The sequence below is a fragment of the Adiantum capillus-veneris genome, chromosome 4 (genome assembly GCF_014529385.1).
Source record: "Adiantum capillus-veneris isolate H3 chromosome 4, ASM1452938v2, whole genome shotgun sequence".
In the NCBI taxonomy this organism is placed as follows: Eukaryota; Viridiplantae; Streptophyta; class Polypodiopsida; order Polypodiales; family Pteridaceae; genus Adiantum; species Adiantum capillus-veneris.
In genome coordinates, this window is record NC_140934.1 from 64391160 (window position 1) to 64463248 (window position 72089).

At 41.3% G+C, this 72089-nt stretch overlaps 1 protein-coding gene and 1 pseudogene across 1 annotated transcript in view; both read right to left on the reverse strand.

Moving 5' to 3' along the window:
• LOC147459308 (synaptotagmin-5-like) overlaps nt 1-3308 on the reverse strand; it is a 161303-nt gene extending 157995 nt beyond the window's left edge. The window contains exons 1-2 of the mRNA XM_086510601.1: nt 3076-3308; nt 2833-2979 (exon numbers count right to left, since the gene is read on the reverse strand). Of these exons, the coding sequence (XP_086366727.1) occupies nt 2833-2937 (105 nt within the window). The 5' untranslated portion in view covers nt 2938-2979; nt 3076-3308. The remainder of the gene's footprint in view (nt 1-2832; nt 2980-3075) is intronic.
• Nucleotides 3309-39562: 36254 nt separating this feature from the next.
• LOC147459309 (uncharacterized) lies at nt 39563-41098 on the reverse strand (annotated as a pseudogene).
• Nucleotides 41099-72089: the final 30991 nt, after the last annotated feature.

Sequence of the window (72089 nt, forward strand, 5' to 3'; positions counted from 1 at the left end):
CCTAAACCTAACCCTAAGGGCAGATTTCCGCGTTTTGCGTTGGCTGATGACGTGGCAGGCTATACGGATTTCCGTGATTTGAGTTGGCAGCTTTTGGCTTTGCTTTTGGACCAGAAGCTTTTGAGTTTTAAAAGTTTTTTACTGTAACTGCTTTTTAGGCCAAGGGCCTTTAAATATGAGGCTAGGGCTCATTCTCTGGCTTGTACTTTGATGATGCAATATAAAGAAATACCGAAAGGGGCGCCAAGGTTTGGGGCCAATACTCTTTGGGGTGGAATTTCGCCACTCCGTGTCGCATGTCGTCTCTCTCTTTCAGTTCAGTTGTTATTGAAGTGCTAAAAGTCTGTTCAGTCTATTCTTTTCTATTGGCACGTGGTGCCCGCCTTGTGACACCGCTACTTCGTGTCACGACTACTTCGGCTTTTAAGGTTCAAGTGTTAAAAGTTCTCCGGTCCTATTTGTGTGTTGTGAGATTACTGTCTCGTAAGTGCCAAGCTGATTACAGTGGCATTATTCCAGTTTCAAGGTTCAAGTGTTAAAAGTTCTATGGTTCTGTTTGTGCGTTGTTGTGAGATTAATGTCTCGTAAGTGCCAAGCCGATTATAGTGGGACAAAGGATCTGACAAAGAACAAGAACATGCCCCACCTGCAGTTTTGCAGGAAGATGAATCGAATGGCAACGAAGATCCATATAACAACAAATCCCTTGAAGAGGAGTTTGATGACCCACTCGAGGAAACTCTCATTGAAGATCCTCAACTTGCACATCGTCGACGGCAATTGCAAGTTAGCACCTATGCAAAGCAGTTGATGAAGTACTCCAAGAATCCAAATTATGCTAAGTTTATGAAGAACCAACTGTCAAGTGCAGCGAAAAGGTCTAGTACTTTGCACAAACACAAGGTTACTCAATTTCAATCGAGAAAACTGAACACAATGAGAAAGGGACATAGAGAGAGAAGGAAGAGAGATGACACCGCATGTCGGGTCCCAACCACCCTCAAGGGCCTTCTTGCTCTGTTGCCACAGCAAGTACTTGCTTTACTTACTTGCACAAATGCTAACACAATGGCTAAATGCTGGATATTGAGTGCTATGCTAATGCTGATGCAAAACGCTAGGGTTGAATCTGATGTTGTAGGCTGAAAACGCTCGTGCTAAATGTCACAAAGTGATGACGTGGCATGACCTAAAGGACAGACTCCAGACAGAGGAGTCGAAACCCTACTGAAAGAAGCAGAAGAAGTTGTATCAACTTGCAGAATCAATCCGAGAGGCCAAAAATGAAAGGACACCGATTTTTATAAGTTGTACCAACTTATGGGGTCCTATCCAATGGAGCCCAAGGGACAAAAGGCTGAAAGAACTACCTAAAGGCTGATGATGTGGCAGTTGTACGGGCGTCCGCGAATTGTGTTGATGACGTGGCAGCTGTACAGATGCCCGCGAATTGTGTTGATGACGTGGCAACTGTACAGATGCCCTCGTTTTACGCCGCTAATGTGGCGTGCCGTACGGATTTTCGCCTATTGCGCTAGCAACCCCTAGCGCTAGTTGTTGGGCCAAGATGCTTTTGAACCCAAAGCTTTTGGGGCTCTCTTGTTGAGCATCCCTTGTAATGTTTATAATAGCCCCTGAGGCCTTGCACTGCAAAGCATCTGGACGCAAAGTCTGAGAGCAAAGGACCCTTGGAAGTTGTACCTTGATGTGATTAATAATAAAGAAATAGGCGCCAATCTTTGGGGCCAATCTCTCTGGGCGGCAGAACTCCACCGTACCGTCTCTCTCTCTCTCTCTCTCTCTCTCTCTCTCTCTCTCTCTCTCTCTCTCTCTCTATATATATATATATATATATATATATATATATATATATATATATATATATAACAAAAAAGGAAAATGGTATAACCTTTTTTATTACCCAAGTGTGGTAAATTGATTATGCCATTTCCCTCTTCAATAGCAAATCTTGAGTTGAACTCTCCTCGTCGGATAGATCTTTAAGGTCCATTGGAATAGTTTCCCACGACGCTAAAATTCTCTTCTTCTCGGGTGTGGGTGTGGGTGTACGTTGGATAGATCTTTAAGGTCTCTTGGGATCGTTTCCTACGACATTAAAATTCTCTTCTTCTCTGTGTGTGGGGGTGTGTGTGTGTGCGCTAATAAAAAGAGGAAAATGGTATAACCTTTTTAACACCCAACTGTGGTAGATTGGTTATGCCATTTCCCTCTTGAATAACAGGTCTTGAGTTCAACTCTCCTCGTCGGATAGATCTTTAAGGTCTCTTGGGATAGTTTCCTACGACGTTAAAATTCTCTTCTTCTCAGGTGTGTGTGTGCTAATAAAAAGAGGAAAATGGTATAACCTTTTTATCACCCAAGTGTGGTAGATTGGTTATGCCATTTCCCTCTTGAATAACAAGTCTTGATTTCAACTCTCCTCGTCGGGACCTATAAGCCTTTCACTTTCCAAGCACACAACAGCTTGAGTATATATTTTCTGCTGGGACTTGTGCAAAAGGGGAGGAGGCAACTTTTCCAAAGAGGCAGCAGCTTCAAGTTCAATGTACGTTCTTGAACTATAAGAGCAGAGTCCCTAGCTGCGCTGTCATTATAGCTATGTCCAGGTTACATGCACACATGTCGGGCGTGTATTGCTTGCAACTTGGAAAAGTTTCAAATATTGCTGTGACTTTTAACATTTAGACAAAGCAGACTCCTACAAGAAAATACCCATACGAGCGCTTGCTGATGCAAAGTCTCAAAAACCTTCAGATTGAGAGTTATTTCAGAAATGAAACGTGAAATGCAAGCTGTTGAGTAGGATTCTACCAGTTGCTGGCGCCTCATGGCACGAAGGTTTTCCATGTAGACAAAAGCCATCACCACAGCAAGACCGAGGAAGGCACCAAGCACAAGACCAGAAACAAACGCCATACTGGAGAGACGACAAAAGACGACCAAGTCCTTCCTTTGGATCTGATGAACGTGCTAGAGTGAGGAGATGCAGGTGCAGAAGGAAAGATGTTTCTGCAACGAAATAGCTACCAATCCGTAAAGGAGAAAAATGCGCACAATGCAGAGCTAGACTTTATCTGTGTGAGAGATCATTTGCATGGTAGCCATGATAGAAACTCGCAGAAAGCTGCCTTTGCAGCGCCATGCTCAAGACAATTTTGCTACGATGCGCAGTCGATGCAGACAGCGTCAGCTTCAGACTTGCCGTCTTATGCGCTTCTCGAACACGTAGCTTGGAATGTTAGAAATTTGCTAGGAGGAGTAATCTTCCCGCATTCCGCATTGAAGATGCCGAGGAATTAAAAAATTGTCCACGGAGCTATAGATGTTCGTCGCTTTTGAGCCATTTTCTGCCCAATATTGTGTGCTTTGCTTGAGAGAGGTTAAACAGCTTGAAAAAACAGGAGGGCCCTTAGTATTATACCAAGACGCATCGTGGGAGTAACTTCTTATCTTAATCGCCTTGCCTGTGGGCAAGAATCATTGCAGTGGGATAATGGCTAGGAGGGTTGGTCTATTGGAGCCATTTTCTGCCCAATTTAGTGTGCTTTGCTTGAGAGTGTCCTCTCTCCTTAACTTCAGTGGCCTTAGAGATTGGGTGTTCAGTTTCCATAAGACACCACCCTCAACGTATGAACCAACATAGTGAAACCTCCACTTTTTGAGTATTTGCTTTTATGTGTAAACTCGACAATGATCATATTCAAAAAGGGTCCCAATGTTCACTTTGGGCATTGAAATAGACCGTGGAGTTTAACATGACAATTTCAACCTAGAAGCATGGAAATTATATGTGACCTTAGAGTTAGGATCCCTTGAATGAATGAGGGATTTCTTTAATTTGGCCATTAAAAACTCTTTCAATGACTCTATGCAAAAATGAGAGTCATTGTGTCCTAGTTGTGCATGTCTCTAAGACTTTCTTGTATATGTTCATGGATGATCATTGATAAATTTTAGTGCATCTATGGTACTTACATAATGACACACTTTGTTGTCGGGGAATGTGTGTTTGTGAGGTGAGTCAAGACAATGCCGGGTTGCTGGCTGTGTGAGGTGTTAGGGAGAGGAGATTACAAAAACAAGCAAATGATGTAACAGACCCTCAATTGCAGACCATTTTCATTAAATATACCAAAACTTGTACAAGGAAAGGTTGAAATCAACCTTTATAATCTCCTCATAAAATTTACCATGTAACCTTCATCACCAGTTAAAAGAAGAAAGCAACCAAATTCCTCAGTGCTTCACGGTTTTGCCACCCAAAGTTCTCGCACACATTCCCTAAAGTTAAGAGAGCTAGAGGGATAGAGCAAGGGAGAAAAGAACCTAACCCAAAAACCCAAATTTCTTCCCACCTTCTCAATCAGAGAGAGAGAGAGAGAGAGAGAGAGAGAGAGAGAGAGAGAGAGAGAGCTTATGCCTTGAGCATGAACGAAAAATATAGCGCCTTGAGGTTGAGATAGATAGAGCTCTTCCTTGCGTATGAGAGAGAGCAAGCTATGGTCTACATGTATATCCAAGAGAGGGAGATCGAGAGCTATGGTTGCTTCAGCACGAAGGGGAGAGAGAGAGAGAGAGAGAGAGAGAGAGAGAGAGAGAGAGAGAGAGAGAGAGAGATGTGGTTGAGGGTCACCTCATGCACACTCACCACCAACAATGACGCTAATCCCCTTGGCTGACTGTATCTTGCTTACCCTTGGAGAATTCTTTGATTTGTTGCCACACACCTGTCCAACCCAATATGTGCACTAACTTGACTCCAATTCACCTCCTTGTGGCACTCCTCCCACCCATGATTGGCCTTAAGTGCTTGAAGCTTGCCATGGTTGTAGTAGCAGACTCCCCCCCCCCCCCCCCCCCCCCCACATGATCAAGCAGTCGGCCTCCTACTCGCCTTGCTCCCCGCTCCTTTTCTGCACCTCGTTCTGCATTTTGACCCACCTATAGCATGCCTCAACCCCCTTCTATTGTGCTCGCTCTCCTCTGCAATCACAAGGCATGCCCTGCCTGTAGTACCCTCCAATACCTCCTTACGCATGTCCATTCATGCATCCCTTTTGTTCCAATTACAAGGACCCCCCCCCCCCCCTCAAATCACCATGCACACCTATCGATTGCTCCTTAGCTGCTCCTCGCGTCCTTGATAGCCCACGACTTCACTCCCTCATGCATTTTGTGACAGCGTTGACAACTCTCATTAAAAAAAACCTTATTTATTGAATATGGCAGTTTAAAAAAACATCAATTAAGCCATCATTCCAGCATCATGCATAAAAACCTCCTTCTTTGATTTTCATAACCAAGGCAATGCTAAGCACAGAATTTTGGCATACACATTGACCAAAGTATCACTTAGCAAAACATGTTTCTTTAAAGCTTTGTCGTCATTGCCTTGGGCATACCCCGCAATCAATACACTACAAGATTCAGCATTCTGAAAAGCTCATCAAACACTTTTTGTGCTTTCTAAAGTGCACCACATTTGGCTTACATATTGACCAACCCATTTCTAATCACATCTATTGCAGTCAATGTACTCGAAGTGGCTTCCTTCCAAATTGTAAGCTCATCAAGCTCTTTAAGGGAACCACATTAGGCATATATTTCGATTAGAATATTGTCGAGCACAACATTTTCTTTGGCAACTACATCCCATTCGACATATTTGTTGACCAGAGCATTGCCAATGCAACTCTTGGCCCATATTCCGACCAAGGCAGTGTTGAGCACAACTTCAACTTCATTCACACCAGTTTCCCATGTTCTTGGAACTCACTCAATATGTTTCTTTTTCTCCTATTTCCCATGGTGGAAGCAAAGCGACACGAATCCATCCCCTCTGAATCTACACATCCTCGAGCATGTGTCAACAGTTATCTGAAATTGCAAGCTTACACATATATCCACCCAATTACTGCCCCACTTTAAGCATGCTTTGACAAATCTTTTAACATGTGGCTTTATGAGAATATTCCCATTTGGAATAGAAAAAAAATGTAAGCACTAAAACATTACCCTATACCCAATGAATTCCCTGAGTCATGGCACATAAGCATGCCTTGCCAAGAGCCATAGACATCATGTAGCGCTGTTGGAGCAAAGAAGAAATTGTCCAAATACTGAAGCAACGTAATATCCACATGAGCATACATTGCTTGTTTCAACCAACATTAAACATTCCTCATGTATGTATGCTACTCTTGGTTCAAATAGCAAGCAACCATACCGTGTACCCAAAATCATCCATCCATATATCAACCTGCTTTTGAAGATCTATGGTGTCACCTACATCAAACACCATTGAGAGCACATAGCACTGTTGAGCCGCACAATAGACTAGAGCTTCACTTGAAACATAGTGTACCCAAACCCAACCATAGTTGGTACATTGTCCAAACAAGTGGAGGAAACTATGCCCTCCCTCCAATAACCATGGTGAATTAGAGTCATCACCCTCTCTGACTACAAATCCATCATGAACCTTTAAATGATTTATACCTATATCAGAGACATCCTTGGATTTCGACTTGATCATAAAAAACAGCTTCTACCTGTTAATGTTCTACCACATTGGACTGGTAGAGCCCTAAAAATCTTCATCATCTGTCAAAGAGCTAGAAATTTATTCATCTTGCATACAAGGAAGAACTTCTTGGATGTCCTACACTTGTGGAGGTTCTTCTTGCACCCCCTATGAATGGGCATATACATCAGAAAGCCTTTCTATACTATTCTATTCATCTCCATCGAATCTTGCTAAGAAACCATTAATAATGGCATCTTATTCTTCTTCCATGACATCAACACCTTCAAAGATGCAATAAACATAGACTCATTTGCACGCCCATACACATCCTATATTATCTCCACAATTTCTTGCACCATCAATTACCGCATATATAGAATTATCTATGCAATCATCTTCAGCAAACCTGTTGATATGTTTTGCTTCACATGCTTCCATAATGCTAAAAGATCTATTAACATCATGTAAAGACTCGTCTTGAACTTCTTGAGAACAATCCATGTAGAGGTTACTAGCCTCTGTTAAGTTTCTCAAAACATGATCCTTTGGGACTAGATCTATTACTTCCAAAGCTGCATCTGCTTTACTTTACTTCCACATAAATCTGTTCCCAAAATTTTTCATAGTTAAGTTCCTTTGGGACTAGATCTATTACTTCCAAAGCTGCATCTGCTTTAGCTTTACTTCCACATAAATCTGTTCCCAAAATTCTTCATAGTTAAGTTCCTTTGGGACTAGATCTATTACTTCCAAAGCTGCATCTGCTTTAGCTTTACTTCCACATAAATCTGCTCCCAAAATTCTTCATAGTTAAGTTCCTACATCAAATTCCCATCACCATTAGTGAAGGTAATCTGGCTCTGCCCAATAATCTGCTTCATTTCCAAATGCATAATCCTTGAGCTTCATAAATAAATGTATCTCCAAAATAGTCCCATCGTGTGGAATATGTTTTTACCAACTCCCAAACATGATCTTTGAACTCGGAGCTCAAAACTTCTTTAAAAGTTGCAACCATCCAATCTATTGGAACCCCTTTCATCTTTGCTTTTCATAGCATTCAAGAAATCCCTTTGGATCATTCCCTTGAAAAACACAACATTGCTCACATACAGCATCAAGTGCCATCTCCACCACATCATCAATCCGCTCTTTCATCTTCATGGCTTCCCCTTTGAGCAATAACCTTGGATCAATTCAAGCATCTTTACAAAATCTGGAGCTCCTAGATTATCATCAAACCCTTTGGACGTTAACGCTTTGGACATAAACTTCATCATATGCTCTGAAATCTCCATCTACGCCTCCCACCCTAGCTCGCTTTTTGTCAAGTTCACCAAAGATGTCGGGGGATATGTGTTCGCGAGGTGAGTTGGAACAACATCGGGCTGCTGGCTGTGCAAAGTGCTAGGGAGAGGAGATTATAAACATAAGCAAATGTTGTAATAGGCGCTCAATTGCCCACCACATTCATTAAATATACCAAAACTTTTACAAGAAAAGGCTAAAGTCAACCCTCGTAATTACCTCATAAAGTTTACCATGTAACCTTCGTCACCCTTAAAAGAGAAAAGCAGTCAATTTCCTTAGTGCTTCATGGTTCTGCTACCCAAAATTCTTGCATACATTCCTTGAAGTTAAGAGAGCCAGCGGGATAGGGCTAGGGGGAAAACCAACCCAAAAACCCAAATTTCTTCCCGCCTTCTCTTCTCCTTTGACCTCGTTCACCTTCCAAAAGAGATCCCAAAATCTTGATTCTGCTAACCATGAGCAAGAGAGTACATCAACCGTGCATCTTGCTTTGTCAGAATCAAATGAAAACCTTCCCTTTGATTTTGGTTTCCCATCCCAAATACGAGGTGATCATCCCAAGCACCTTCCTTGTAGCCTTCACTAACCACTGCTTCTTGTTGTCCACCACCATCGTCGAGTGATCCAAGAGTTTACAGCTTTTTACATAAAGGTTTAAGGTTCTTTGAGTGAGCTTATAATATAATAACATGAGCAAGAGCTCTTAAGTAGAAAAGCTATGGAGACTTTAGGAAGATGCTCTTGGAGTTGATTATGTGGGAGCCATGTCCAGCTTGAAGCTATGCTTTGCCTTTCCAAGGAATAATAGAGAGAGAGAGAGAGAGAGAGAGAGAGAGAGAGAGAGAGAGAGAGAGAGAGTCCCCCCCCCCCCCCCCCCCCCCCCCCCCAATGCACCATACACACCTATCGAATGCTCCTTAACTGCACCCAGTGGCCTTGATAGCCCACGGCTTCACACCCTCATGCATTTTGTGATGGTGCTAACGGTTCTCATAAAAAAAAACCTTATTTATTGAATGTGGCAATTTGAAAAAACATCAATTAAGTGATCATTCCCTCATCATGCATAGCAACCTCTTTTTTGATTTGCATATCAACCAAGGCAATCCTAAGCACATAATTTTGGCATACATATTGACCAAAGTATTGCTTAGCACATCATGTTTTCTCAAAGCTTCGCCACCATTGCCTTGGGCATATCCCAAAATCAATACACTGCAAGAGATGGCATTCCAAAAATCTCATCAAGCACATTTTATGCTTTCTATACCACACCACATTTGGCTTACATATCAATTAAACCATTGCTTCACATCTATAACAATCAATGTACTCCAAGTGGCTTCATTCCATAAGCTCCTCAAGCTCTATAAGTTCCTGCTTTAGGCATATATTTCAATCAAATCATTGTCAAGCACAACATTTTCTTTGGAAAATACATCCTATTTGACATATTTACCAACCATAGCATTGCCAACTCAACCCTTGGCCCATATTCTGAGCAAGGCAGTGCTGAGCAAAACTTCAACTACATTCACACCAATTTCCCCCGCTCTTGGAACTCACTTAATCTGTTTTTGTTTCTCCTATTTCCCATCGTGGAAGTGGAGCAACATGACACTGTGCTAATTGTAATGAGGAGGACTTATGATTGACACATCATCATTCCCGAATTCTATGAAGAAATTGCCAAGTATTTGTACTGAAGAAAGAATCTCAACTTAGATGTGCAGGTCTCAACTAACAACTAGGCCAAATGGAGATCCAAAAATTCTAGATGAGAGTAAGGAGAAATGCCAATTAAAATCCTAATAATGTATGACATGAAGACTTAACTCAAAATTACCTTTGACAAAAGTGTTATAAGGATTAATATATAGCTAGAAAATTAAATTTTCCCTAACTTGCCTCACAAAGAGAATATGAAATGGATAGTCACATATGGTACTAGTGGTCTAGACTGATCTATAGGCTATTCTATCCCTCTTCATTGCCTTTGAGTGAAATAGGGGGAACCAACACTATAGTGGAAGCTCGAGAGTGCAAGTGGTGGCAAAAGAGTTGGTGTTGAGGAAGCTCAACTTGTGACCTAGAAGCGGTGCTTAACTACAAGGCTTGCATATATTGGGTAGCCTTAGCATGGGTGATGCCTATAAGTAGGCATAAAGGGTGGGTAATAAGGGGGCTCCTCGGACCTAATCCTCTCAATGCAACTTATGTAGCACGGGGGATGCCTATAAGTAGGCATAAAGGGTGGGTGGAAAACGGGGTTCCTTCGCCCCAAGCCTCTCAATGCAACTTATGAAGGACGACTCAAGGATTGATTGGTAGGTGGAATCAACCAATAATGTTGGGTAGGATCGACAAGACCTCTTGGGAGAGAATCAATGGTCAAGTGCTACAATCATGGATGGTTTGGCGACCATTACAATAGGTGAATTTCAACTTTTACTATACTCCACTACAACCATCTAGCCTTGGACCTTAATGGGATTATTACTAGTATTCCAAACAAAATACTCCCAAATCACCTTCATTTTGAGGACATCTTTGATTACTTATGGTTAGTTGCTAGCTTCTTTCACTTTAATTCAAAGCAATTGATTATGTGTAAATATAGTTACACACACGCACACACACATTCTCTCTCTCTCTCTCTCTCTCTCTCTCTCTACATTTGTCCTAGCTATTCAAATTTATTAACCCAAAGTGCATACTACTACTATGGTGTTCTTCCTACTCCTCCACAACCATTTATGTTGATTATTGGTCCTAGTTGATGGCTCAAGGAGAAACACGCTCCCAGGAGGTGACCCATCCCAATATTGTTCCTGTACATACACACTTAAGTTTGAGGTTTTCCCACACTGGTATGGCTACAAAACTTTAAGGTGCTAGGAAACTTTGGACTAGTCACATTATGAAAGCCTGTAGTTAGGCACCACTTTTAGGTCATAAGTTGGGCTTACCCCAAGAATTGCCCCATTGAGTCAAATTTGGGCTCCCCCCCCCCCCCCCCCCCCCCTTTTTGACAACCAGACTTTTATGGTCACTCTTAACCATAAGTTTTTGGTATAGTCCTCAATTATGGGTTTTAGGTTTTCCCACAAGCAAGGGCTTTAAGTGTACCCATAATGTCATTCTACCACAAAGAAACTCCCCTAGTTAATACATAGGAAGGAGGTCAACATAGCAACCACATTTGGAGTTTTTTGTTTACTCTCAACCATGGCTCTGATACTATTTGATGGTTCAGGGAGCATTACCTTCCTGAGAGGTCACCCATTGATGGCTAGGGGATCAACATCTTCTTAGGAGGTCACCCATCCAAGTATTGTTCCTGCACATGCGTAGTTTCCACAAACTATTCTTGCCATCTAGACCCTTAATCCATAAGGCGTTAGGTACCTCCTATTTTCTATCAAAGAATCATGTCGAGTAATCAATTTAGTTTTTTTTAGAGTGGCCCAACTTTCTTCCTCCCATTGAAGGCTCATTACCCGATCAAACCAATCCTTCCCTAGCCTTGGTTCAACATGTTGAGAGTCTACCAAACCACAACATTAGTAAATTGAATTCCCCTCTTACCATATATCAAAGAAATTAAAACACCAAGAGGTGGTTATATACCTTTCCTACACGATCCAAATAATTATAATAAAGATCATTAATGATCTTAGAGTCTTCCTTTTTCAACTCCTTTTTAGAAAGCAATGATTTCTTGCTGTCTAGCATAGTGTGTAGCTCTTTTGACATTTGAACCTTCAAAATAAACAAATAGTTTTCAACACAAAAAGCTCCAATCAAAGCATACAAAAAAGAGCTACAAAGCCAAACACACATAAAAAGGAAGTCTAGCTAGATATCTTTGTGCAAGAGGATCCCATGACTCCTCTCCCTTTGTGGTTCTCTTGCGCAAAGTGTTGATTAGTTTCTGATATTCTCCAACAATGCACGAAGATAATCCTCATGATCCAAAGAGCAAATGTTTGCACAATCTACCAACTTATCTCGTCGATGAGATGAAACTAACACATAGGTGTTCATATTGATTTTAATATGAGCAGGTCAATTGACATCTATTTTGCATGTACCCTAAAATCTAATAGTTTTGTGATTTTCTATTGTTTTGACACTTGTTTCTAAATTGAAATAACAAGATGTTTGGATAAGGACCAGAATGCATCTGCTGCAGACTATGTGACTGATGACCTATCGTCTATCTTGGGTATAATAATGTTATTTTTGTTGTTTGAATCTTGTTGTTACAGCTAGGGTGGATTACTCGTATTTATATAGAATGTGTGTTTGTTCTTGTAGAGAGTGGGGGTACACAGAGATTGCAACATGTCCTATAGTTTGTCTTTGCACCAATGCATATTCAGCATGTTGTGAAGTTTGGTCGTGGTGATATTAAGTGTGTCGCTTTGCTTGGTGACTACATTGCGATTGTTGGGGATTTTTGTAATGGTGCGCAGTCTAGATTATGGATGCCTATACAAAAGCATATGGTTAGAGTTTGATCTACAAAGATTGCATATCGAAGGAGTGGTAGATTAGTGCCATGGGGGATGCAAACTTCATCTACCATTGACGTGCCTTTTGGAGGCTATCTTCACTCGCCATCACCTCAACCTTCATGGGATATGTGCACAGAGGATCATGTACGATTAGCTCTTCATTTAAGCCAGAATACCTTGGCCGACTCGAGGTGGCTACTTATGATGGCATATCTTGTAGGTATAGAACCATTCCTATATATTGATACTATCATTAATATGTTCTTTTTTAGCATTGATGTTTTTTGTGCTTTTAGAAGACACAGTCTTTTGGGTTGAGAGTTTTCGTAGAGCATTGAAATTGATCATTCATCGATGTGTGGTGGTTTTGCATCATGTACCTTATGGATATGTAGAGTCATCTGGTGAGCGATATGAGGTGATCTCTCTATATAGAGTTTCATGGTAAGCAAGCGTAAATGTGCATTTTTTGAATTTTATTTTGTGTTTCCTTATAGTGAAAACCTTTTATTATGTTCTTGTTTCATAGATACGGACCACCCCCACCGCTTTACATTGCAGAGTGCTTTCTTGTTTCATGCACTAGGGATGGGTGCCATGGAGCACAATGCACCACTATTTGCTAGATTCAGGTCAAGCCTTTATGAATTTCAGATTGCCATGGAGAGGACCTGCACAGAAGAGCCATTATTTTATGGCATGTTTTATTGAGTTTTTGTGTAGTCCCAAGGGGTTGTTCCTTGAGTTTGAATGTGGGACGGCTCCTTTTTTGACAGGTTGTTTGGCCTCTGGTCATGCATGTGCATCTCTAGATTTTGATGAGACACTTGTTTTTGCTTGCTTGTAGCTTTTGCTTTTGTCTAGGAAGCAAAGAAGAGAGGAGGAGACCACTTCCACATATGTGGTGGATGAGGGAGACCGACCCATGGATGGAAACCCTTTTCATGATTGTGAGATTCCCACCCTCAACTTACCACAAGACATTCATAGTATATTTCTTTTGTTTGGGTCATTTTTGGCAGACGTTTGTGGTTAATCGTCTTTTTGTTGTCTTCCTTAGCATTGTATGATTCATGGATAAAAATTGCTATTTTCACTTGTATGTTTTTGTGCATATCATGTTATGGGCCATGGTTGTTTTGTTGAATTGAATTACCAGATTACATTGAGGTAGAGGCAGGATGCATGACATTGGACCCACATTACAATGGTTGCCCAAAAAATAGGCCTCATACATGACGGGTGTGCTTCATGTTGATAATTTGTATGCAATGTTAAACAATGGTGTAATCTGGCTTTGACTATTGATCCAAACAGGGGTTTAGTACAAAATTTTCAGCAACTGTGTCTCCCAATAAGTTTCACATATACTATTGTGTACATACTTTTCTCTCTCATGTATGCAAGGATGTCTCCACAATAGAGTGAATTAATTTTTTTAGTGTACAACATCTCTTCCATTGTCATGTTGTTTAGTTTTCAGCAATGGATAACCACCCTCTTGCACTTTTGAAATTCACTCTAAGAAGTAAATATTGTCTCAAGGGACTTGTTGGATTATTTTAATGCTAAAAAATACTCGCACATCAATTGTATAACTTTTACCTGCCAGTTGGCATGAGCCCTAACAATTTTTGGGTACTATTGCATCTGCTTTTCTTCTTTTTCCCAATCAATGTAGCACCGCATTCAAGTCAATTCTTGAAATAGAAAATATGTTTATTGATGCGAGTATCATGTTTATCTTTGTCGTACCATACAATATACTACACAATTTTGGATGCATTGCTTTCTTCCTACATAGTATCCGATGCATTGCTCTCTGGTGTTGTTTGTCTTTATCTAGATGCATCTATTGGATCCATGAATTGTCATTGTCTAGCTTGCATAGTCATGGATGGCTCTAGCACTCCCGAGCCAAGGCCAACCCAATAACATGCTATATGCTCCTTGAACATCCAACACCAGAAAGTTGGTTTTGAACTTCTTTTTCTTGACTCTAATTTTTAGGTTTTCTACCAATTCGGATAACTCTCATCCTTATCATGAATGTGTTGGCTTCATGTCTCCCAATATGTTTACCCCTGCCCTCCCATCCAGTATGACACCTGATAATGGTGTTTCTTTATCTTGTAGTCTATCTGGATGGCTGGCACTTCATCATCCTTTATATTAGACAAGTCCATAGTAATCACTTATAACACTTTCTTATTCTTCAATCAGATAAACTTTGTATCCTCTGGTAAGGTCCACCTAATGTTATCTAACTAAATAAATAGCTTTTTAATCTTCGTTGACCTTAACATACATTTCATCTTGTTCATTGCTAGGTCTGCTTTTTGAACTGGAGGACCTTTCCTCCAATTGGCTATCTTTGCAGTGCCATGCCTCTAGTGACCTTCTACCTCCCTTCTACTGAAGGAGTACGAGCGGAAGTGCGACGCGAGAGAGAGTGCGAGAAGAAGAGCACGACGATATGGTGAACTCGCTCTGTTGTAATGTGTAGAGCATACTGAGTTCTTATTAGGTTTTTACAAAAGAATATGTGTACATACCTGGCGGCCCGCCCACTTACCTGGGCGACCACATTGGGATTTATACCCCAACAACCTCCCACTTAAAGTCCAATGTGGTACTTTAAGTGTGAGAGAAGCTACTATACAAGCTAATATACAAGAGATGTAGAGAAGTGATGTACTACCCTACACCTAATTGCTTGCGAAAATGCGCAAAGCTCTCTGAGGGAAGTCCTTTTGTAAGTAGATCAGCAGGATTTTCTGTGGTGTGAACTTTGACAAGCTGAATTTGCTTATCCTCGAGCATTTCCCTGATGAAATGATACTTCACATCCACATGCTTTGTCTTTGAGTGATAAACTGGATTGCGAGCCAATTGTATAGCACTCTGACTATCACAATATAACACAGGCATCTCTTCTTTGATTCCCAAATCTGTTACTAGTCGATTAAGCCAAATTGATTCTTTGCATGCCTCTGATGCTGCAACATATTCAGCCTCTGTAGTAGACTGAGTAACACAATCTTGTAATCTAGAACGCCACGATACTGCTCCACCAGCCAATGTAAAGACATACCCTGACGTAGACCTTCGGTTGTCTAAGTCACCTGCATAATTTGAGTCTATAAAACCCTTTACACTTAGCTCCTGACTCCCATAGCATATACACATACTCTTTGTAGCTTTCAGGTATCTCAATATTCCTTTCACTGCCTCCTAATGTCTCTTGCCTGGGTTTGACATGTATCAACTTACTACTCCCACTGCAAATGCAATGTCTGGGCGAGTAGCAATCATTGTATACATCAAACTACCCACTGCAGACGCATATGGAATCTTATCCATTTCAGCCTGTTCTTCCTTAGACACAGGACAATCTTGTTTGCTAAGTTTCACATATGGTGGCAATGGAACACTCAATGCCTTTCCCTTCTCCATATTGAAACGTTGCAAAACCTTGTCAATATACTCTGTTTGAGATAACCAAATCAACTTCTTTGATCTGTCTCTCTCAATGCGCATACCAAGTATATGACTTGCTTCACCCATGTCTTTCATGTCAAACGATTTTTCCATCTTTGACTTCAAAGCTGAAATTTCTTTCAAGTCCTTGCCAGCAATCAACATGTCATCCACATACAAAATAAGGATCAACCAACTGCCATCCTTAGCCTTCTTTGTATATAGACAGTGATCGAACTCACTATGTTTGTAGCCTTGAGAAAGCATAAACTTGTGGAACTTATGGTACCATGCCCTCGGTGATTGTTTTAAGCCATAAAGACTCTTTAACAACTGGCATAGCAAATCTTCCTTACCTTTCTCAACAAACCCTTCTGGCTGCTGCATGTAAATTTCCACATCTAAATCACCATGCAAGAACGCTGTCTTGACATCCATTTGGTGCAACACCAAATCTAATATGGCAACCAATGCAAGAAAGCATCTCAATGTAGTCATCTTGACCACCGGAGAGAAGACTTCATCAAAGTCAATGCCTTGTTCTTGCTTAAAGCCCTTGGCAACAAGCCTTGCTTTGTACTTTGGCTGACTATAATGAGCAGTGATCTTATACCTATAAACCCATTTACAAGGTAGAGACTTTTTGCCCTATGGTAATTTAACTAGCTTCCATGTCTGGTTTTTATGCAGAGCTGTCATCTCTGACTGCATGGCCAATTGCCAATTCCCAGAGTCCTTCATTTGCACTGCTTCCTTGTAACATGAAGGCTCATTGCAATCAGTCAACATGACATAGTTCATAGATGGAACAAACTGATCAAGAGGTCGCGTGATACGTCCAGATTTACGCAAAATAGGTGGCTCAGGCTCAGACACAACCTGTGGTTCCACTCTATCTTGTCCTTGCTCCTTTTGAGCCCTGACATTTTGTCTTGCACGTGCAGGTCCATCTTCTTGGAAGACAACTCTTCTAATCTCCTCAACCCTCTCTGGTTTAGAATGATATTTGGCTTCATTAAAGCGAACATCATTGCTGCGAATAACCTTTCTAGATTCGGGATCCCAAAGTCTGTACCCCATCTCACCAGAATTACCATAGCCTAGAAAGATGCACTTTCTACTCTTTTGCTCAAGTTTTTTCCTAAATTCCTTTGGAACGTGAGTATATTCCTCACAGCCAAAGACTCTGAGATGCTTGTATGAGGGCACCTTGCCTGACCATACCATCTTTGCCACTGAATCCTTCTGCAAAACCTTGCTAGGAGATCTATTTATAAGATGAACAACTGTTGATACAGCTTCAGCCCAAAACCCATTTGGCAGTTGTGCATTAGACAACATACTTCTGACCGTCTCTTGTATGGTCCTATTCATCCTCTCAGCAACACCATTTTGAGGAGGATTGTTAGGAGCAGTAAGTTCACGTTTTATACCTTTTGACTCACAAAAGTCCTGAAAGGCCTTTGAAACATACTCTCCACCATTGTCAGTGCGTAAGCATTTAAGCTTTTTGCCACTTTGATTCTCCACAAGTGTCACAAACGTTTTGAAAACACTAAACGCTTCATCCTTGTGCTTGAGAAAGTAAACCCATACTTTCCTCGAGTAATCATCTATAAATGTCATAAAGTAAGAAGCTCCCCCTAGAGATAGGTTAGGCATAGGTCCACACAAATCACTATGAACAAGTGCCAACTGTGTATCTCTTCTACTGCTTCTATGCTTATGTGGCTATTGTGTTTGCTTACCATACCGACAATGTTCACAGAATTCAAAATCATTAAATGAAAAGCTAGGCAAATAACCAGAACGAGACAAGATTTCCATTCCCTTCTTGGACATATGTCCTAACCAGCTATGCCACAAAGAAACGTTCGACTTCTCGGTTACATTGATTACATTTTTAGAGACATTTGATTCCTCCAGACTTTACTCCATGTGTTACTGTCATAGAACCCTTGGATATCTTCCACATGTTCTGCCCAAAAGTGGTGACGTAGCCAGCATCATCAAGTAAACCTGTGCTGATCAAGCTCTTTGTAATTGCGGGAACATGTCTCACATTCTTCAGCGTGAAAGAAGAGCCATACTGAAACTTCAATTGAACATCTCCAACACCTAAGATCTCACATGTCTGCCCATTGCCTAGCCGAACATGATCTTTAGTGGTCACATAAGAGGTAAACCACTCCTTGTTTGGGACACATGAAGTGATGCCCTTGAGTCTATAATCCAGTCACTCAGTGCATGTCCATCAGATGTTGTAAGAAGAGCTGAGTCCATTGTATTCTTCAAGAAGTAGATGTCTCCTGACACTAGACTGTCATCCTCTGCAACAGTGTTTGTCACATTTATTTCTTGAATCTTCACTGAGGACTTGTTCTTCTCACCATGGTCTTCAGCTTTCTCTTTGCCTTTTTCTGCTTTCCATTCTCTGCAGTCTCTTTTCATGTGACCCTTCTTGCCACAATGGTAGCATTCTATGTCACTCTTGCCTTTAGCATTGCGGGACTTGCTACGAGACTGATTCCTCTTTCCACCTTTGTACTTTTCTTTGGTCCTTCCCCTGACAACTAAGGCTATTCCTTTGCCTTTGTCTATTGTCTTTCTGTTGGTTTCTTCAGTAAGCAGACTGCCTTCTACACCTGCTATGGTCAAACCATCTGGAGGTGCATAATTACTCAAAGCTGTGCGAAAAGGGTCCCAACTTTCCGGCAATGTGATCAACAGGAACATAGCTCTAATAGGTTCATCAAACTTGACACCTTGAGCTGACAACTGACTGTAGATGGTGTTGAATTCATTGAGATGATTGGACATAGGTGTCCCTTCTTTCATCTTCAAGTCAAAAGCTTCTTAAGCCAGTATACCTGTGAAGCGGCACTCTGATTCTCATAAAGATCACTCAGCTTTGTCCATGCTTCATAAGCCGACATCTCGTCTGCTACATTGAAGTAAACGCTTTCTGCCAAAGTCAGCATAATGGTAGAAAGTGCCAATTCATCCATTTCGCTCCATTCATCTTCGTCCATATCTTTTGGTTTTATCCCCTTGAGCTTTATAGGTTTTATCTCTTTTGTACCAACACGTGCCAAATCTGCTTCTTACACAATGGGAAATTGGTTCCATCCAGCTTCTTGATATTGTAAAGAGCAGTACGCTTCCAGTAGTTTACTTTCTTGGGAAAAGTTCGGTAGAGTTTCCCCTGTAAACTGACCTCTGAACCAATATCAACCTATCAAATGAACCAAGAAAGCTTCAGATTCTGTAGAAATTTCGGCAGAGTCTCCTTTGTAAAATGGCTCTGGTGTACTAAAAAACGGACCAAAAACAGCTTAAAAAAAACCATTGTCTCTCTAACACTGTAAGCTGTGGGTAAACCTGTCCTGCACCTGTACTGTCTCTCACTGTCTTGTCACTGTCCTGTAAGCATAGACTGCGACAATGCCTCAACGGCATTAAAGCAAAGATGCAATCCCAACTGTCTAACTCATAGTCAATACATCCTAGCTGCCTATCTAAGGGTGCTCGAGGGATGGCTCCAAGACCTATATCACCGAAAGGATCTCAACATTCGAGAATCCCCCAGCTCAATAAAACCTCACTCGACCCTCAACAAAGGTTGTAGTAAATCTGACAATACATAGACTTCCCACAAAGTCATACATCCACTAATTTCCCACTGTATGCTGTAACCGCTGCGACGATTGTTTGCTTTGTGACTCACAGCTAGCAAACCCTCATCAGACATACATCATCTCTGATAATACATCCCATGTGGAAGTACCTGCAATGTCAGGATGAAATCTGTAATATCAAGCAGCAAACACAAGCTACCTGATGAACTAGTGGATGTCGCCTACAGTATGTGTGTAGATGCGCCTGTGTCGTATGTGACACGCCTCCAAGAACTATGAGCCGTCCTTTGATGTGTAGAAAGCCACAAATCAGCACTTTGGGAGTGCCGATATCCTCAACACCTGCAGTCGTAGGCCGAAACCCCAAATTTGCAAAGTCGGATCCGCACCTGCCTAGACCATGTAGTCGAAAATGGCCTGCGCAGAACTTTGTCGAAGCCGAACGGTGGCCGTGTCTTCGCCTGTCGAATCTCACTCCAATCTGAGCAAGTGACTCTAGCTTCCTGAAATGCTGCCCTGAGCCTCGATCTGAGCTCTGATACCAGTTGAAGGAGTACGAGCGGAAGTGCAACGTGAGAGAGAGTGCGAGAAGAAGAGCACGACGATATGGTGAACTCGCCCTGTTGTAATGTGTAGAGCATAGTGAGTTCTTATTAGGTTTTTACAAAAGAATATGTGTACATACCTGGCGGCCCGCCCACTTACCTGGGCGACCACATTGGGCTTTATACCCCAACATCTGCATCTACTGGTTGATTGACCCTTTGCTTAGAAATCAGATTGCCTCTGAGAATTTTCTATCCTCGAGTCTCTTTTTTTAGCCTTAGCCAAGTCTACCATGACTTGCCATACCTCTTCTTCTAGCAGGCACTCCGTTGAAGCCTTGATTGACTCTTCAACTTCCTTCTTAGGTTCATCCTTATGAGATACACTTTTTGTAAGGTTGCTCTCTTAAGCTTCTAAAAGCTGTGGTAATAGACTTTGGATGGTTCTAGTATCTGAGCACTCTTGTCGCTTGGCATCTTCTTAAAAAGATCCTCTATGATCTTGGTTGTCATAGTTATCTACTCTTGTCACTCATCAAACTCCTTACCCTTTCCATCATCCCTCAAGGTAGGTCTCTACTTCTCCGATCTCTCATCCTGTTTGGTTTGTTTCATTTTTTGAAATGTCTTATCTGGTAAGTCCTTGATTATGACTCCAACATACATGGTAATTGCTCTCATCAATGGAACTGGGTCAATTGCCTTTGCTTTAGACACCTCAAGCTTCACATTGTATGACATTGGGCTACAAAGTGTCCATACTTTCCACAAGTGTAGCAATATTTGAAGTTTCTCCTTCCAATGTCAACCCTACCTTGCCCGTGCCATTGTTGTCCTACTATCTTCCTCTCCTAGGACCATTGTTGGTATTGGGCTTGTTGTCTCTTACCTTTGATGTTCCGTCCTGGTTTTGTACTGTGGGATTTGTTAGTGCAATCATTGAGACATATTTTCCTTTCTTAAAATGATGCATCCAAATATTGCAATTGTTCCATAAATAGTTGAATGCTTAGTAGTGCGTACATTGATAACGCTCATTTGAGTTGTGATCTTTTGAGTTGCAATGCAAATACCAGGCATCTACCTTGCCTATTGACGGTCTAATATTTAACAATTTAGCAACCCGTTTGGACGTTGCCTCATTTTTCCTCATCCATGACCCTTTCTTCTTCGTCTTTGCATGATCATTTGACTCATTCTCAAATGAGAGTGAGTCAAATGAGCTTGAACTAGAGTTGGAGTTTGATTCCTCCATTGATGACTCGCTATCACTTGAGTCCCTTCTCCCTTTGGCCCTTCTTCTTCTTAGCTTGTTGCTCTAGCTTCAATGCCCTTTGCACCATTTTGCTAAATTTGTTTGTTGGCATTGGTACCTGGACTGTTCCATGAGCTTTTACTTATGAACCCACTCGAAATCCAAGCTTGCATTCATTTTTTTGATAGAGGTTCGTTCAATTTCTCGGTAAGCTCCTTTATCTTTTCAACATAGCTTCAGAATGATAGCTTACCTTGTTTGATTTTATCCAGTTCACACAATATGCCTTCATCTCCTTTTGACTCAGCAAAAACTCTTTGAATATGTTTTGATAAGGCTTTGGAATATAATGAATCTACTAAAGAAGAGTTTCTCTTGGCAAAAAAAAAGGATTAAGGATCCTCATTTTTAAAATGAAAAAGACAACGATGCAAAGACAAGTGGAGCTCATTATACCATTCCAATTGTAGAAGATCTAGGAAACAATGAAAAGATCAAGGGTGCATCAACACTTGGAATGAAAATGAACTAGTCTACATTGATGAAAACATGCACTTTTTTGGTATCTTCTTCGAGATATTTGAGGTATTTAACTTTTGTTTTTATTGTGAAGGGATAAGCACATAAAGATGACTTTCTAAAGAAATTAGGAGGGTTAAGAGGAGTTCACTTTATTTGTGAGATTTTGTTTTTGTGCTTTTGCGATTGAGACTGTATTTTTGAGATTTTTTTCACTACTATATTCTCATCAAAGTTATACATTGATATATGGTTTGCATCACAACAACTATCCTTACTAAAAAATGGATGGTAAACCGTGTGGGTGGCATACAAGTGGAGATAATGAAGTGGATAATGGGGAAAATTTTGTAATACCATAGTGTAAAGAAACCTACCAACAACCGATACATTATCCAAAAAGATTACATATAGGGCACTGACACAAGAGCCAACCTTAAAACAAAATTGTCATGACCTTCTGACATGCAGCCTTTGGGTTAATGTAAACTCCTCCATAAAGGTCACAAACATACTATTGGCTTCCTCCAATCTTTCTATGATTCTTTGTGAATCCCATGCCTCAACTTTTTCTACCTCATCATTGCATATATCTTATAATTTTTCACTTTAGCTTGAACATATATCTCATACATGCCTCCCTTAGATAATGTTACAGATTAGCATATCATAGTTTATGATTGATTGGCATTTATGGCTAGAGGAGATCAAAGTAGATGTCCATCCATATGGATGAGCACAACCTACCATCTTGGTGGTCGCTGATGGATGACCATAATATTATTGACAACCATATCATCATATATGATTGAAGGATAGAAACATAGAGGACATAACTAACATAGGTTATTGTAGGATGGTTGCATGAAAAATGACCGTTTGTTGATTGTCACCATGTTTTCTTTTCAAAGCAATAACCATGTCATGGCAACCAGAGAAAACACAACAATGGACTATGAGACACGATAGAAACAACATCCAAATCAACAACAAGAGGCAACAACTACCACAATAGTAGCAAAATCTCTAGACCCCTCGACTACAACTATTCGCTAGGTACTCATATTAGGTCAACCGCAAAGTCCTTTTTCGTGGCTACATTTTCCATGATCCATGACCTCTTCACATGAAAAGAGTGGAAGGCCTTACATGATGTGAGGTTGAGAGTTTTTCTCACATATGGGCTCTCACAAGATATCAATTTTGTACTAGGTATGGAGACACAAAGGCTAGACTACCTTTTGTTAGTTGACAGTTCTCTCCATGCTAGCATTAGTGATCATACCCTATTATAGTACCTGATGTACTACAAAGCCTACTCCACCATCTTTACACAAATATTTTGCAATGTAGATATTTTCAAAGTTTGTTCTAGGGGTTTGATGTGGGCTACCACCATAGACAAGGTCGTGGATTAGGAAAACTTTTGGAGGTCGACCAAGTTCTTAGCCCACCCAGCCCACCGGAGTCCAACATGATGGTCCTGTACTACAACATAGCCATAATTTGGATGCATACCTTTGGTATAGGCCTATGAAAGAAATATGGATTTGGCACAAACAAGACCATTGTGTCACAATCAATGATGTGAGAATAACAAAACATATATGCATTACAATATAAAGTCAAAAAGAAACTGCTACTTCAAGAGACAATGTACACATTTGAAAGAGGTGCATATTAGATTTTTTGATCAAGTCCACAAGAAGAGACAGCAGCCACAAGAAGAGACAGCAGGGATCATTCATGTGGAATGAAAGACCTGACAACACAAGGCATAAAGCTTGCCACCCAAGAAGAGACTGCACAATCATTGTGTGCCCATGGCAAGGCATTTGGTCCCTTGGAAGAGGATATCTTGGGAGTAGGGACAAGTTGCTTAAGACCTAAACTTGACCTTTTTGATGTGAAAACCTCTTTTTGTAACTACTCTTTTTGTAAAAATGTGCTCTTTGTAACAACCAAATCAATGCAATTTTTGTGAGTCACAAAGTTCTGAGAGAGAGAGAGAGAGAGAGAGAGAGAGAGAGAGAGAGAGAGAGAGAGAGAGAGAGAGAGAGAAATGTCTGACACCAGAAAAATTACCTCATGCATGGACCAATATATCTGGACAAATATGAACTCATCTTTATCAACCAAGCGCACTAGATGCACAAAAGGCTCTATAGCAGTGACAACTTTTTTCACATTTCTCCAAAAAACTAGAGAGTTTACAAGCTAATAGCACTTGGTGACTGCAACTTCATAGCAAGGATACTTGTGAGTCCAAATATCCCATCGTCAGTATATGACTATTTCACAAAGGACTGACTTAACCCGCTTCAATATTTTGAGAATGTAGGATGCAATTACAAACTGCATCTCTCAAAAGATTTTCAAATTCATTCCTGTTGATTTAGTTCTAAAGAGAGCTTAAGTAAAAGCATGCTCTCTAATGAACTTGACGACATGATTAGCATCTATTAGATTTTTCCTCACTGAAGGACTTTCCCAAAGTCTTTAAGAAGAAAATTAAAAGTGTGGGTAGCACTATGGAACTATAGTAATCTCAGAATACTTGATTTTGATTGCACACCCTACACCTTTGTAGTTAGATGCATTGTCTGTGACAATAGCAATTTTATTCTTGGGTCCATAAACCTTTCAAACTTCACACCCATATGTTCTTGCGAGAAAACCACTTGTTTTTTCTTGCAAAGATGTATCAACTGCTTCAATAAAAATGGATCCTCTTGGACAAATCAACATCACATTTATCAAGTTTTTTTTTTGGACAATTTGTCCATCCATCAAGAGCAATATAACATCCCATATTGTGGCACATACTCAAGAACTATACGCTTTAGAATACTCTCTGATGAAGCTTTCACTTTATCTAGATATTTCATGTGCAGCTTATTATAATCAGGTGCCACAAATGCTTTCTTCACCATGCTTATCAAAGCATCCTTGAAGATAGGATTACATATAATATTAAAGGGAATTCCACATGCAACAAAAGCTTGGGGCCACTTAAGATGTAGCTCAATCAGCCATTGCTTGGGAAATGTTTGATGCAAGGCAGAACCACTATGGATTTGTTGACCACCAACTGATGCTACATTGCATCCTTTTAAATGAGAAGTGGAAGGTGTGGGGTTCTAGCTACAAGACCCTTGATTGTATGCAATAGTAGCAGGGGAGCATTGTTCACCCCATTGTGCACACATGGGCTCTCTTAATTCATCTGCAAAAGTCACATATACATTCCCTCTCAATTGGTGAATTCATCACTTTCGGACTGGCCTTCTTTTTACCTTCATCAAGTACTCTCTTTGGCTTGAGTGCCCATTTAGGAAAATTTTCTTAAATACCTTTGGTAGGGTTTTTGCATGCTAGCACATTTCTTTTATCTTGTGTGCAATCCCACTAAATTTATGGCCACAAGATTTGCACCTCAACCTAGATGAGGTCTTTCCTGCTATCAAATTCATCTACGTAACTCCACTCACATCTTTTCACCATATTGTAAAGGGATTTACGAGCATTAAAAAAACTATCTATCAACTTTATAACTCAAATTAGTTTTAATATATACCAATCATTGCTATTCTATTTAAAAATCAAATCATCACCATTGCTACCTTATTTAAAAATCAACAACCATTTACATTGTCTACAACATAATTATTTTAACGATTCTATCATTTTCTAAATTTCTAGGAGATCCTCTCGAGCGTAAAGGAGCATGCACTGATATCTTGCACCACATGGATGAAACACAAGAGGAAACCACTACACACATCAATCCCATCACCACCACTCACACCATAGTAATATGCAACCAATAGCTCATGTAGAATCCATCGCTTCAACTCCACAACCTCAACATGTGGATAACCCAACACCACAACCCACTCCAGTTGCCCAACAACCTCCCCAACCTTTGAATCCAAAGGATTAAACCACCATGCAAAAGATTTTCGGTGATATCCCACCATCAAATCATGTAACCCGCACACCTTTGTCGGATCCCCCACCAATCTCATCTTTATAGAGAGCCATAGAAGAAACAAGAACAAGTGAAGAAGAATACCGAGGTCCGCTACAAAATCAAGATATCTCGCGTGTTGTCACAACACCTGGAGCTCAAGCAACCACTGCAACTACACCGTGCAAATTTGGCGAGCTCTCCAAACAAAAGATGATCAAGGTAATAACACGTGGTTCCATTTTAGAAGCGTGAGAAGCCAAAACCTCAAAGAGAAATGAAGAGAGGCAGAAGAAGGAGGAAGCTGAGAGAGAAGAAAAAAGAAAGCAAAAGGAGGAGAGAAGACAAAGGGAGCAGGAGGAGTGGGAGAGAGACGAGGCCCACCCACCTAGCTGATTTACAAGCAAAGGAAGAGAAGAAGGTGACAAAGGAGAGATATCGAGCTGTTCAACAAGCAAAAGCGGGGAGATCTTGGCCTTCAAAGATTTCCCAGAGAGCACAAAAATATACATAAAAGAAGAAAGACAAGCTCACACCCAAAGAGCAACGAGCCTAGGAGGAGAGGAGGAAACAATATAGAAATGACCCTTTTCAATGGGCCAAGCAACCAACTCCTCCACAACCAGAAACAACATATAAGAAAGGGAGAGGGAGACCAAGAACAATGGCTTGCTAGGAGATCTGAAAGTATTAGAAGAGCACAAAGTCGATCATCCCCAAAGAGGCCTTCTCTTGGGTTGTGAGAGAGATAGTTCTCAAACGTATAGGTCAAGTGGCCTATAAGTTAGCTCTTCCAGAGCACTCACGAGTTCATCCTGTTTTTCATGTTAGCCGTTTACGAAAACATCTAGGACAGAATGATAATGTCATTGAGATAGGTGTGTTAGTTGACCTTATGAAACCGCCAAGCATTCCTCATGAGCCCAAAAAGATTTTGGATTCTCATGAGCGTCGCACCAGACATCATGTTAGACGATAGGTGTTCGCAAAATGGCTAGATAGACCTGAAGAAGGTTCTACATGGGAGAATGTCTCCGCACTTAAGAAACGTTTTCCTACGTTCGTTTTCAAGGACGAAAACGATTCTCCAAGGGGGGGGTACTGTAAGGACATGTGTCCTATGGGAAAGGCCATTGGCACGGCCGGACAGTGTGTACGCTATGGGGGAGGCTATAAGATAGCACGGTTGGGTGGAGACTAGGCATTACCACCACCCTTTCAACTGCAGTTCTTCAACTTTAGGTAGAGGTGTGTAGTGAGGTTCATTAAGCAACGGGGAGCCTTAATAGGAGGTGTGTAGTGAGGTTCATAGAGTAATGGAGAGCTTGAAGAGGATGCAACAAGCTTGAGGAGGGAAAGTAGGTTCAAGCCATTGCTACAGAGCCTTTTGGGAGGGAAATGTGACATTGAGGAAAGAGATGCAGCTTGCACGGTGGAGTGAAGAGAAGTGAGAGATGGTACAATAGAAAGAGGGGGAGGGAATGATCGACACATTTTTGGAGGGACCCCCTTTTAGGAGAAAGGGGGGAGAAATTGACAGCCATTAGAGAGAGAAATGATTGGTTTTTACCCTAACTTTTTAGAAAAAAGTTCAATTTTTGAATTTATAATGGATTTTCTCTTCATATGTTAAAGAAGAGTGTAAGTTTGACCACTTATTTTTCAGCCCTGCCATACCTACCATTTTGGTCCACATGGCATCCACCCATTTGCCCATTCCATAATTTTATTTTTAATCCCATGGCAAATAAGAGGCCCCCTTAGACCCCATTTCCTTCCTAATGTCTTAATTTCTAGTTTAAAGCTCAATGACTACAAAAAATAGTCTTTTTTTTTGTTCCTTGGGTTTTAGAGTTCAGTACAAAAAATAGCCTTTTTTTTGTTCCTTGGGTTTTAGAGTTCACCTTTCTAGTGAACTCAAGGTAAACCTTTCAAAAAGATATCCATAATCGTGAGAGTCCCATGGATAGCTTTGATATAGAAGAATATATTTTGATCAAACTATATTTAGATCGGAATATTTTTTTGATTGAGCTATAGAGTCCCATGGATAGCTTTGATATAGAAGAATATATTTTGATCAAACTATATTTAGATCGGAATATTTTTTTGATCGAGCTATAGCTCAATCAAATTGTTAGGAAATTATGAGAAATGGTGTTTTTGCCAATGTGACAATGTATGTGTTACCATATACATGTGGTAGTGATGTGTGTGAACACACTAGGACCGCCGGGGCATTTTTTCCCTCTTTAGGAGGTTTTTTCTCCCGTGCATTGTATATACGCCCATCACTCTAGGGCTATCTATCTTTCCATTGCACACTAAGTAACACACTCTCTATTGTGTGCCTTGAGCTTCCTTCGTCTTCTCCAAGCTGTGTGTGTTTCTCTGCAATCCTAATTCCAACAATTGGTATTAGAGTAGGTCACGTCCTCCCGGGCTTAGTCGCCAGCTGCTCCAGCACACGCCTGCTCACTTTCTCCGATTTCAGTGAGCTTTGGCGAGCGTTCGTAGGTCGACAAATTTTTTGGGAGAGCTCAAAGAGCTTGGTCTGCTCAGAATTTTGATTTGGGCTCATTTCGGCCTCCGTTTCCACTACAAGTAGTACTGCACAGGCTATTTCGTCATTTTGTGCAAAATTTCTGTCAGTGCCGTTTTTTGCATAACAGGTGCCTTATAGTCTTCTATGGTTTGTGCTATATAGCACTGGTTGTTCCCGCTCCCTTTCTCCTATTTTCGGGCAGTTTTCACATCAGGTGCAGCATTTACCATAGCTGACAACAACAACACAGATGTGTTCAAGATGTTTGCTGCTGAGGACAGGTTGGATGGAGACAACTACCCTATGTGGGCTTATATGATGCAACATGTTCTTGTGTCAAAGGGTGTCTGGAACATTGTGCAGGGCATTGATGTACGTCCTGGTTCTGAGGATGTAGGCGATGTTGAGGATGTTGCAGGTCTTGCTGTAAGGATTGCAGCTGTTAGAGTTGTTTTGCCTACGGCAGAACAAGCTCATTGGGATGTTAAGGATGCGCAGGCTCATGCATTGATTGCGTTGTCTGTGAAGCGCACCATCGTTCCTCACATCCGTTCAGCAAAATCTGCAAAACAGGCTTGGGATATTCTAGCAGGTCTTTATGCATGCCGCAATGAGGCTAAAATTGCTTTGCTGCGTAAAGAGCTGGAGTCGAAGATTATGCATGAGGAAGATGATATAGACACTTTCCTTGCTAGTGTCAAGGATATCAATGAGCAGCTTATTTCTGCAGGTGAAGTCATTTCAGACAGTTCCCTTGTGTAGACTGTTCTTGATGCCTTACCAGATTCCTACCAGACTTTTGCTAGTACTTGGAGACTGATGACCCAAGGAAATCCTAAAGTTGTCAAGTTTGATGCATTATGCACATTGCTGTTGCAAGAGTCACTTTCTAGAAAAAATAGGACTAGGCAGCGTGCAGTTGAACAGGCTTTTATTGCTTCTCAAAGAAAGGGTGGTAACAGTAATGCAGCCACTTCTTATGGTTTTGCTGCGAGTGACAAAAATTCTGTTCCTAATGCTTCTGCTGGCAGTACTTCGTCTGGCAATTCTGGTGATAAGGGCAAAAAGAAGATGCGCTGCCATTATTGTCAAGCCAATGATCACTTGATCAAGTCGTGTCCTAAGTTGAAGGCCAAAGAGGCTAAGAAGAAAGAGGGTGGTTCCACTGCAAATGCTGGTTCCACTACAAATGCAGCCATTGTTGAGTCTTCTATGAAAGGAGACCGTATTGCTGATGTTGATGCAGAATGGGCTTTTAGCGCAGAGTGCACTTACAATCCTGCTGTCCATGATGCATGCTTGTCAGTTGCTGCAGATTCACATGTGTGGTATTTCGACAGTGGTGCTACAAAGCACATTACCTCACATCATGAATTTTTTACCTCTCTTGAGTCTGTCCCTGATGGGAATTCAGTCACTTGTGCCAACAACGCCTCTTATCCAGTTCAGGGAGTTGGAAAGATTGTGCTCACTGCTGCAAATGGCAATTCCTTCACACTTGTTGATGCACTTTATGTACCTGGGATCAAGAAGAATCTCTTGTCTGTATCCGCACTTGCTAGACTTGGACTTGTAGTCAAATTTGTGGATGACAGATGTACAGTTCATGATCTCAGTTTTGGTGATGAAATTGTTGCATCTGGGCTTTTGTGCCGTGGGCTGTATAAGCTCACTTTGTATGACAAGTGTGGACAAAATTTTGCAAATGCTGTTGCAGATTCAAGGGCTATTTCAGATGCAAAACTTTGGCATGCACGTTTTGGTCATCTGAATTTTGCCAGTTTGCTGCGTTTGCAGAAATCTGATATGGTTGCTTCTTTGCCACCTCTTGAAGCACCTGTCAAACATGTTTGTGAAGGCTGTATTTTGGGTAAGATGCAGCGTTCTAAGTTTCCAAAGGATGGTTGAGTTCGGGCCACTGTGTTCGGGCCACATGCAAGTTGCAGCTTGTGCATAGTGATGTTTGTGGGCCCATGCAAACTCCATCCTTGGGCAATTACCTGTACTTCGTGACTTTCATTGATGACTACTCCAGGCATGCATGGGTATTTCCGCTTAAAGCGAAGTCCAAAGTTTTTATGTGCTTCAAACAATTTCTGGCTATGGCTGAAAATGTCTCGAAATGTACTATGGGCACCCTCCGTTCCGATCGAGGGGAGGAGTATATGTCTCATGAATTTAATGCATTTCTGGCTAGTCGTGGGATAAAACACCAATGTACAGTGCATTATACACCTCAGCAAAATGGTGTTTCTGAGAGGAAAAACAGGTCACTGACGGAAATGGCACGATGTATGGTCAAAAGTCAAGCTTTGCCGCATTCTTTTTGGCTTGAGGCCATCATGTGTGCCACTTATGTACTTAACATGTGTCCTATGAAAGCTTTGCAGTCTATTTCTCCATATGAAGCATGTCATGATAGAAAACCTTCTATTGAGCACATGCGTGTTTTTGGCTGTTTGGCATATGCTTTGGTGCCACAAGTGCAGCGTAGAAAATTGGATGATAAGGTTGTCAAATGTATTTTTGTTGGTTATAGTGCTGAAAGAAAAGGTTACAAGTTGTATCATCCGCAAACAAAACGTATTCTGGTTTCTCGGGATGTAGTGTTTGTGGAAGATTCTGTTCAGCCCTTGCTGACATGTACTAGAGACAGTAATGTAAGCTCACAGGACATTTATGACACTTTGTTGCCTCTTTTCAGTGTTGGCAATACGAATGTAAGTTCCAATGAGGCAAATGTACAGCCTATGGGGGTTTCTAAATTTTTTTTAGATCAGCCTATTACTGATGCAGATGTACATGATGCACTTGATGAGGAAAGGGCTGAAAATGAGCAGGCTAGAGGTATGCCAAAATGGCTGGTGCACACTTTGCGTGACAGTAAATTGGATGCACCTTTGTCTAGTCGTACTCGTTCAGGCTCTCGCCATGCATCTTATGCATCAGATTGTTATGCTTTGGCTGTGTCTAGCTTACATGATGTTGAGGAGCCTCTGACTTTTGATGAAGCACAAAATTCAAAAAATTGGATGGCTGCCATGCAATCAGAATATGATGCACTTATAGAAAATGACGCATGGACTTTATGTGATTTGACTCCTGGCAAAAAGGCCATTGGTACGAAGTGGGTTTACAAGTTGAAACGCAAGCCGGATGGTGAGATTGATCACCATAAGGCTCGACTTGTTGCAAAGGGTTATGCACAGCAAAAAGGCATAGATTATGAAGAGACTTTTTCTCCCACTTGTCGTATGACTACTGTGCTTTTTCTATGTGCATTGGCAGCTCATTTTGGTTGGGATGTACATCAATCAGACATTGTTACTGCTTTCTTGAATGGTGACATATTTGAGGAAGTTTATGTAACGCAGCCTCGCGGTTTTTTCATAAAAGGACAAGAGGACAAAGTGTGCAAATGTAACAAGGCTTTGTATGGGTTGACACAATCTCCTCGTGCTTGGTATGAGAAAGCTGATACTCATTTGGTTAAATGAGGCTTTCGTAACAGTCCAACAAAAAGCACATTGTATGTAAAGTGTGAGGGTGATGTATTTCTCATTGTGGTTCTTTATGTTGATGATTTGCTGATCACTGGACCAAATGAGAGACATATTGCTGAAGTTAAGGCTGATTTGAATGCAACTTTCAAGATGAAAGATTTGGGAGTGTTGCATCATTACTTGGGTATACAGTTTAAGCAGTGTGATGGTGGTATTGCCTTGTGTCAGAAAAGTTACATAGAGACATTGCTATGTAAGTTTAAACTTGAGGATTGCAAACCTATTGCCACTCCCATGGAAACATGTTTGAAGTTGAGTCTACATGATGCTGGTGATCCTGCTGATGTCACTCTTTACCAAACTGCTGTTGGTTGCCTCATTTATGTATGCAACACGAGGCCGGATATTCAGTTTGCAGTCTCACAGGTCAGCAGATTTATGCATAGCCCAGGGTCAAGCATTGGCAGGCTGTCAAGAGGATTTTTTGCTACCTTAGTGGCACTTTACATCTTGGCTTGTTTTATCCCCAGGGGGGATCATTGCCGCCAGACTTACATGCTTTTTCGGACTCAGATTGGGCTGGTTGTTTTGACACGCGAGTGTCCACAAGTGGTTTTTGTTTCATGCTTGGCAGTTCATGTATATCATGGTTGAGCAAGAAGCAACCTACTGTGGCCACTTCGAGTTGTGAGGCTGAGTACAGGGCAGTCTTCACAGCTACGGTTGAGTGTGTATGGTTCTCAGATGCCTTATGGCTGATTTGGGTGTTGGACAGGACACTGCCAACACTATCTACACTGACAGTCAGAGCGCATTGGCAGTTGCGAGGAACCCAGTTTTTCATGCTCGCACAAAGCAAATTGAGGTGCATTACCACCATGTCAGGGAGAGGCTCTCAGCAGGAGAGATCAACTTGGCTTATGTGCCAACACAGGACAACCTTGCAGATGTTTTCACAAAGGCATTGTCTCGTGAGAAGCTTGAAGCTTTCCGCAAAGCTTTGGGCTTACTCCCCTTTGTGGACTGATCCTGTCCTCAGGGCATGGCACTTCCCTTTACTCATGTGCCAGCTCTTGTTCACTGCATCACTCCAGGGGGGATTTATTACCATATACATGTGGTAGTGATGTGTGTGAACACACTAGGACCGCCGGGGCATTTTTCTCCTCTTTAGGAGGTTTTTTCCCCCGTGCATTGTATATACGCCCATCACTCTAGGGCTATCTATCTTTCCATTGCACACTAAGTAACACACTCTCTATTGTGTGCCTTGAGCTTCCTTCGTCTTCTCCAAGGTGTGTGTGTTTCTCTGCAACCCTAATTCCAACAGTATGATACATCCGTTTAATATGGGGTGTTATATAATATACTTGACTAAAGCATATTATACATACACCATACAATATGTTCGTTTAATTTGGGTGTTGTATAATATGCTTGATTAAAATGTATTATACAAACACAGTGTAATGTGCAATGCAACTCAGATGATATCCCATCTAGTATGGCTAAATATTTTAGTTTAACATGCCAGTTTTATTTCTAAAATCCTAAATTCAAAACCATCTCCATGTGGTGAGTCTATACTCCAACTTAATGGTAGGGATTATATATTTCTAAACCACTCTTTAAGTATGAAACAATAAGCATACAAAAAGGCTAGAAATAATTTTCATATCTCATTTAAAAGATTTTTAACATTCAATTCACCATATTTAAAACTATATTTACTAAAATTATTGTCCAGACATACATGTATATATATGTATATATTTCACGAGTCTAGCTAGCTTTCAAATCATTTATAATTCTTGAATTTATATTTAATATGAGAAATACAACAGTTCCAATCCGTAATTTTGTCCCGTTTCTCTAAGAGATTTCCCCCCCAAAATGTGAGCACGTGAAAGGGTCTTCTCTTGATGTCTTTCATGGACAATGAAAAGTACAATGGTTGTTGTGGAATAATAAATTGCTAGGAAAACATGGCCATGATTTTTGCCTTGCATTGAATGTAACGGAGATGCTAGATGTTATGAATTGAGTAATGCATGCTATAGATCGAAATACACTATGCGTGTAGAATGAAAAGGACCCTTTACTTTTCAAGTTGCAAGTGCTATGTTTGTAAAAGAGAGAAATGAATAGATTGATAGCTACAATGTACATGAAAACCAACCTTTATTGCATTATCAAGGGACTAAATTAGCCTTTCTTTTTTTGGGGGTAATACTCACAAATGTGAATGGTAGATAGCCTTGCTTAGATTCAGATGTCATATAGAAACAGCTAACAAGGGGGGCACCTTGATAGATAAAGCATTTCCAAAAACTTGAAACATTGTAACATAGTCTTCAAGAAAATTGGTCAAATTTAGCACCTTTTGGCTTGCTGTGGCAACGGCCTTAGCGTTTGATTGGTTTTGTTTACTTTTTGAGATAAAGCAATGATGGTTGTAAATAGATACTCTCAAGTCATTGTATGCTTTTTGATGCTAGAGCTTAAAGTTGAAAAACCAAAGACAATTCTCTTTGCTTTTACGCTCATTTCGAGAGTCTCTCTCTCTCTCTATGTGTGTGTGTGGGGCACACACTTACATTCACACACACATCCTTAGCAATACTATCCTTTGCCATCTTAAATCTTTCAATGTTTCTTATGCTTTTCAGTATAAAAACCAATAAATTCTATAAGCATTTGGAGACAAAAAGAGAGATATTTTCCTACGATCAAGTTGTGTGTGTGTGTGTGTGTGTGTGAGAGAGAGAGAGAGAGAGAGAGAGAGAGAGAGAGATACCTAAGTTTGACAATGCCCACAATTTCAAATTTGGATAGACTATGTATTGCCTTTGATCCATTGTTTTTTAAAACAAGGTGAGGAGGCACTAAGGTTTGCTAAATTAAGGGGAGATGAGGGAGTGTAAGTTTAAATATGTGCGTACAATCACATGAAATTTTTATTATGTTATAATATAAAATTGTATTATCTATTATATATATATAATTTTAAATGGTTTGTATATTGCAAAGGGCTCCACTTAAATATTGTGAAAGGTTCACATTGCACATCTACATTTTGAAGCAAAATAAAATGAGAAAGAAATAAAATAAAAATAATAAAATATTTTATGGATTTTTCATTAAAAAAACATATTTACAAAGGTGAGGAGGCACGAAGGCCTGCTAAGTTAAGGGAAGATGAGAGAGAGTGAGTTTAAATATGTGCTTATAATCACATGTAATTTATATTGTGTTTTAATATTAAATTGCAATAAAAATTCCATGTGATTGTATGCACATATTTATATTAAGAAGGGCCCCACTTAAATAATTTGAAAGGTGAATATTGCACATTAACATTTTGAAACAAAATAAAATGAAACAGAAGTAAAATTAAAATAATTAAGGTAAAAATTAAAACAAAAAAGTATTTTCATGTTTTTTCATAAAACACATAAATTTTAATAAACATAAAAAATAATAAAACAAATTAGTGAAATAAATTTGTATGAAGTCCTTAAATAAAAGGGCCCTTCATCAATACTTTACATCATGGGATTAAACTCCTATGAATACAGGTTTTAATCCAAAAAGGTGAATGATGCTGCCCTGCAAAATACTCAAAATAGCACATAGCAAGCCATAAAGGAACAAATCTACATACCTGACGACTTGCACAAATCCATAATCTAGCACAACACGAACAGTGAGAGGTAGAGAGCGAAAGAGCATGTGCAGACGCACCTCCTAGAGCAGAGTGCTACGCCGGCATGACGAGAGAGAAGAGAGGAGAGTATAGAAGAAACACACAAGCACTAGGTACAATCTCTCCCCGTGCAAGAGCGAGCATTTCCCTCTTGCACATATTTCATTTATAGATTCTTCAATGCTAAAAAATGAATACACATTGGTCCATCGACATAAATGAGCATAGCTCCTAATGAGCACTTGAGTAATAAATGTACAGATCCCATATCTATAATATACTCCGGGGTTGAAAAAGCAACTGCCCTCAGTTGCAAGGTACATAAGTGGGGAAGTCGAGTGCAAGGTACAAGATGAGAGGTACATTCCTGCAAAGCACAGTGAGTAACTAAAAACCAAAAGAGCAACAATGATTAGTAGGAAGCAATTTAAAAGTGAAAAAATGTGTAACATGTGTATGGTGTGATGGGACTTCATAAAATGATGTAAATGTACATAGGTGTGGAATGCAACCTTGGTCAAAAATGTATTTCCAAATAGACTACTATCTATCACCCTTCCAACTTTCCATACCAGTTCATCATATCCTTTCATATCAATCCATACAAAATGTGGTGGGCCAGTTCCACATATTATAATGTAACCATAGAGAGTCCTGCCGTACCAGGCGTAGGTAGGCACTCTAGTACACATGTATTGACATTCATAATTTTCCATAACATTGTTGCAAAGCGGAGAGTCCTGCCACGTGAGGTGTAGGTACTCTAATACACATGTCAATAGCCATAAGTTTTCGTAACAAGGTGTGGAGCGGAGAGTCCTGCCCTATCCAGGCATAGGAGCTCTAGCATGTGTAGAAGTTTTGCCATGCCCATTCAGTCTAACCGATAAGATCCTTGCCATAACAATGTACAATGTCTCAAGTAGTGTGCTAGGATAAATTTCAAATCACTAGAATGAAAATAGTGTTGTTCATGTATGAAGCTTGTTAATACAAAGTGCAGATGATAATGAGAGTTGTTAAGATTAGTTAGCACACAAGTTAGCCATCTAATATTACATAGAAAGAGCTTACTAGCTATTGGTAATGGAAACGATTTTGCTCGAGGGATATTATTAGAATGCATTAAGAAAATGCATACCTTAAGATTGTGTGATATGATAGCATTGTACTTAGCTTTACCTGCAAAATTATTTCTCAGAGACAAAGCACTAAAGACAATTTCTTGTTAAATTCATCAATAATGTAATCATACACTAAATAGGTTAACAGTTTAAAAGCTGTTAATGATAAAATTGATGCAAAGTTTGGTTTGAAAACATACAGATTTTAGTATAGTCAAGCCGATACACCTATTGCATCAACCCTTGAAATGTCTCCTTTTTATGCATTGTCTACCAGGTTTTACATGTGAGTTCTCTTCATCTCCTAATGCACAATCACCCATCTCTTGGCAAAGATCCCGCCTCAAGTAAATCTTTCTGTGTCTTGTGAAAAACCGATCGATTTCATTATCAGGTCTGTCTTTTTTTTTTTTGTTGTTTTTTGAAGTCGTCATGAAGCTCTTGTCATGAAAGCACCTCATGAACCAAACGATTGGCACACTCTTGTTAAGAGTCATGTGTCAGTTTGCCTAGCAAAGCTAATCATTCTACATATGGTTGTTTACGAGAATAACTTTGTAGAGTCAAGAATGCACTTTGTAATTAGGAATGAAAGGATATAATATATATAATGTGGCTAAATTGGAGCAGATGCCAAGGGCATGTCTCAAAATAACACAAGTTATAGATTGAGCTCACTTCCTAAAGAAAAAGTAGTTCAGTATTCATGTTGCATGCGAGAGAAAAACACGATTGTTGGTGAAGTTGAGCTGCTCATATACATGAGCCCGGGGGATTCACTCTATATACAAAATGGGACACCACCTGCGAGCGGACAACTTTGATAAAACCCCTATATACGACTCATGTTAGGGAATATGACCCCCCTTTCTACTCTTCTACGATAATCAATGCAAAAAACTATCATACCCCTATCTTACATATAAAATTTAGGTCTCACATGATATAACTGAGTAAAACTAGTCAAAGAGCATGTAGCATAATGATTGGCAACGTACAAAGGAACCACTTCTGTTGATACTTAGATGTACCCTCAATTAGTCTTAGTTTGACTTTCAAATTATATGCATGTTCAGTTGCACTCTAGCTATTTGTCCAATTTGGACCCATCTAAATTACTCAAAAAACATGGTTATAAAGTTATGTTAGGTTCTTTGTGTATATTTGCATCTATACAAGCTCTTTATGGCTTTCATCCCTCAACAAATGAACTATAATGACAAACAAGCAATTGATACAAAGCAATGTTAATTCTTGCATGTATCTTTGTAGCTATTGACTCACAAGTAGGGAAGACTCTTTTGGGAAGCCATGATTTTGAAACACAAAAACTTCCTCTCATTTTTCCCTTCCCCCCCCCCCCCCCCCCCCCCCCCCTCCCCATAAATATGATACCCCCTCCCTTATTTTTAAGCTTGGGAGAAAAATTATTGGGGCCCTGCCTCTAACTTATATGCTTATGTAACTTGTAAAAGAAAACCCCTCCCTTGCACTTACGTGGTGCAGTAAGTTTTCCATGGTTAATCCCCCGGGTACATGAGTTGAACTCAAAATTACTGTTTCTTTGCAAGCGATGAGTTAGGATAAGGGATGAAAGACTAGGTAGCCATCAAGACTCCAGCAAGAAACCTATATATCACTCTCTGTATAGGGATCCGAGAGAGAGAGAGAGAGAGAGAGAGAGAGAGAGAGAGAGAGAGAGAGAGAGAGAGAGAGAGAGACGAAATGAAATGCTATATTAAACATGTTCAAAAGCCAAAATGACCTATAAAGAATGAGACCAAAGTGATACAATCCTTGTGGATCTACTCTAATGTGTGGGTACCAAAACAAAATGAAGGAAAGGAAAGACTGAGAGATTTAAACTAAAAGCCCAAAATTGTGATAAAAAGCAATATCATCATTGTCAATGCTCGTGGATGTCCGGCATCGGAGGTTGTCCGAGAAAGTATTACATTAGTAATTGAAGAGCTTGGTCGATGTCCGATGCTTCCATGCCATCGACCATCGACCATCAATCAAGAGGAAAGGTGACAAAGAAATGAAATGAAATGTTATATTAAACGTCTTCAAGAGGCCAAAATTAAATATGAGGCCAAACTGATACATCTCATGTAATTCTAATCCAATGCCTGGGTACAAAGTAAAATGAAGTAAAGTGAAAATAAATAAATAAAAATTTTTCATCAATGGGTGTTACCGAGCTTCGTCAATGAAGTAACTGGCTCAATAGTCTGTAGCAATAGAGAAAATAGAGTTTGAGTCTGTATGCGGTTTAGTGTAACCTCGCCTACAAATTTGAGATTTATCTCTAAAGTTTATAGTTGAAGGTGAGAAAACCTCTATTGTTTCTCATAAGTAGGTTTGATAAGTTTGTGGAGAAAGTTTTTTTTTTTGAGCACTGGTAGAGAGGTGGTCTGTAAAGTCCAGATCAGTATGCAACATTCCAAAGTGTCACAAAGCATAGGGACTGTCCTCCCAAGTGGACACTCACGACACAATAATAAAAAGTCTACGTTCATCCGATCTGCTTTAGCAATCCAAGTAGACGCCAACTCAGATCTCACCTTTTGCATTTGGCTCGCCTACTCGCTCCGCGTAAAAGAAATTCATATCTTTCAAGATTCTCATGTTTAAATCCAAGCAGTAGACCATAGACAATTGCATTAATTTTTAAGAATTACAAGACAACCCACGACAACGGTTTGAAAGGCGATTTTCATTTCTTGAGACAAAACGATAGAAACTTTCTGATAAGAGAAGACGATAAAAAGAGTGTATTATTGTTTAAAATTCATAACCACAACAATTACAATAACTTCTTTTGTCAATAAGTGTAAGAATATAGCCCAAAAAGAAAATTGAAAATGTCCCATTGCTATAAAAAATATTGTAGGTATTACAAGCAGAAATTTCTAGATGCTATGTTTCCTAGTCTGACAACTATTGCGTTCAACCTATTCAATTGTGACTTGAAAGAAACTATTTCCCTTGATAGTGCATTTATTTGTTGCTGCATTTCTGCAACCTGAACATCAACAGCGTTAAGCTGCACATCCTGCAACATGTCTTTGACACTCTGTGTGCACTTGACTATGCAAGCACGGAGAGTATCATTGTCATCTGCATTGCCACCACAGAGCTGTCACCAGATTTGCATCAGCACGTCCTCTAATCTTTGAAATACTGCATCTTCTACACTGTCTTGTTGACTCATATCCGTTTGCGTTCCCTCGGCTTCCACAGCAGGCTCCGTTGACTCCATCGCTGGCACCTACGATAGCAAACATATAAAAGAAACAGTGATCGACAAACAAAGCAACTGCAGAAAAATAAAATTGTAGCAACATACCTAGCATGCAATTACGTAAGATTTAGTTTTCTTCAGCAACGGAATAAAGTCACTTCCAATGCCAGCGTCAATATCGTCGTCGTGGCTATCAGATATGTTCACCACTTCCTTTGTTGCCGTATTCTCACCTTGCTTCCTGCGGTTCATAAATAGAAATAATAACACCAATAATTAGGCCGTCACATTACAGAGAAGCAGCTAACGGAATACCTTTCATTGTTCTGCCATCTATTCATGAACCAATCCAGACGGGGATGAGTGGCACCTTGGAGTATAAAAATATCGAGTATGTCGTTGTATATAACCGTGCTCGGAAATGCCATGCACTTCCATACAGCAGCAATTTTCCGTTGCTCCATTCCATGCCCTTGGTAAGGTGTGATCCAATTGGAGGACAGATAGTACTTACCGCTCTTAATCATGCGGTGCAAAGTACCAAGAAAGTCATGACCAAAAGGGTGATTCAAACTATAATTTCCAATACATGAAAGCCCTATCAAACACATTGGTGTTTGTCAAGCAGACTTTATTCTTCAGGTTGTCTGCCCCATGAAGCGTGTAAAGCTCGATCCCTTTATTAATGTCATCAGGAGATATGTTGTGGCTAACATTCTCAAAATGATCTTTACCTACGTCTTTTAAGAAGTAACCAATCATCCCCTGAAATGTGTGCATGTTCTTTTGCTTTAGTGCCCTGCAAAGAACAGTGGCACCCACAGGCGATTCTCTATCTTATCCCAAGTATGTTTTCACCTTTTTGTTAACCGCTATAATAGATGTGGACATAATACGCATGACCATTTGGAAGTGCAAGTGGAATACCGTTCCGCCACGCTCGACAGAACACATTCCAACAATAGTCTCTTTCTCTAGGAATTCTTTCAGCACAAGAAGCAAGCTAGTGTCTACGTCCAGCCCCCCAATGGAGATAGTGATACTTAGCTCGAAAAGCCTCTTCGGATGCCTACTTTCAGCCGCCAACAACTCCTCCTCTGTCTTCCTAGGTCTACCCCTACAGACCAAAGAGGTAGATGCATCCCCGATATCACCAACCGAACGTGCAGCTTTCTTCATTCTCACCATGTTAACCTACAGCATTGGACCCTCATAAACACAAACCAATCGAACCACACCAAATTTTCACAAATTTTACCAAGCATGACATTCAAGCAGCTGATTCATGAAATTATACCTTCGAGAACACTTTCACGCTATTGCAAGTGATTCCTCTATTTGAATCATCGGGTGCCTTTTGTTTGCGTGAAACACCTCCAACTGCCCTCGCTAAATTTCTCTTAATGAATCTCCTACAGGCAAATCAAATTGCATACACTGACTGTGACTGCAAGCAAATAAAACTTTGTTCAATTGAATCACATTGTGTGTGATTGCAGGCACAATAAAACTGTGTTTAATTGATTTAAAGCAAATGAATCACATTGTGTGTCACTGCAAATCAATTGAATCTCCTACTGCAGGCAAATAAAACTGCTTCAACTTGCTTTAAATAAATTGAATACCTCACGGCAAGACCTCCTGCCAGCGCGACCACTGTGCGCGTTGCTCTCGTGCAAGACCTCCTTCCTGCGCGACCAATACCTCATGGCATCACCTCCTGCCTGCACGACCACTGTAAGCGTTGCCTGCGGGACGAATTTCCCAACGGCAACCCCTGCCGCTAGCAAATGCCACGCACTGCATTAAAAGCACCTTACCCATGCGAACTGAGGTTTGACGCCCACCTTTCCCATGCGAACTGAGGTTCACAGGCGCGAACTCAGGTTCTTGTGGCGACGGGCGGCAGTAAACTCACCTTCATCTGGCGATTTCAAATTTTACCAACGCTGGAGAATCGCCCTTGATTCTCCGCTTCATTTGCTTTAAATCAATTGAATCTCCTACTGAGCTCTCTTTGCACCCCCAAGGCAAGGCTCCCTTTCTTCATCAACTGCCACTCACACTATCAAACTCCTAGAGGTAGCACACATGCTTGGTTCTCATTTGTTGCTCGCTCTACTTGCAGCCCCTACCAGCCTTCTGCATCTGTGCCACGTTGAACCCTCTTCTTCCACTCCCAACGTCGGCCCTGGTTTGTAGCTGATCCACCTGGTAGTGCCCTTAACATTGCATGGTCCTCCCACCTCACACCACCTGTAGCGCTCAGTACTTCTCTCAGCTCTCCGCGCCTAGACTTACCGCCCCCTGACTGCTTTCAGCCCTCCTGTGAAAAACGGCACCCTTGTTCTCCTTCTTCTTGCTTGACTCCTTGTGACCTGCCCACGCCCCCACTCAACACCTCAGCAAACGACCACCTCTTCCATTTTCAGCTCCATTCTAGAATGCTGCTCACAACCACCTCTCCCTCGGGCGGCCAACCTTGCAACACACGACACTCTTCAGTCCAGTGTTGTTCTGCGCATGGTGCCCCCATTGGCCCTCTCTATAGCAGCCCCAATTAGGAAAGGCTCCATAACTTTTGTATCCATATCACAAAGCAACCATTGAGCGGTAGCCTTGCATTGACGTGAGGTAATGGGCAGTGCATGGGGCTGATAGTGCTACATTAGGTCGCATGCAGGTGTGGTGACTGCAGACATGTGCACATCTGGAGACAACATCGAGAGAGCGAGAATTTTGCATGGCATGCCTGTTGAGTAACGGGACGAGAGAGAAAGATGGCTGTAGGATCGATCAGAGAGAGAGAGTGTTTTCTGGTGGTGGCTGCCATCTAAAGCATGCCTCATACCAACCATTTGCTAATCCAGCTACTGTTATATGCAGCTAACAAAGACTTTTGTGTGTGTGTGTGTGTGTGTGTGTGTGTGTGTGTGGGGTTCATATGCGTCAGACAAAGGAGAGAATAAAGAGAGTGAGAAAGAGATACTGCCGCTGCATGCATGGGTGCCCTCTGCTTCCACTGCCAATACCGATGGGTCGCAGCCCACGTGCGTGTGGAGTGAAGGCCATGCATATTCGTTGGTTGCCAATGACCAGTGTAGTTGCATGGCCTTTTCTGGGCGGCCATGATTTGGTGGGTTTTCTCTACCAGTCGGCACGTGGTCCCCACCTATTGGTTACCATTCAGTGTGCAGACGATCTGCAATGGGTGCGGACACTTGTGACCAGTTGGCCAGTTGAAAACGGCGTCTGCAGGTGGTGGTGGGGTTGTGCCACGGCCACCATGCACGTTCATGTGTTGGAATTAGGGTTGCAAGAAAACACACACCGCTTGGAGAAGACGAAGGAAGCTCAAGGCACACAACTGAGAGTGTATTACTTAGTGTGCAATGGAAAGATAGATAGCCCTAGAGTGATGGGCGTATATACAATGCACGGGGGAAAAAACCTCCTAAAGAGGGAAAATGATAAATGGAAGTGCCTTTGTGAAAAGATCTGCAACGTTGATCTGTGTTGGCACATAAGCCAAGCTGATCTCACGAGACAATGCCTTTGTGAAAAGATCTGCAAGGTTGATCTGTGTTGGCACATAAGCCAAGCTGATCTTTCCTGCTAAGAGCCTCTCCCTGACATACTGGTAATGCACCTCAATGTGCTTTGTGCGAGCATGAAAAACTGGGTTTCTTGCAACTGACAATGCGCTCCGACTGTCAGTGTAGATAGTGTTGGCAATGTCCTGTCCAACACCCAAATAAGCCATAAGGTGTCTGAGCCATACACACTCAATCATAGCTATGAAGACTGCCCTTTACTTAGCCTCACAACTCGAAGTGGCCACAGTAGGTTGCTTCTTGCTCAACCATGATATACATGAGCTCCCAAGCATGAAACAAAAACCACTTGTGGACACTCGGATGTCAAAACAACCAGCCCAATCTGAGTCCAAAAAAGCATGTAAGTCTGGCGGCAATGATCCCCCCTTGGGATGGAACAAGCCAAGATATAAAGTGCTACTAAGGTAGCAAAAAATCCTCTTGACAGCCTTCCAATGCTTAGACCCTGGGCTATGCATAAATCTGTTGACCTGTGAGACTACAAACTGAATATCCGGCCTCGTGTTGCATACATAAATGAGGTAGCCAACAACAATTTGGTAAAGAGTGACATCAGCATGATCACCAACATCATGTAGAATCAGCTTCAAACCTATTTCCATGGGAGTGGCAATAGGTTTGCAATCCTCAAGTCCAAACTTACATAGCAATGTCTCTATGTTACTTTTTTGACACAAGCCAATACCACCATCACACTGCTTAAACTGTATGCCCAAGTAATGATGCAACAACCCCAAATCTTTCATCTTCAAAGTAACATTCAAATCAGCCTTAAATTCAGCAATATGTGCCTCATTGGGACCAGTGATCAACAAATCATCCACATAAAGAACAACAATGAGAAGTACATCACCCTCACGTTCTACATACAATGTGCTTTCTGTTGGACTATTACAAAAGCCTCATTTGACCAAATGAGTGTCAGATTTTCTATACCAAGTACGAGGAAATTGCTTCAACCCATACAAAGCCTTCTTACATCTGCACACTTTGTCCTCTTGTCCTTTCTTGACAAAACTGTGAGGCTGCGTTACATAAACTTCCTCATATATGTCACCATTCAAGAAAGCAATAACATTGTTTGATTGATGTGCATCCCAACCAAAATGAGATGCCAATGCACATAGAAAACGATTAATTGTCATACGGGAGCAAAAGTCTCTTCATAATCTATGCCTTTTTGCTGTGCATAATCCTTTGCAACAACAAGTCGAGCCTTATGGTGATCGATCTCACCATCTGGCTTGCGTTTCAACCTGTAAACCCACTTTGTACCAATGGCCTTTTTGCCAGGAGGCAAATCACATAAAGTCCATGTGTCATTTTCTATAAGTGCATCATATTCTGATTGCATGGTAACCATCCAATTTTTTGAATTGTGTGCTTCATCAAAAGACAGAGGTTCCTCACCATCATGTAAGCTAGACAAGGCCAAAGCATAACAATCTAATGCATAAGATGCATGGCTAGAGCCTGAACGAGTACGACTAGACAAAGGTGCAAAGCCTGAACGAGTACGACTATACAAAGGTGCATCCAATTTATTGTCACGCAATGTATTCACCAGCCATTTTGGCATACCTCTAGCCTGCTCATTTTCAACTCTTTCCTCATCAAGTACATCATGTACATCTGTATCAGTAATAGGTTGATCTATAACATTTTTGAAAATCCCCATAGGCTGTACATTTGCCCTTTCCTCATCAAGTACATCAAGTACATCATGTACATCTGCATCAGTAATAGGTTGATTTGTAACATTTTTGAAAACCCCCATAGGCTGTACATTTGCCTCAGTGGAATTTACATTCGAAATTCTACCACTGAAAAGAGGCAACAAAGTGTCATAAATGTCCTGTGAGCTTACATTACTATCTCTAGTACATGACAACAAGGGCTAAAGAGAATCTTCCACAAACACTACATCCCTTGAAACCAAAATACACTTTGTTTGCGGATGATACAACCTGTAACCTTTTCTTTCAACCTATAACCAACCAAAATACATTTGACAGCCTCATCATCGAATTTTCTGTGCTGTGTTTATGGCAGCAAAGCATATGCCAAACAGCCAAAGACACGCATGTGCTCAATAGAAGACTTTCTATCATGCCATGCTTCATATGGATTAATAAACTACAAAGCCTTTGTTGGAGACCTGTTAAGTACATAAGTGTCACACATGATGGCCTCAAACCAAAAAGAATGCGGCAAAGCTTGACTTTTGACCATATATCGTGCCATTTTCGTAAGTGACCTATTTTTCCTCTCAGCAACACCATTTTGCTGAGGTGTATAAGGCACTATACATTGGTGTTTTATCCCACGACTAGCCAGAAATGCATTAAATTCATGAGACATATAATCCCCCCCCGATCAGAATGGAGGGTGCCCATAGTACATTTGGATACATTTTCAGCCATAGCCAGAAATTGTTTAAAGCACATAAAAACTTCGGACTTTTCTTTAAACGGAAATACCCATGCATGCCTGGAGTAATCATCAATGAAAGTCACGAAGTAAAGGTAATTGCCCAAGGACGGTGTTCGCATGGACCCACAAACATCACTATGCACAAGCTACAACCTGCATGTGGCCCTAACTGAACCATCCTTTGGAAACTTCGAACACTGCACCTTACACAAAATACAGCCTTCACAAACATGTTTGACAGATGCTTCAAGAGGCGGCAAAGAAGCAACCATATCAGATTTTTGCAAATGTAGCAAGTTGGCAAAATTCATATGCGCAAAACGTGCATGCCACAGTTTTGCATCTGAAACAACCCTTGAATCTGCAACTACATTTGCAAAATTTTGTCCACACTTGTCATACTAAGTGAGCTTATACAACCCACGACACAAAAGGCCAGATGCAACAATTTCATCACCAAAACTGAGATCATGAACTGTACATCTGTCATCCACAAATTTGACTACAAGTCCAAGTCTAGCAAGTGCGGGTACAAACAAAAGATTCTTCTTGATCCCTAGTATATAAAGTGCATCAATAAGTGTGAAGAAATTGCCATTTGCAGCAGTAAGCACAATCTTTCCAACTCCCTAAACCAGATAAGAGGCATTGTTGGCACAAGTGACTGAATTCCATGAGGGATGGACTCAAGAGAGGTGAACAATTCATGATGTGAGGTAATGTGCTTTGTAGCACCACTGTCAAAATACCACACATGTGAAGCTGCAACAACTGACATGCATGCATCATGGATAGTAGGATTGTAAGTGCACTTGCCCTAAAATCCCATTCTGCATCAACATCAGCATCATAGTCTCCTTTCACAGAAGACTCAACAATGGTTGCATTTGTAGTGGAACCAGCATTTACAATGGAACCACCCTCTTTCTTCTTAGCCTCTTTGGCCTTTAACTTAGGACACTGCTTGATCAAGTGATCATTAGATTTACAATAATGTCAATGCATCTTGTTTTTGCCCTTATCACTAGAATTTCCACACAAATTGCTGCCAGCAAAAGCATTAGGAACAAATGTTTTTCCACTCGCAGCAGAACCATAAGAAGTGGCTGCATTGCTGTTACCACCCTTCCTTTGAGAAGAAATAAAAGCGTGTTCAACTGCACGCTACTTAGTCCTGTTTTTTAAGGAAAGCGACTCTTGTAGCAGTAATGTGCATAATGCATCAAAGTTAACAACTTCAGGATTTCCTTGGGTCATAAGTCTCCAAGTACTAGCAAAAGTCTGGTAAGAATCTGGTAAGGCATAAAGAACAGTCTGCACAAGGGAACTGTTTGAAATAACCACCTGCAGAAATAAGTTGCTCATTGATATCCTTGACGCTAGCAAGGAAAGTGTCCGTATCATCTTCTTCATGCATAATCTTCGATTCTAGCTCTTTACGCAACAAAGCAATTTTAGCCTCATTGCGGCTTGCATAAAGACCGGCTAGAATATCCCAAGCCTATTTTGCAGATTTTACTGAACGAATGTGAGGAGTAATGGTGCACTTCACACACAACGCAATCAATGCATGAGATTGCGCATCCTTTACATCCCAACGAGCAGCTTGTTCTACCGCTGGCAAAACAACTCTAATAGAAGCAATCCTTGCAGCAAGACCTGCAACATCCTCAACATTGCCTACATCCTCAGAACCAGGACATACATCAATGTCCTGCAAAATATTCGAGACACCCTTTGACACAAGAACATGTTGCATCATGTAAGCCCACATAAGGTAATTGTCCCCATCCACTCTGTACTCAGCAGCAAACATCTTGAACACATCTGTGTTGTTGTCAGCCATGGAAAATGCCTGCACTCGATGTGAAAACTGCCCAAAATGAGAAGAAATTGAGTGAGACCAACACGTGCTATATAGCACAACCCGCAACACACTGTATAAGACCTGCTATGGAGTAATTGGTGCTGATAGAATTCTGTACAAAATGACAAAATTGCCTGTGCAGACCTGACTGTAGTGAAAACGGAGGTCGAAATGAGCCCAAATCTGAAATCTGAGCTCTACGAGCTTTCTTGAAATTTTTGTTGTCCTGCAAACGCTCGCCAAAGCTCACTAAAATTGGAGAAAGTGAGCAGGTGTGTGCTGGAGCTGCTAGAGACTAAGCCCGGGAGGATGTAACCTTCTCTGATACCAATTGTTGGAATTAGGGTTGCAGGAAAACACACACAGCTTGGAGAAGATGAAGGAAGATCAAGGCACACAACTGAGAGTGTATTACTTAGTGTACAATGGAAAGATAGATAGCCCTAGAGTGATGGGCGTATATACAATGCACGAGGGAAAAAACCTCCTAAAGAGGGAAAAAATGCCCCGACAGTCCTAGTGTGTTCACACACATCACTACCACATGTATATGGTAACATCATGTACACTAATCTGCTACTCCATCCCTACTATTGTGTTCTTATGGGATGCAGTTTATTGATCTGTTCCATGCTGAGGTGCAAATCACTACAACGCATACACTGTATGCTGCACTATCATGCCCATGTTGCATTTTTGTCATGGGCAAAATCTTCGAAAGCTCCAAAAGGAGTCATAGCCACATGGCATGCTACTGCGAGGTATCATGGGATTATTTTCAAGCTGAGGTGCATGTATCATGGGGGTTTTCCCTAGCAGGCTGAGATGCTCTTGAAGATCTCTTGGGGTCAATTCCCACCACCTTAAATTGGTACCTTCTCGAATAAGAGTCCTTGAGTACAAAGCTCGTCAAATATACCTATGAAGTCCCTCGAGAACAAAAGATGTCTTGTCTTTTTCTTCTTCCTGCTTCTACACTGTGCGGTATCAACAAGATTTCTTCTTCTATTAAGTAATTACATGTATGAGTTCACGGAGTTAAAATTTCTCTTTATCTAGTTCATGATATCGCAAGAAGTGCTTCTTTGCACAATACCGATCCTGCACACACACACACACACACACACACACACACACACACACACACACACACACACACACACACACACACACACACACACACACACACACTTATCTAGCTGACAAGTCCTTGGCTAACCCTTGGCTGACAGCTTCCCTTTTTGGTGCTTTAATCTTGGACAATCGACACTCGTGCACATCCTTGAAGATGGAATGAACTTGCCTCGACACGCACTTCTCAGGGTATGTATCGTCCCTCCTCCCTCCCTTTGATGTCATGTACAGATAGATCTAGCTCTATCTTACACAAACCCTGCTTACAAAACCCTAGAACCTCTAAATGGAGCACTTAGAAGTTTGCTTAACTGGAGATGGGGCGGGTAGTAGACTTGAATGTTAAATCTTTGAGTCAATGCATATAATGTGGATGCTCATAATGAATTCTACAAATGCGTACATGTGAGCTTCAAGACGACTCCTCTATTTTTAGAATCAGGGTTCTTTTATAACGACTCACTGTAATTCTCTGCGTACCCACTAGCCCTTCTTGGTATGGTTTAAATACCTTTTTGGTCGAGTAACTCTGTCACCTAAAAACTACCTACCTTATTTAAAGCTAGGTAACCCACTCCTAATCTATTATTAGCTCGCATTCCGACTAACCTCTATGGCATCATTATTACTAGCACGAGCAGTAGATGTGTATTGCCCTCTTACGAGGAGTGTCAAAACATAAACACACATGCTCGTACACACAAACCTATGCGCTTCTCTTGCATAAACTGCTTCTTGGAATTGCTCTTGCCACAATACTTTTTTGTGGCTTGATAAACCCTAGAACCCTAAGGGAATACACCTCAGAGCTGGTCTCTTTTGGATTAGATGGAGCTTTGAACTGGCGGTTGACTTGCATGAGACAACTCACATAATGTGAAGGTTCATAATGAAGTCAACCACTATAGGTATGGGTGCATAAAAATAACCCCTCTATTTCTGGAATCGAGGGATGCTTATTCATCTGCATCACCACACGCCCTTCTTGGTTGGTACTTCCCTGCGAGCTAACACTGGCGAATGCGACCACACACCCAGGATCTCTCTCTCTCTCTCTCTCTCTCTCTCACACACACACACACACACACACACACACACACACACACACACACACACACACACACACACACACACACACACACACACACACACACACACACACACACACACACACATACACATTACCATACTGGCCCCGACTCATGATCAATCACTTGCTCGATCCAATGCACATATTCAAGAATGTGGGTAATCTACTATGGGACCATCTGACCGGCAAGAAAGATACTTTGGGAGCCAGAGTTGACCTTAGAAATGTGGATCGTATGGAGCAATATTGGCCGCAAACAGCGTCTGATATCAGAGTCCCTAGTGTACATTGGAGAGTGGCTAGACGGATTTGATAAAGCCCGGGACACGCTATGGCGAACCATAGATGATGAGCGCATATCTGGGATTGTCATGTGCAATCTCGGTGTTGAGAAGAAGATGACGGAAGATCTAGAGGCTAAAATCAACCGATTTTGCATGCTTCACAATCCAGTGATGCAAAAGTGGATTTCACAATATGAGGATGCAAAGCAAGAGCGACAAAGGCCACGAATCGAGTGGAGACGGGGAAGACGACCACCGATGCACTATCCAGCAGTTCTGGAGAGCCTACCAACCTTCAAAGTGACTGAGGAAGAGTGGGAGTACTCTCGGGGTTGCGCGACCAAGGTAAGGTTGCAATGTACGACTAGCAAGTGACTTTATTTATAAACGTTTGAACGGCCACTCATAATCTTTGTTCGTTGTAGTATAAGTCATACACAGCAGCATGGTGTAAAGGTCGACATTTTAGGGTGGAACGAATCGACAAAAAGCGTTTTACTCAAGATTGTGGAATCATGGCAAAATTTGAACAGTGTAGTTGACGACGTTCCTCTGATGCAGATCCTGTGGTGGCGGAACTCACTTACTTCGGCACGCTGCAAGAGATTTTGAGGATCGATTACAAAGGATTTTTTGTCGACTTGTTCGACGTGCAATGGTTCAAGATAATCATGGAGGGTCGCAATGCTACTGTGCGTAGAGGAGAGTCTGGTTTTCTTGGGTGGATTCTACTAAGAAATGGACTGACCTAAGAGACACTTTCGTACTACCCGAGCATTGTGAACAAGTAAGTATGTAACTAGTTAACATCCCCCTTTTACAAGTTATGTGCTTGAAAGCTCTCATGTAAGTTATGTGGCTCTGGCAGGTAATATTTCATCCTACAAAGTCTACATCAAACTGGTGGTACGTCATAGAGGTAGCCCCTCGTAGTGCAAGGACGTATGAAGGCTACCATGTGCCAATCACAACGGCATCAATGGAGGAGATCAGAGAAGATGCTCAATCAGAAGCCGCTGCGGTGGTGCCAGACGAGCATCAAGATGCTACTACTCTATATGGGGTGCATGCAGACGAGCTACAAAATGAAACAGAGGATATGTATTTAAACGGAGAGCTCTATATAGATATAGGAAGTTATGCTGAGTTATGCGAGGATGAGAGAGAGATCTCTTAAAGCCACAAATATTGTATTTGAACAATTTTGCTCCGTGTTGGGAAAGCTCTGGCTCTCTAAGTACCTTCCATGGTGTATAACGCTCTTTTCTACTCGCGCTCACATCTTTTGATTGAAAATTCTGAGTTTTCGACTTGCTTCTTCTATCACTCAATTCATTGTGTCATTGTATTTATATGCGTCATTACGTCATTGTATTTAATGGTCTTTGCGTCATTGTCTACTCTATTCATTCAATATTAAGTTTAAATATTCGTGTGTTTAATGCAGGTATGGATGATGAGGAGTTTCTTTCTTCTTTGTCACTGTAGCAGAGACAGTGGTACGTGGAGCGTCATCGCTCTGGCGCATCATCGCGCGTTCCTACTCCATCCGCATCTCCCTCTCTTTCGGAGCATTCGGCGCGCTCCGAAGCTTCGGCGTCGACGAGACGAGCTTCACACTCGTCTAGACACCGGCGCTCTAGTGGTGGCGGTGGCGGTGGCGGTTGTTGTGGGGATTCCGCCACCGATGCCTCCACACCGCCTCGTGTTCGACGAGGCTCTTTACCCTCCCCTTCTTTGCCCGCCCCCACACCAGCCACAGCATCGCCATCTACGCCAGGTTTTGCACGACTGACTGTTCCTAGAAGCTACACACCTCTACCTACTCCGCCAGGAGCCACCCCACTCGACACTCCTCGCTTCGGGGCCCAGACGCCGGTGGAGACACCTGACGTCCGTACCCCCATCGACACGCCGCTAGAGACCCCTGCCGGGACACCCAGGTTCACGCGTCACCGGCCAGAGGGCTTGTCTTACTCCGTCGACTTCAGTGGCGGCATCATCATGGATGATGACGGCAAGAAGGTGATCTCGCGCATGCGTGGTCTTTGCTCTCAGTTGTTTAGACACTACATACTAAACAAATGGAGTGAAGTACCAAGTGATTTAAAAAACAGAGTCATCAGCATACTTCATGATGAATTTCCCGTTCCAACACGGGATCAACGCTTCAATGAAGACCTGATGAAGATTCGAATGCGCGAATACTGCAAACACAAGCGTTCCGAAGTGCAAAAAGCAATCAAGAATGGGTGGAACAGGCCAGATTGGCTGGCCAAAGAAGATTGGAAGAATGCGAAGAAAGCAGCACGCGAGAATCCCGACAAGTGGAAGCAACAAAAGGATGCAGCCAGAGCGCGAGTAGAGGCAGGGAGCTCGCACCACTTGGGGAGCGGTGGATGGGCATCATTTGAGGCCGATTTTGAAAGTGTTTTCGCATTGCTCTTTATGTTCGATAGTTTAGGATTTATGAGTTTTTTAATTCTAACATAATGAAATCTTTGTATGTTTTGACAGTGGTCGATGACAGGACGTGATCCCACACCGTACGAGCGCGAGTACGCAGGCAGGAAGGGCTTAAACGCCCTGATGGACATTCTCAGTTCTCGCGGCGGCATGGTTAGTATTAGGGTTTACTCTTTTCTATTTTTTGTATTGTTTTATAAATGTCGTTATATGTTTATACTTACTGAAAGCTGTCTTCTTGTCTTTTTTTGCAGAATCCGACAGATACGCCGCTTGGACGCGATGAGACGTCTGACTAGACGACGTCAGTTTAGCCGTAGCTAGATAGCATTAGTTTAGGGTTTCTCATAGCTTATGTATCATGAGACGGATTTTATACGTCTTTTTGAACCATGTATATTATTACATTTGTCACCGCAGTTCCTTTTGCCAATCAATTCTTTATGCCTATGATGTTGTACAATTGTCATTATTACATTTGCCAATCAATTCATTTTGCCTATGATGTGTACAATTGTCAATTTTACAAACAATGCGTCTTGTGGGTGACTATTTTGGGTCTATTACCTACCCTTGCACTTTTTTTAAAAAGTGAATCAAGTACAATATGGTTGATGGGTGGCAGGGCATTGAATGCCCTGCCACCAAAAAAAAATTCTCTCGGGCGTCGCTATAACCGTCGCTATTTATGGCTCTGTAGCGTCGCTATGAGCGTCGCTATAGTCTTCTGTGTAAACTTCACTATAACCGTTGCTATGAGCGTCGCTATATAGCGACGCTTATAGCGACGCATATAGCCACGCTCTCGTAGCGACGGTTTTAGCGACGCCGAGGGTTATAAAAACCCAGTGTATTTCCGTCGCTAACAGCGTCACAAGAGCACACAACCTCTTGTAGTGTAAGTATTCAAGAGAACCCTATTGTAGCACAACCTACAGCTAGAGACATCAAATACCTCTAGCTTAAGGGGGAGGGCTATATGATGCATGGTTTTTAGGACCCCTTTTGAAGATGCAATAAAGGCACAGTCAGTTGTTGGGGAGATGAGGATACTCTAGTCCAAGGGATCTCGAAAGAGAAGAAAAATGTACTTCACAAGCATCAAAGAGTAAAAGTGCCATGGACAGAAGATACGTGGGAACGAGCTCTTATGCATGCCTACAACCTATATCTTACAGAATAGCCCATTCTAGGTGTGAATTTCTAGTGAAATTTACACGAGGATGTTTGTGTGGACTCACAGCACAGCATACTCCGTTTTCACTTTTTTACCGACAGTAAATATTTTTTACCTACAGTAAATATTTTTCACCTACATGGTAAATACAAATCACTTTTTACCTACAGTAACTTTTTTTACCCATGGTAAATATTTTTTACTGCACCATAAGTATTTGGTAGGTAACAGTTCACTGTTACTAGAAGCAGTGATTGGGCATCAACAATGCAGTTACAGGAGGAGAAAAGTGGAAAATCTTATGGTAAAGGTGAGTCAACAGGGATAAAGACTTTTGAGTTGAAAAGAGACATGCTGATTTTTTCAAAGAACACATGTCGAAAGAAGCCATGGTTGAGGATTTTTTGAGAATTTGATATTCAGGAGGACCCAGCAGGTCCCCCCCTGACATGTGCAGAACCTCCAGTTTCAACAGCCACCTCACCTGCTCTTAAATGCTGGTCAAGGCCTTATCCCCATGTGTCACAATCAGAAAAATCAGCATTTACCCTCCCCTCTCACATCACTCTAGAGAATATCTTGATGGTGACATATCAGGTGGCCTCAATCTGTTGACCACCTTAAGCAAAAAGTAACCCCAATCAGCGGATTTAAGCATGTTTATCCCTAATCCTAAACCCTCTTAGAAACCTATATAAGGAGGCCTTCTCTCACTCAAAACCAACACTTCACCCCCTTCACCAAGCAATGAAGCTATGACGACATTGCTCACAACGAGGAGCTATGGATGGAGCTCTACTCTCTCTCCCTCTCTCTCTCTCTCCCTCTAGTATGCTACATTACTAGCCCTAGAACCTAAATAAGGAGTCTTCTCTCATGCTCCATGGCCACCATCCTCGCCATCATTCTCTAAGGTATTGATGTGTTGCTAGTAGGATCATACCTACTTGCTGGGTTGATTGTTTTTGACAAGGGATTATGCCATCCTTGGCTTGCTTCTCTATATCCTTGTTATGTATGATCAGATGCCGTTGTATTGTTAAGCTGATGTCTTGTGTATATATATGCTACATAAGGTCCCTAAGCTTCGTTTCTATGTGTTTTGCCATATGTTTTGATGCCATCATACTGCCAGAAGTCTCACTTGCCTATGTGCACTATGTGTGAGGTCCCTAAACCTCTTAATTTAGGGTGGTGGCCCCTTTGTTTTGTTCTTTGCTTGTTTGCATGAGGCGTGGTTTGTGGAGTGTGCACGAGTACAGAGGCCACCCGATTGCACTGCTCTTTTTCCCGCTATCAAGATGTTTTTATTTTTAGGGGATATGCTAGTGCTTCAAACAGAGTATTGCAAAGATAAACTTTCAGTCAGAGTAAGGCATATGAATACTTGATAAAATATATGGAGCTGACCTGTCCTCACTTGAAATCAACTTGGTTATATTCAGTACATAGGCCTGAATGATGCTCAAAGTCGATTTGAATGTCTGGTATTAAACACATTGTGAGGTCCTTATCCTAAGATCAGTAATGCTTACTAAACTAATTTGGCTTGACACTATTAATCTCGAACTTGCCTACTATACCTGACCAGGTAAACAAGCCATTCTCGGCACCTACTCAGTGTGTTTAACCTATGAACTGGTTGTAGATTGTATTATGTCTTTTAATGATGATCTACGGTTTTTTTTGGAAAAATGGTCAAATGCTGGCAATGTTCATGCTCAGATGATACTTAATAAAAATTGGGTTATACATAATAGCTTTGGAATGTTAGAATTGACATCAGATTTACGAACCTCACATTATCCATTACGTTGAAACACTTTAGAAATGCTAAAAACTTAAAGGCTGCTTGGTCTGAGCATATGATTTTAAGACAACCATCCTTAGTGATTTTCACAAGACAACTGGGCATGGTTGTGTCCTTTGTGCTCGCGGGTCAAGCTGACAATTCAAAGGGTTTGTATTGATGATCCTGCGAAGATGTAATAACATCGCAATGATCTATCGAAAGAACAAGTATTTGTACAATAGAATGACAAGATCACTCACTTAAGAGTCAAATAGCATAGGTTGCTAACCAAATCTAACAACCCCTCGTAGTGACCTAGCAAAAAACTATTTATTACATCTTTTTGAAACATATTACTAAATAGCATGCATAAAACAGTCACAGTTGTTGTAGCATGGACCAGAGGTCGATTTAATAATCTGCTGATTTTTTTGAAGGATTGCTGGTCCCTTTTTGATGACCAGTGGACTGATTTGGTTGATCATTTGGAAGGCTACTCTTGGAAGCATAATGTCTCTTGTTTTTTTTGAATCTAACACATCTTTTTTGGCACAAAAGTGATGTTAATCATATTGATAAGTGCAATGGCTTGCTTGTTCTGAGAAATTATAGGACTTTTTTTGAGTTTGTAAGTTATGGTTTTTTGTAGTTGTTAACGATCCTTTTCACATTCATTGTGGCAGGAATATGACACTGACTTAACCTTGGGTTAGTGGTGAATTTATTAATAGGTTTTGATACAAATAACAAGAGAAAGGGATTGTTGACACCTATCCTTTTATGTAATGCTAGAGCTTTGAATATATTCACCTTGTAAATATAGTAATGGGAATTACTTTTCAACATTTTTTCCTCGTTTAATAGATGCATAGCTTTTGAATTTAGGGATAGTACTCTACTTTGAACATACTACAATGTTTTTGAATAAAGCCTTAAACCTCACGTGAGGGTCTCGGATGAGATGGCAGTGGACTGGACTTTTGAAAATTAGCTCAAAATATGAAGGAGATGCTGTCCGATTTTTTCTGGAATTAAACGATGAAAACATTATCATAAATTAAGGACTCATTATTTAAACATAATATTGGATCTAGGTTATGGTGTTAGTTTCTGTTGTAATTTTTGACACCAATAACAAGGGGAGGGAGTCGTTGACACCTGTCTTCCCAAGTAATGCCAGTTCTGATAGGCTTGTGTTTCTTCGATGGTGAGAGGTAAGAGATTCTTTCCTTGGGATTACAACAAAAACTGCAGCAGTAACGGAAGATCGTCCAATGTACCAACAAAGGGACCAGATGGATCCTTCTACATGTAGATGTAGTGGAAGCTCATCCCAAAGGATGGGCACATACGATACAGATATTATATTGTAGTGATCAAAGATCAAATTTTTGATCTAAATGATTGTATTATCCATTAGATACAGAATTTTGTATTGGTGTATATGAAATGATTTATGACATCTTGTTTTAAAATATTGTTATTTAATATATTATCTAACTCAATTGTCTAAGTATGGTTCAATTATGAGGGGATTTTTCATACTTAAACACACACACACAGTTTCCCTACTAGTCTTTGGTCGGACTAGTGCCATACTTAGCAATTGGGATTAGATAATATATCAGATAATAATATAGCTACTCCAATTTATCCTGACTTCAATCAAACGGTTTCTATCAGGATATGGGTATTTATACCATAAGAATTGGATTGCCTACTCTTAAATACAAGCTACATTATTATTAGCTTGATCCACCCAATCCAAAGGGATGGGTCGGGGCTCTCAGATCCTAAATTGGTCAAGTGCCTACATGTTTACATATAATCCATATACTGTAAGCATTGACCACCCTCGAGCAGGTGTGGATTTTCAAGTTATCTTGCAGGATCGGAGTATTGTACAGTAACCAACGTCACGACATATTTCACAAATTTGGAGTGACATCATCGAAATCATGAGACATCAGGTATGTAGATTTCATAATACCTTACTCTCCTCCTTGGAGGACCCCTTTATCATAAAACAATTGGGTGTACTTACATCTAAGTTCTGTTCAAACACATTACAAATGCGTAATCTCACATCTAAACCTTGTTAACACCATACAAGTGACTGAGCTATAAAGCATGGAAATTTTTAGGAAGCAATTACTACAATTGGTGGGGGATTGGTCCACTTGGTGGACCATCCTCCACCAAGTGGATCTCTCCTCTGGGATTGGGGAGGGCCACACACACACACACACACACACACACACACACACACACACACACACACACACACACACACACACACACACACACACACACACACACACACATCTAGCTGACAAGTCCTTGGCTAACCCTTGGCTGACAGCTTCCATTTTTGGTGCTTTAATCTTGGACAATCGACACTCGTGCACATCCTTGAAGATGGAATGAACTTGCCTCGACACGCACTTCTCAGGGTATGTATCGTCCCTCCTCCCTCCCTTCGATGTCATGTACAGATAGATCTAGCTCTATCTTACACAAACCCTGCTTACAAAACCCTAGAACCTCTAAATGGAACACTTAGAAGTTTGCTTAACTTGAGATGGGGCGGGTAGTAGACTTGAATGTTAAATCTTTGAGTCAATGCATATAATGTGGATGCTCCTAATGAATTCTACAAATGCGTACATGTGAGCTTCAAGACGACTCCTCTATTTTTAGAATCAGGGTTCTTTTATAACGACTCACTGTAATTCTCTGCGTACCCACTAACCCTTCTTGGTATGGTTTAAATACCTTTTTGGTCGAGTAACTCTGTCACCTAAAAACTACCTACCTTATTTAAAGCTAGGTAACCCACTCCTAATCTATTATTAGCTCGCATTCCGACTAACCTCTATGGCATCATTATTACTAGCACGAGCAGTAGATGTGTATTGCCCTCTTACGAGGAGTGTCAAAACATAAACGCACATGCTCGTACACACAAACCTATGTGCTTCTCTTGCATAAACTGCTTCTTGGAATTGCTCTTGCCACAATACTTTTCCTTGGCTTGATAAACCCTAGAACCCTAAGGGAATACACCTCACAGCTGGTCTCTTTTGGATTAGCTGGAGCTTTGAATTGGCGGTGGACTTGCATGAGACAACTCACATAATGTGAAGGTTCATAATGAAGTCAACCACTATAGGTATGGGTGCATAAAAGTAACCCCTCTATTTCTGGAATCGAGGGATGCTTATTCGTCTGCATCACCACACACCATTCTTGCTTGGTACTTCCCTGTGAGCTAACAGTAGTGAACGCGACCACACACCCAGGATCTCTCTCTCTCTCTCTGTCACACACACACACACACACACACACACACACACACACACACACACACACACACACACACACACACACACACACACACACACACACACACACACACACACACACACACACACACACACACACACACACACACACACACACATAGAGACCACTTGCGTGGAGCTCTCCTGCAATGTTTCTCAAGCATAGGCAATTTTTACGATACACAGGTGCGCTCACATACAACTCTCTTTCTCTCTCACTCTCTCTCTCTCTCTCTCTCTCTCACACACACACACACACACACACACACACACACACACACACACACACACACACACACACACACACACACACACACACACACACACACACACACACACACACACACACACACAAACCCTGCGCAGTTTCATGAGCGCATGCATTTTTGTCGATACCCCAGTGAATCTCCCTTTTCTTCGACAGTTTTGCTGCGGTGTTCTGCTCGTGATGGACAAACAATGGCTCTTTGGTTGCGTAGCCTGGAACCCTATACAATGAAGCTCACATGCCCATGACGGCTTCAGCAATCTGTCACACAGTATAGCAGCAGGGCTCTCGTGTTGATTCCTTCCCCATGTTGGCCTTCATCGCCACACAAACTCATACAATATAACCTTCTCCAAAAGACCTGATGGTTCTCATCCAAGCAGACTCCTCATACACTATGGGTATTCGGAATCTCTGCTACTACAAATCAGGTAGGTGCTGTCGCACCTACTCAGTACATATCTTTTACATGCTTGATTGAGTTAAGGTGCGATTGTACAGATGTTTTTAGTTTTAGGGGATATGCTCTTACATAGTGCTTCAAATAGAGTATTGCAAAGATAAAATTTCAGTCAGAGTAAGGCATATGAATACTTGATAAAATATATGGATTTGACCCTGTCCTCACTTGAAATCAACTTGGTTATATTCAGTACATAGGTCTGAATGATGCTCAAAGTCGATTTGGATGTCTGGTATTAAACACATTGTGAGGTCCTTTATCCTAAGTTCAATAATGCTTACTAAACTAATCTGGCTTGACACTATTAATCTCGAACTTGCCTACTATACCTGACCAGGTAAACAAGCCATTCTCGGCACCTACTCAGTGTGTTTACCTATGAACTGGTTGTAGATTTTATTATGTCTTTTAATGATGATCTACGGTTTTTTTTGGAAAAATGGTCAAATGCTAGCAATGTTCATGCTCAGATGATACTTTATAAAAATTGGGTTATACATAATAGCTTTGGAATGTTAGAATTGACATCAGATTTATGAACCTCACATTATCCATTACGTTGAAACACTTTAGAAATGCTAAAAACTGACAGGCTGCTTGGTCTGAGCATATGATTTTAAGACAAACATCCTTAGTGATTTTCACAAGACAACTGGGCATGGTTGTGTCCTTTGTGCTCGTGGGTCAAGCTGACAATTCAAAGGGTTTGTATTGATGATTCTCCGAATAATGACAAGATCACTCACTTAAGAGTCAAATAGCATAGGTTGCTAACCAGTGCTAACAACCCCTCGTAGTGACCTAGCAAAAAACTATTTATTACATCTTTTTGAAACATATTACTAAATAGCATGCATAAAACAGTCATAGTTGTTGTAGCATGGACCTGGTTTTGAGGATGGAGGCGATGTTGAGGATGTTGCAAGTCTTGTTGCAATGATTGCTGCTATTAGAGTTGTTTTGCCTACAGTAGAACAAGCTCGTTGGGATGTAAAGGATGCGCAGGCTCATGCATTGATTGCGTTGTCTGTGAAGCGCACTATTATTCCTCACATCCGTTCATCAAAATTTGCAAAATAGGCTTGGGATATTTTGGCTGGTCTTTATGCAAGTCGCAATGAGGCTAAAATTGCTTTGCTGCGTAAAGAGTTGGAGTCAAAGATTATGCATGAGGAAGATGATATGGACACTTTCCTTGCTAGTGTCAAGGATATCAATGAGCAACTAATTTCTGTAGGTGAAGTCATTTCAGACAGTTCCCTTGTGCAGACTGTTCTTGATGCCTTACCAGTTGAAGGCAAAAGAGGCTAAGAAGAAAGAGAGTGGTTCCACTGCAAATGCTGGTTCCACTACAAATGCAGTCATTGTCGAGTCTTTTGTAAAAGGAGACTGTAATGCTGGTGGTGATGCAGAATCGGCTTTTAGCACAGAGTGCACTTACAATCCTGATGTCCATGATGCATGCTTGTCAATTGCTGCAGATTCACATGTGTGGTATTTCAAACAGTGGTGCTACAAAGCACATTACCTCACATCGTGAAATTTTCACCTCTCCCGAGTCTGTTCCTCATGGGAATTAAGTCACTTGCGCCAACAATGCCTCTTATCCGGTTCAAGGAGTTGAAAAGATTGTGCTTACTGCTGCAAATGGCAGTTCCTTCACACTTGTTGATGCACTTTATGTACCTGGGATCAAGAAGAATCTCTTGTCAGTATCCGCAGTTGCTAGACTTGAACTTGTAGTCAAATTTGTGGATGACAGATGTACAGTTCATGATCTCAGTTTTGGTGATGAAATTGTTGCATCTAGTCTTTTGTGCCATGGGCTGTATAAGCTCACTTTGTATGACAATTGTGGAGAAAATTTTGCAAATGCTGTTGCATATTCAAGGGCTATTTCAGATGCAAAACTTTGGCATGCACGTTTTGGTCATCTGAATTTTGCCAGTTTGCTGCATTTGCAGAAATTTGATATGGTTGCTTCTTTGCCGCCTCTTGAAGCACCTGTGAAACATGTTTGTGAAGGCTATATTCTGGGTAAAATGCAGCGTTCTAAGTTTCCAAAGGATGGTTCAATTAGGGCCACATGCAGGTTGCAGCTTGTGCATAGTGATGTTTGTGGACCCATGCAAACTCCATCCTTGGGGAATTACATGTACTTCATGACTTTCATTGATGATTACTCAAGGCATGCATGGGTATTTCTGCTTAAAGCGAAGTCCGAAGTTCCTTTGTGCTTCAAACAATTTCTGGCTATGGCTGAAAATGTTTTGAAATGTACTATGGACATCCTCAGTTCCGATCGAGGGGGAGAGTGTATGTCTCATGAATTTAATGCATTTCTGGCTAGTCGTGTGATAAAACACCAATGCATAATGCCTTATACACCTCAGCAAAATGGTGTTGCTCAGAGGAAAAATAGGTCACTTATGGAAATGGCACGATGTATGGTCAAAAGTCAAGCTTTGCCGCATTCCTTTTGGCTTGAGGCCATCATGTGTGCCACTTATGTACTAAAAAGGTGTCCTACGAAAGCTTTGCAGTCTACTACTCCATATGAAGCATGGCATGATAGAAAGCCTTCTATTGAGCATATGCATGTTTTTGGCTGTTTGGCATATTCTTTGGTGCCACAAACCCAGCGAAGAAAATTGGATGATAAGGCTGTCAAATGTATTTTTGTTGGATATAGTGCCTAAAGCAAAGGTTACAGGTTGTATCATCTGCAAACAAAACGTATTCTGGTTTCACGGGATGTAGTGTTTGTGGAGGATTCTGTTCAGCCCTTGCTGTCATGTACGAGAGACAGTAATGTAAGCTCACAGGACATTTATGAGACTTTGTTGCCTCTTTTCGGTGGTGGAAATACAAATGTAAGTTCCAATGAGGCAAATGTACAACCTATGGCGGTTTCTGAAAATGTTACAAATCAGCCTATTACTGATGCAGATGTACATGACGTACGTGATGAGGCAAGGGCTGAAAATGAGCAGGCTAGAGGTATGCCAAAATGGCTGGTGCATTGCGTGACAGTAAATTCGATGCACCTTTGTCTAGTCGTACTTGTTCAGGCTCTCACTATGCATCTTATGCATCAGATTGTTATGCTTTGGCTGTGTCTAGCTTACATGATGTTGAGGAGCATCTGTCTTTTGATGAAGCACAAAATTCAAAAAATTGGATGGCTGCCATGCAATCAGAATATGATGCAATTATAGAAAATGATACATGGACTTTATGTGACTTGCCTCTTGGCAAAAAGGCCATTGGTACGAAGTGGGTTTACAAGTTGAAATGCAAGCCGGATGGTGAGATCGATCGCCATAAGGTTCGACTTGTTGCAAAGGGTTATGCACAGCAAAAAGGCATAGATTATGAAGAGACTTTTGCTCCCACTTGTCGTATGACTACTGTGTGTTTTCTACATGCATTGGCAGCTCATTTTGGTTGGGATGTACATCAATCAGACATTGTTACTGCTTTCTTAAATGGTGACATATTTGAGGAAGTTTATGTAACGCAGCCTCGCGGTTTTGTCATAAAGGACAAGAGGACAAAGTGGGTAGATGTAAGAAGGCTTTGTATGGGTTGAAGCAATCTCCTTGTGCTTGGTATGAGAAAGCTGACACTCATTTGGTCAAACAAGGCTTTTGTAATAGTCCAACAAAAAGCACATTGTATGTAAAGCGTGAGGGTGATGTACTTCTCATTGTGGTTCTTTATGTTGGTGATTTGCTGATCATAGGACCAAATGAGAGACATATTGCTGAATTTAAGGCTGATTTGAATGCTACTTTCAAGATGAAAGATTTGGGGCTGTTGCATCATTACTTGGGTATACAATTTAAGCAGTGTGATGGTGGTATTGCCTTGTGTCAGAAAAGTTACATAGAGACAGCTATGTAAGTTTGGACTTGATGATTGCAAACCTATTGCCACTCCCATGGAAGCAGGTTTGAAGTTGAGTCTACATGATGCTGACGATTCTGCTGATGTTACTCTTTATCAAACTGCTGTTGGTTGCCTCATTTATGTATGCAACACGAGGCCGGATATTCAGTTTGCAGTTTCATAGGTCAACAGATTTATGCATAGCCCAAGGTCTAAGCATTGGCAGGCTGTCAAGAGGATTTTCTACTACCTTAGTGGCACTTTACATCTTGGCTTGTTCTATCCCAAGGGGGGATCATTGCCGCGAGACTTACATACTTTTTTGGACTCAAATTGGGATGTTTGTTTTGACACACGAGTGTCCACAAGTGGTTTTTGTTTCATGCTTGGCAGTTCATGTATATCATGGTTAAGCAAGAAGCAACCTACTGTGGCCACTTCGAGTTGTGAGGCTGAGTACAGGGCAGTCTTCATAGCTATGATTGAGTGTGTATGGCTCAGACACCTTATGGCTTATTTGGGTGTTGGACAGGACACTGCCAACACTATCTACGCTGACAGTCGGAGCGCATTGTCAGTTGCAAGAAACCCTGTTTTTCATGCTCGCACAAAGCACATTGAGGTGCATTACCACTATGTCAGGGAGAGGCTCTTAGCAGGAAAGATCAGCTTGGCTTATGTGCCAACACAAGACAACCTTGCACATCTTTTCACAAAGGCATTGTCTCATGAGAAGCTTGAAGCTTTCCACAAAGCTTTGGGCTTACTCCCCTTTGTGGACTGATCATGTCCTTAGGGCATGGCACTTCCCTTTATTCATGTGCCAGCTCTCGTTCACCTCATCACTCCAGGGGAGATTTGTTACCATATGCATGTGGCAGTGATGAACACACTAGGACTGCCGGAGCATTTTTTCCCTCTTTAGGAGGTTTTTTCCCCCGAGCATGATATATATGCCCATCACTCTAGGGCTATCTATCTTTCCATTGCACACTAAGTAACACACTCTCTATTGTGTGCCTTGAGCTTCCTTCGTCTTTTCCAAGCTGTGTGTGTTTCTCTGCAACCCTAATTCCAACACCATATCCACAACAAATGCAACTTTAGAAAAAAAATTCAATAGACCATGATTTATTTTTATCCAGAAGACTTTTAAGTCTCCTTGGGGACACTTGTCAAGCAATTAAAATTAAATAACCTTCACCCATAGTTCACTAAGGCCTTTAACAGGCAAATAAACATAAACAAAATAAAACAAATTAGTAAAATAAATCTGTATGAATTTCTTAAATCAAAGAACCCTTTATCAATACTTTACATCATGGGATCAAACTCTTATGAATACACTTTTTAATCCAAAAAGGTCAATGCAACTTTAGAAGACCATGATTTCTTTTCATTCACAAACTTTTAAAGCTCCTTGGGGACACTTGTGATCAAGCAAGGAAAATTGAATGACCTTCACCCATAGTGCACTAAGGCCTTTAGCATGCCTATTTTTTTTTTCCCTCAAGAAGTTGAGGTTGAATTGTATTTCCTTTGATGTATTGTTTTGAGCATTGACTAGTATCCTAAAAGATACCTCACTTTGCAATGAAAAGTAAAGACGAAAGGTGTGGGAGAGGGCTTTAAATGGTGTTTTTTCTATGAATAGATTTGCACGGACTAGGGTTGACCCAACCATGCGGTTTTGTGGCGCATTAACATACAGCTTAATCATTGTGTAGTGTTGAACAAGGATGGCCTTTGCTCCACTTAGACAAAAAAAAAAGACTTTCTTACTGCATGGCCTCGTTAATTGGTGGTTCTACAACTAGAGCGTGTGGGCCATGGCGTTTGTAAATACACGGAACCCAAGAGACTTTCTTACATGGTAGCTTTTTTTGTCGCTATAAGCTGCATGCCTCTCTCTGTCTCTCTCTCTCTCTCTCTCTCTCTCTCACACACACACACACACACACACACACACACACACATGCGTGCGCGCGTGCACACATACACACACAAAATACACCCACACACACCCACAAACAACAAAGTAGTGTATGCACACTACTACTTCCAATCTCTCTCTCTCTCTCTCTCTCTCTCTCTCTCTCTCTCTTTGTGTAGCCAAGACAAAGATAGAAATCGAAGAAAACAATGTTTAATTTCAATAAATCTAATGTTTAATTCCATGGAGAACATCAAAGTACATAATAGACATTCGCCTCAGCAAAACCATCTTCATTGTCAACATGGTAAGCTTGTAATGTCTCATTCACAATGTCACATCATCACATGCCTGTAGCCCGTGGTCAATAGCCATGTTGTGAGAAATGAAACACAGAGAGATGATTCTAGGGACTTTACTAATGTCAAGCTGTCGAATTAAGCCATGCAAGATTCTCCATGTGGCATTCTCCACCACAAAGCACATAGATGCATGTCGAGTATTGTACCGTGCTTGGGATGGAGAGAGTGGAGCTTGGAAGGGTATAAGCAACCAAGGAAGTTGGTAGTACACTACATCGCCTATAATGTACTCTGTAATGTTGTAGCCCAATCATGTGAAGGGAGGACTAGTGAGGATGCACCACCTTGTGCTAGACGAAAGAAGCTAGAGTTTGGAAAATTTAGTATTTGTCTTCATGTAGAGTTTCTTTGTGTAACATCAAATGTGCAAGATGGGAAACTTTTGCTTTACGTTTCACTAAAAAGGATGTGCAGGTTTTGTATTTACTCATAATTGTAGCTGCATGTTTTTATCAAAGCCCTTAAATATAATCGTTTGAATATGACACCTTAGAGACCCGTAGACAGAGAAAGAGGATGACTTTTTTGTATAAATAATTGAAGAAATTAAATAGAGAAGGTATCCTTGTAATTGTGTGTAAAAAGTATGAATCCTTGTGTATAGAAATAAAATGTGTGTGTGAGAGAGAGAGAGAGAGAGAGAGGAGAGTGCTAGTCATTTTTGTTACATGCATCATGTTGTTCGTGTATAGTTGAGCCAGATGAGAGCTTGCACATGAAAAGGTCGGTGCACAAATGATTGATTGTTGTTATCAATGCATGAAGGAAAATTTTTCAAGAGACTAGAGTTATTTATGAAGAAAAAAGATTCAAAAATTTAGATGTATATGTCTATGTGTGCGTATGTGCCAATGCATGGCAATTTCTAGCTACATAATATCATTCATATATTGGGTAAATTCACCTTAAGGAATTGTGTTAAGTTCGTAAGGAATTGTGCATCTCTTATCTCTTATAAGTGTGATTTGTCACAATAGAGAGTCCCCTTTGTCAAGAAGAGAAGATATCAATAGATATAAAAATAGGCAGGTGGAGTGAGTAGTTGGACACATGCCCAGAATACTTACATAAATTTCGTAAGACTTGATAGAGGATGATTTATTTCTTTGAGCCATTTTCTATCCACCATTATATTTTAAAGGGGTCAACATAGACTAGACAACACATCTCTCAATAATGTTGAGTGTTGATTGATCCGTTCCATGCATATTCAAAAGGGGCCAACCTAGAGTAGAGAACACTTTTATTGGTAGTCAAATTGCACAATATTGAAACTATCATTAAGCAACTACACATTTGCATTGCGCCAAAATTTGGTTCTCACTCAAAAGCTTATCATTCATCCTACACATTCCTTTGCATTATTCAAATCCTTAGGGTTCATAGTGTTCTCTCTCTCTCTCTCTCTCTCTCTCTCTTCCTTCCTCTTCATAAGCCCATGGGGCTAACCCTCTAGCTAGCACATGCATGACACAAGCATTGACAAACATGGCCACATTTATATTGGGGGGCAGATTGGCTTGTTGGACTATCATTATTCCTATCCTCTAAGTCTACAATATTGTTAGTCTTTCTCCTAACCCTCTTTTGACTAGAGATTTTTGTGCCAATTCTTTTTAACCTTTTGACTACTTTAGCTCCTCCATATTAAACAAGCATGCATAACTTAGCACTATGTTGGTAGCAAAACAAGATGTTTTGTCTTTTTGACTACGATTCTAGTGATACGTTTTGTGCATCATAAAAGTGGTTTCAAAAGCCTAGTTAAAATCTTTCCAACAACAAGCGTAGAACATCATGTACTATTACCATGATAAATGTTTGGGCTCTGTTAGGAGATAGGAAATAGCTAAATAGATATTTGAGTAGCTTATTTAATGGAGAGAGATGACTTTTCACGCGAGAGAGAGAGAGAGAGAGAGAGAGAGAGAGAGAGAGCGCACGATGCACATGGTTCACCCAATGTGGACTGCATCCACGGGAAAACAGTCATTCAATGACTTTAGTACTTCAGACAAAAAGTAGGTTACAAAGGGATTATACCCTTAATAGAGCTCCCACCTTGCTTCACTCTTACCACCTCACACCCACCTTCTTGCATCAACTTCACACTCCAAAATGTGTGTAAAAATGGCATCCTTAATTAATAGGCCAAAAGGGTTGCCCTCTCTCATGAGAGGTAGCCATGTGTAGCCGCCCTTGTGTAGACAAGTCCAAATGAACTCATTAATCCACCCATGTGTGGCTGCCCTTGAGAAGACAAGTCCGCCTTTGAAATTGGACACTCGCCATTGAGTTCGACCATTGACCACTGGCCATTGACTTCCGACCATCAGCCATCGTCCATTGACTATTGGCCAACCGGCCAAATGACCGGCCGTTTTTCGACCTCTTTCTGGCCGGTCGGCCATAATATTCCGACGTAGCTAGTCTCAAGCCTGAGATTGGCCATGAAATTTTTTGTTTTTGGCAAGTGATTTTTCTTCATGCAGGATGGCTTTTCCTCATAACGGGGGCCTTACAAGGGGTAAATCAGGTTCCATACTTAACATTCTCCCACTTGGAGACTGGTTTCCAAACCAAACCTGTGACTGCTTTCCATTCTGACTTTTTATCCTTGAATGCTGATTGAAAATGAGCAGAAGCTCAACTTCTCCTTGTTGACCACCTTTGTAAAAATGTCGGCATAATTTTCACTTGTATGCATCTTTCCTAGCTTTAGCTGTCCCTCTTCCAAAAGTGTGCGTATGAAGTGATATCTCACCTCAATGTGCTTTGTCCTTGAATGAAAGGCTGAGTTCTTTGCAAGATGGATAGCGCTTTGGCTATCACCGTACAAGACACAATTGTCTTGGTTAAATCCAAGCTCTTTTAAGAATCTGTGAAGCCACATAATTTCTTTGATTGCCTCTGTCATTGCGACATACTCTACTTCCGTGGTAGAAAGTGAGACCACTTTTTGCAACTTTAAAGCCTAGCTTACTGCTGTGCCTCCAACCGTGAAGACATAGCTAGTAGTGCTCCTTCATGTATCTTTGTCACCTGCCATATCTGCATGAGTATACCCTTGAAGAAAAATACCAATTCCTCCAAAATACAAAGCATTTGTTGTTTTCGCTTTCCGATACCTAAGTATCCACTTCACACCTTGCCAGTGCTCTTTACTTGGGTTGTCCATGAACCTACTTACAACTCCCACTACATGTGCAATATTTGGCCTTGCCCAGAACATAGCATACATAAGAGAACCTATCGTTGTAGCATATGGAACTTTGGACATACAACATTAGGTCTTTGATGTCCTGCATGTTAGCACTTGCAATCAGCATGTCATCAACATACAACATTAGGATGATGAAATTCACATCTCCCAAATTCTTCGTGCGGACTCAATAATCTGAGTTGCACCTTCTGAATCCATGATCCAACATCCATCGATCGAACTTCAAGTACGACTGTCTTGATGTTTGCTTTACACCATACAACCTCTTCTTTAATCTGCAAACCATTTTCTCCTTACCTTTTACTTCATACCCCTTTGGTTGAAGCATGTAAATTTCCTCCTCTAAATCACTGTGAGGGAATGCCGTTGGATGGGGGGAAGGGAGTACACACCTAGAACACAAAACATTTTCCTCTCTATAGCTCAGGATAAATACAACACCCCAATCCACTAGGATTCACCTTCAAAAATCCTCTTTTCTACTCGTAGACCACCGGCTACACACTTCTTGAGTCGCCCACACTATCTAAGATCACGATGGAGCACATACGCACTGCATGACACACTTTGCGGCTTCCCATGCACACCCAAAGCCTCCTTCACTCTCGTTGCCACTAACAAGACATCACCGGTGCGATGGGGACACACTTGCCTACACACACATCCGACACCACAGACACAAGCACAAGAGGAATAGAACAGGGGGGGGAGGGGAGGGGAAATGACATCAAAGTGTGGGAAATCCTTGCTTTCCTTTTCTCAACACAACCTAGTACAAACAGCCTCGTTGGCACAGCCTTGACAGGCACAAAAAGCTGCTCACGAAAACCCTCATTGGTGCCATTGTCGGAAATTAGACTTTCCTTCTCTTGCCTTCATTGTCAAGGCACACGCACGCATGCACACATGTGAGCTCCTTCTTCTCGAGTTCTCATTACCCGAAAGCCCTCCCTCCAAGAGCCTCCTCCTTGGGCTGGCCTCACCCTCGACCAAGCAAGCAAGAAGAAGATCCACTCCCAAAAAAGACCCTTCTTGCTCCTTCTTTTTTCAAAAGCCAAAGAATAACTCCCCTTTTTCTCACTCCTAAGAGGAAACAAAGGCGCCGTTGTTGCCCTCCTCCTCTTTTTTAACTTTCCAAAAAAGCTCTTCTTCCTTTCTTTTTTTGCCAATTCAATTGAGCCAGCTTCTTTTGTAAACCTCACCCCAAGCTCCTTATATTTTTCCCCATTAACTCTCTTTGACCCTTTCTTTTTCTAAGTCTAGCCACCATTCTCTTTTGCATTTACAACCAAAGATCTTAAACCTTTGATTCGCACAGTGTCGGCGCTCGCATACAACCAGTCTTGCCACGTTATTCTCTTTCGATCACGGCACATGGAAGCTCCACTTGTCGACTCCAAATCCTGAGATAGTCCTTTTGTCCCGATCGCCTCATAGCTTCGAACAATGATTTCAAAGAATGAAAAAAACACCCCCGATTGCTTTCCGTTGTAATTTCTCGTCAATTCGAATTGGGCGCACCTTAGTGCACATGACTTTGATTAGTGAGCCACAAATTTTTCTTGATTCCCTGCATCATGTGCAATTTTCAAGAACCTTATAGAGCTAAAAAAAACTCCGATCAATGTGCCTACCACTGTCATTGATTCAACACACAACTGGTCCCCTTGAAAACTTCGTCGACCCATAACTTGCCCGCCTGAGCTCCAAATGGAAATCAGAAAAGATCGGCATGCTCCCCAATTTGAGTACCACACATGTGTCCACTGACATCAGCATGGGCCACCTGTCCCCAGCTGTCCTGTTCGTTAGAGATGTGCTAAACCTTCTAACTTTGAATTGCAATATCTTGAGCACCGGGGATGAGCCGTCTGGACCAGCTTTTAGAGCACCTCAAACACTTCATTTTAGACTACTAACTTGGCACTTTAGACACCTTTACCTGCTATCCGATTTGGAGCATTCTTGAGTCTTTCTGGCCTTAAAAAACCACTTTAGACATACATTCCCAATATTGCCATTGGTTTGCCCAAGGATCTCATACCTGCTCTAGCCTTCTGCACTGCACCTACCTGGACCCTTTGCTTGGTATTGATCACTTTCTTGCATAGACAAACTTTGGTTGCACCATCATTGCCCATCCCCTAGTTGAACATTTATGTTCTTCCACGCACATGATTATTGCGGTAAGAAACTACACACCAAACACACACACACACACACACACACACACACACACACACACACACACACACACTGACACACTGTACACCACAAAACATCTAGCGTATGTACACAATCTGGCATTTGCTACCCACCGCTGTTGCTCATGCGGGTTGCCCAACCCCCTGCTTTATCGCATCGACACCACCTGGGTCAAACACTTGCCATTGATCATGTGCATCCACCTGTAGCACCTTTGCATAGTGCCACACCAAAGCACATAACCAACTGCATACCCAAAGCACCAGCAACATACTTCTACTACCCCATGCACTCAATGGCAAGCTGCCCACTCGCAACACAATGCCTCCAAACACATCAACACTGTCATCAGTCAAAGACATACCTGACACATAATATTAAGCCAGATCCTCCTCTAGCAGCTCGTATACCTGTTCAATGGCCCATTGCACAATTGCTTCTACTACCATACCCTTCAACCACCACTCACAAAGCTCCTTAGAAAGCTTATACACCTCGTTGGAATTCACGTCACCTGTCATAGAGTGCACTCACTGCACAGAAAGCACCTCTATCATTGACTCTGCACTACCCTTCTCACCTGCTATGAACTCAATTCCAGAATCATCAAGCTCTTCCTTGTTTACCGGT